The 72,089-nt window shown below is 43.7% G+C and overlaps 1 protein-coding gene across 3 annotated transcripts; it reads right to left on the bottom strand.

The window, feature by feature from the left end:
* Nucleotides 1–25,637: 25,637 nt before the first annotated feature.
* Nucleotides 25,638–66,333, bottom strand: LONRF3 (LON peptidase N-terminal domain and ring finger 3). Of its 3 annotated transcripts, XM_079764479.1 has the most exons (12): nt 65,387–66,333; nt 62,367–62,485; nt 61,703–61,825; nt 57,264–57,419; nt 54,408–54,669; nt 53,523–53,613; nt 40,637–40,751; nt 38,079–38,200; nt 35,788–35,946; nt 34,957–35,119; nt 33,775–33,924; nt 25,638–31,078 (listed from the first exon to the last, which is right to left on the bottom strand). In XM_079764479.1, the coding sequence occupies exons 1-12, from the start codon at nt 66,192–66,194 to the stop codon at nt 30,923–30,925; spliced, it is 2,424 nt and encodes an 807-aa protein (XP_079620605.1). In that variant the 5' UTR covers nt 66,195–66,333; the 3' UTR covers nt 25,638–30,922. The 3 variants fall into 3 exon arrangements, with proteins under 3 accessions (XP_079620605.1, XP_079620603.1, XP_079620604.1); XM_079764477.1 differs by lacking the exon at nt 57,264–57,419; XM_079764478.1 differs by lacking the exon at nt 57,264–57,419 and having other exon boundaries at nt 54,408–54,636.
* Between the last annotated feature and the right edge of the window lie 5,756 nt (nt 66,334–72,089).

Genomic DNA, 72,089 nt, shown 5'->3' with positions numbered 1-72,089 from the left:
TGTATCACTATACACATAGGTTGCATGTAGTGTTAGGCCCTAAGATATGATAGACAGTCTGTGTGTGTGTGTGTGTGTGTGTGTGTGTGTGTGTGTTTTCTTTTTTTTCTTTTTTAAATTTCTTTATTAAGGTATTACATATGTGTCCTCATCCCTCCATTAACCCCCCAAACTCCCCTCTCCACTCATGCCCTCACCCCCCAGTTGTCTGTGTCCATTGGTTAGGCTAATATGCATGCATACAAGTCCTTTGGTTGATCTCTCTTCCTTTACCCCACCCTCCCCTATCTTCCCTCTGAGGTTTGGCAGTCTGATCAATGCTTCTCTGTCTCTGGATCTGTCCCTGTTCATCAGTTTATGTTGTTCATTATATTCCACAAATGAGTGAGATCATGTGGTATTTATCTTTCTCTGACTGGCTTATTTCACTTAGCATAAAGCTCTCCAGGTCCATCCATGCTGTTTCAAATGGTAAGAATTCCTTCTTTTTTATAGCAGCATAGTATTCCATTGTGTAGATGTACCACAGTTTTTTAATCCACTCATCTGCTGATGGGCACTTAGGCTGTTTCCAAATCTTAGCTATGGTGAATTGTGCTGCTATGAACATAGGGGTGCATATATCCTTTCTGACTGGTGTTTCTAGTTTCTTGGGATATATTCCTAGAAGTGGGATCACTGGGTCAAACGGGAGTTCCATTTTTAGTTTTTTGAGGAAACTCCATACTGTTCCCCACAGTGGCTGCACCAGTCTGCACTCCCACCAGCAGTGCAAAAGTTCCTTTTTCTCCGCATCCTCGCCAACACTTGTCGTTTGTTGATTTGTTGATGATAGCCATTCTGACAGGTGTGAGATGATACCACATTGTTGTTTTGATTTGCATCTCTCGGATAATTAGTGACTTTGAGCATGTTTTCATATATCTCTTGGCCTTCCTTCTGTCCTCCTTCGAAAAGTATCTATTTAGGTCCTTTGCCCATTTTTTGATTGGATTGTTTATCTTCCTTTTGTTAAGTTGTATGAGTTCCCTGTAAATGTTGGAGATTAAACCCTTATTGGTGATGACATTGGCCAATACGTTCTCCCATGCAGTGGGCTTTCTTGTTGTTTTGTTGATGGTTTCTTTTGCTGTGCAAAAGCTTTTTATTTTGATGTAGTCCCATTTGTTTATTTTCTCTTTAGTTTCCATTGCCCTACGAGCAGTATCAGTGAAGAAATTCCTTCGGCATATATCTGAGATTTCACTGCCTGTGGATTCCTCTAGTATTTTTATGGTTTCCCGTCTTACGTTTAAGTCCTTTATCCATTTTGAGTTTTATTTTTGTGTATGGTGTAAGTTGGTGATCTAGTTTCATTTTTTTGCATGTATCTGTCCAATTTTCCCAACACCATTTATTTAAGAGACTGTCTTGACTCCATTTTATGTTCATGCCTCCTTTGTCAAATATTAATTGGGAATAGTGGTTTGGGTCGATTTCTGAGTTCTCTATTGTATTCCATTGGTCTATATGTCTGTTCTTGTGCCAGTACCAAACTGTTTTAAGAACAGTGGCTTTGTAATACAGCTTGATATCTGGTATTGAGATCCCACCTAGTTTTTTCTTCTTTCTCAGGATTGCTGCAGCTATTCGGGGTCTTTTTTTATTCCAGATGAATTTTTGGAAAGTTCATTGTAGGTCTGCGAAATATGCCATTGGTATTTTAATGGGGATTGCATTGAATCTGTAGATTGCTTTGGGTAGTAATCAACATTTTGATGATGTTGATTCTACCAATCCATGAATATGGTATGTTCTTCCATCTGTTTATGTCTCCCTCTATCTCTTTTTTCAGTGTCCTGTAGTTTTTTGCATATAGGTCTTTTACTTCCTTGGTTAAGTTTATTCCTAGGTATCTTAATTTTTTTGATGCGATGGTAAATGTGATTGCTTCTTTGGATTCTCTTTCTGTAAGTTCACTATTGGTGTAAAGAAATGCCATAGATTTCTTGGCATTAATTTTGTATCCTGCTACATTGCTAAATTCATTTATTAAGTCTAATAATTTTTTGATGGAGTCTTTAGGGTTTTCTATGTACAATATCATGTCATTTGTGAATAAGGACAGTTTTACTTCTTCTTTTCCAATTTGGATGCCTTTTATTTCTTCTTCATGTCTGATTGCAATGGCTAGTACTTCCAGTACTATGTTGAACAGGAGTGGTGAGAGTGGATATCCATGTCTTGTTCCTGTTCTTAGGGGAAATGGTTTTAGTTTTTGTCCATTGAGTATGATGTTGGCTGTGGGTTTTTCATATATGGCTTTTATTATGTTGAGGTATGATCCTTCTATTCCTACCTTGCTGAGAGTTTTTTATCAAGAAGGGGTGTTGTATTTTGTCAAATGCTTTTTCTGCATCAATTGAAATGATTATGTGATTTTTATCTCTCAATTTGTTTATGTGATGAATCATGTTTATTGATTTGCGGATATTGTACCATCCTTGCATCCCCGGGATAAATCCTACTTGGTCATGGTGTATGATCTTTTGATGTATTGCTGGATCTGATTTGCTAGAATTTTGTTGAGGATTTTGGCATCTATGTTCATGAGGGATATTGGCCTGTAATTCTCTTTCATTGTGTTGTCTTTATCTGGTTTTGGTATTAGGGTGATGCTGGCTTCATAGAAGGAGCTTGGAAGTGTTCCTTCCTCTTGAATTTTTTGGAATAGTCTGAGGAGGATAGGTTTTAGTTCTTCCTTAAATGTTTTGTATAACTCCCCTGTGAAGCCATCTGGCCCCAGGCTTTTGTTTGCTGGGAGCTTTTTGATCACTACTTCAATTTCTTCCATAGTTATCGGCCTATTGAGATTTTTAGAATCTTCCTGATTGAGTTTTGGAAGGTTGTATTTTTTTAGAAATAAGTCCATTTCCTCCCGGTTGTGTAGTTTGTTGGAGTAGAGTTGTTCATAGTATTTTTTAACAATCCTTTGTATTTCTGTGAGGTCTGTTGTTATTTCGCCTCTCTCATTTCTGATTTTGTTTATCTGAGTCCTCTCTCTTTGCTTCTTGGTGAGCCTGGCTAGAGGTTCATCAATCTTGTTTATCCTTTCTAAGAACCAGCTCTTGGTTTCCTTGATCTTTTGTATTGTTTTTTGTTTGTTTGTTTGGTCTCTATGTCATTTATTTCTGCTCTGATCTTTTTATCTCCTTCCTTCAGCTCACTCTGGGCTTTTCTTGTTGCTCTCTTTCTAATTCTTTGAGTTGTAGAGTTAGATGATTTACCACCATTTTTTCTTGCTTTTTGAGGTAGACCTATAGAGCTATGAACTTCCCTCTAAGGACTGCTTTCATTGTGTCCTATAGATTTTGGATTGTTGTGTTTTTGTTGTCATTAGTTTCCAGAATGCTTTTAATTTCTTCTTTGATCTCATTGGTAACCCAGTCATTATTTAATAGCATGCTATTCAGCTTCCAAGTGTTTGAGATTTTTGGATTGTTTTTATTGTAGTTTATTTCTAATTTTATGGCATTGTGGTCTGAGAAGATGATTGGTATGATTTCAATCTTCTTGAATTTGGGGAGACTTTGCTTGTGACCCAATATGTTGTCTATTTTTGAAAATGTCCCATGTGCACTTGAGAAGAACATATATTCCGTGGCTTTGGGATGCAATGTTCTGAAGATGTCAGTTAAGTCCATCTGATCCAGTGAATCATTTAGGATTGCTGTGTGTTTGCTGATTTTTTGTCTAGAGGATTTATCCAGTGATGTCAGTGGTATATTAAAGTCCCCTACTATGATTTTAATGTTGTCGATCTCTCCCTTGATATCTTCCAGGAGTTTTGTTAGATATTTGGGTGCTCCTGCTTTGGGTGAATATATGTTTATCAGGGTTGTATCCTGTTGTTGTATCGATCCCTTTAGTATTATGAAGTGGCCTTCCTTATCTCTTGTTATGGCCTTCACTTTGAGGTCTATTTTGTAAGATGTAAGTATTGCTACCCCAGCTTTGTTTTCATTTCCCTTTGCCTGAAAGATATTTTTCCATCCCTTCACTTTCAATCTGTGTGAGCCCCTTGTTCTGAGGTGGGTCTCTTGTAGACAGTATATATATGGGTCGTGTTTTTTATCCATTCAGCCACTCGATGTCTTTTGATTGGAACATTTAGTCTGTTTACATTTAAAGTTATTACTGAAAGGTACTTGTTTGTAGTCATATCTATTTTTGTGTCTGTGTTCCTTCTTACCTTTTTATTTCTTCTTTTTACAGTATTCCCTTTAGCAATTCTTGCATTGCTGGTTTGGTGGTGATAAACTCCCTGAGCCTTTTTTTGTCTGCAAAGCTCCTGATTTCGCCTTCAATTTTGATTGATAGTCTTGCTGGATAGAGTATTCTTGGATTCAGTCCTTTGCTTTGCAACACTTTGTATACCTCCTTCCATTCCCTTCTAGCTTGATGTGTTTCTGTTGAGAAATCATTTGATAATGTGATGGGGAATCCTTTGTAGGTAACCCTCTGTCTCTCTCTTGCTGCCTTTAAGATTCTCTCTTTGTCATTAATATTTGCCATTGAAATTATGACATATCTTGGTGTGGGTCTTTTGGGATTGATCCTGCTTGGGACTCTCTGTACTTGTGTAACATTTTTTCCCCATATCTGGGAAGTTTTTTGTCATTATTTCTTCAAATAGATTTTCTAATCCTTGCTGTTCTTCTTGTCCTCTGGAAGTCCTATTATACGTATGTTACTTCGTTACATGTTGTCCCAAAGCTCCCTTAGGCTTTCCTCCTGCTTTTTATTTTTTTTCTCCAGTTGCTGTTCAGATTGGGCTTGTTTCTGTATCTGATCTTCTAACTCACTAATTTGGTCCTCTGCTTCTTCTAGTCTACTGTTGAAACTTTCCATGGTGTTTTTGATTGTAGCTATATCACTTTTCATTTCTTCCTGATTCTTGCATAGGTTGTTCATTTTCTCATCCATCCGATGTATGAATTCCACGACCATTACTCTGAATTCTTTTTCTGTCATGTTGCATGCTTCAATTTCACTAATTTCCTTTCTTGGCAACTCATTTTCTTTCCTCTGGGGATTGTGTCGTTCCCCATTCTGACTATCACTAGAAGGTTCAAACTTCGAGTTGCATGGACCTGGGCCATGTGCCATGGGAGCTTTGCACCACCTGAGTTTCACTGAAGTGCTCCAACACTAAGACGTGTGGCTGCCGTGGGTTGGTGGGAACCAGGCTCGCCCAGGGTCAGTGTTACCATCATTCAGTGTGGTCTCGTGTGAGCACCTAGAATCATGGACCCCGCCTGCACTGAGCTGTTGGTGTGTGCTGAAAATGAGTCCCCTAGCGCTTGCCTGGAGTCAGAGTATCAGAGTCTCTGTTGTCTCGTGTGGCTTCTTGCTGAGAATCAGGGTCTCCATGTGCACATGCACCAAGAATTGGAGTCACTGGCTCTTAGTGTGAATGCACTGTGAGTCAGGCTCACATGGTAAGAAACAGAATCAAGTCAGTGGTGCTCAGTGCTGCCTCTTGCTGGGAGAATCTGGGTCCAGGTCACCATGGTGGACTGGGTTGCACAGTAGCACTGTGGTATGCCTGTGCTGCGGAAAACAGACTTCCGTGTGCACTGCGGAAAACAGATTTCCATGTGCGCTTGCCCAGAATTGAAATCAGGTAGCACTGCCACCCTGCGTGGGCTTTGGGTTTGGTCGCCCGATTGTGTTGCAGGGAGCAGATTCCAGTCTCTGTGCTTGCGCAGGCTCAAATTCCCGTAGCGGCGCTGCGGTCTGTGCATGCGCTCCCAAACTCAAATTCCTGTAGGGGTGCTGCAGCCCAAGCGAGGGGCGGGTCTATCAGTTACTATGGCGCTATCCGTGATCCTGTGGGGAGGGAAGTAGGCTCTTTGACTCACAGAAATCTGTGGCTGCGAAGTCTGGATTCTTGTCTGTTGGTCTGAAGCTGTGGTTGCAGTTCTCTGTCCCCAGTGGCTGCAGGGTCCTGGTTTGCATCTGAGATGCGACTGGGTGGTGCTGAGGCCAGGATCCTAGTCTCAAGCAGCTCTGTTTCTCAAAATGGCGTGGTCTCTGTCAAAAGACAGTCTTGATATAATTCGAAAGTGCCAAAAAAAGTAGAGCTAACAATAAAGGCACCAAGATCAGAACACTGAGAAAATCTTTTGAGGTAGAGTGGTCAGAGATGGTTTCATGAAAGATTTAGGACTTGGGGTAGGCCCCAGAAATATGCCAGGGGCTGGGTAGGTGGAGATACAGCAATGCAGTAGAAGCAAGAGAAATGCCTGCAATATGGAGTGGGAGGTCAAGCTTATTTGAAATGCACTTAAGGAAGCCCCTTGCAATACTCTTCTGGAAAAACACTAAATTAAGAGAATATCATCTCCTAACATCCAGAAGCTAGTCCGGTCCTAACAGCTAGGCCTTGGTGTTGCTAGGAGCAGACTTAACATTAGTAACAACACCAATATAAGGCTTGATGTTCTGTTGAACATAAGCAATTTCATAGGACATCAATATCAGACAAATCAACTCTGGGACTATGATGGATCAAGGCAAACACAAAACAACCCCACAGTGTTTGAACCCAGACAAAATAAAAACATTGTCCAAACCACAAAAATGACCCATTATCTCTCTCTTCCAGCTAATATGACAACCACTGCTTCTTTACCAATTATAGCTTCTGCCTCCCAACCCAGATAAAATTTATTGAAATACTCAATCACAGAATTGCTCTGCTTTCTGATGGCACCCAACCTAGAGTGAACCGCATCTTCCTTTGACCCTTCCTCAAGTCACCCAACCAAAGCTCGTTCCCTATAAGTCTTTTTAAACAACCTTTTATTTAGATGCTTACAGTTCTCCATGGTGTCTGTCTTCCTCACTGCAACAAGCAGTAAAACTGACCTGATCCACTGCATATGTGTTCCTGGTAGTCTTTGGCTAAAGGACATTGACATTATCATTACAATAATTGAGGGCTAAAGATACAGACCTGCCACTTAGCTTCATTTTAAGAATTCCCAGAAATGTCTGACACAGAAGCAGCCCACTTTATACAAATGAAATGATAGAGGCACTCACTGGATGCTGCAGGGACAGAAAATAGACTTCTTTCAGCAACAAATCATAATCCTACAATTCATTGTGCATAGTACTTTCCTTTTTTTCTGATCACACTTCAGTTACAGAGATAATCCGACTCCTATCTGCTGCTGTTTCTACAACCAACATCTGAAGTGTCTTTCCATTTCCCAGTAAGACATTCATCCAAGGCTGGTATTTTTCTGTAATCTCTAGCTTAGGGCCCAGGGAAGATGGGTCCAAATTTCAGGCTGGTTAAATATAATTTTCAGGAGAAAATTGCAACTGATGCTTATAAAGTACCCCTCTTGTAGCTATTTTTAAAATGCTTTATAGGGACACAGACTTTATGACATGTTCCAAGCCCATTCTCAATTGCTGTTTTTGAATAATCATTTTATGCCAAACTGCTAACCCACTGAGGGGGTAGAAGAGGTGGTATAACTAAAGTATCTGACACTAATCTTATTCTCAAGGAGCGTACAACCTGACCAGGAGACAGCAAATCATTACAAACAGAACAAGAACATGGACACAGAAGAATGTGCTAAATCCATGGTCAGCAAACTGCGGCTCGCGAGCCACATGCGGTTCTTTGGCCCCTTGAGTGTGGCTCTTCCACAAAATACCTCGGCCTGGGTGAGTCTATTTTGAAGAAGTGGCGTTAGAAGAAGTTTAAGTTTAAAAAATTTGGCTCTCAAAAGAAATTTCAATCGTTGTACTGTTGATATTTGGCTCTGTTGACTAATGAGTTTGCCGACCACTGTGCTAAATGACATAGTTCTTCTAATGTCACATTAACTTGTTCCATGAATGCAGAGAAATTTCACAGCAAGAGCTCACCGTGGGCCAGAGGAGCATAGGGAGGGTTTGTGGAGGAAGAAGGGAGGGTAAAATGAAATTTAGATCAAAATTTGGGGGGGGGGGGAATTTCATGGTTTAATTTATCTTTAGTATAAATTAAATTCGGATAATTAATTTTAAGCAGGTTGTGCAATGTTCCTTTAGGACCATTGGAGTCAACCCAAAATGTTCCCAAAACAGAGCTAGAAATGTTTGCTTTTTACTGCAATCCCAGCTCTCCTGGGAAGTGTTGCCAAGCAGCTGTCTACACAAATCAAATATAAATTTTCCCATATTTGGAAGAATCATAGGCATGTAAAGGTTGGCAACTTCTGGTTTGAAGGGCTACCAGGGAGAATTTCTGTATCACTGATATCTTCAAACCCCCACCTGTTACAAGTGACTGATATTCATCCTCACCAGCATTCTTTGTTGTCACTATATTTTATTTTAGCCACTCTGATGGGTGTATGGTTATATATTTATTTTTATATATAACACTTCATATACTTTGTTCCCAAGCATTTCTCTGTGGTTTCATTTTTTAACATATTATACATAAGATTCCATTCAGTGTGATTTTTAAAATTTAACTATAGTTGGTATACAGTATTATATTAGTTATATTACTTTCAATGTACAATATAGTGATTTGACATTTTTATGCATTACAATGTAATCTCCCCACTAATTCTAGTAATCACCTGTCACCATGCAAACCTATCACAATATTATTGACTATATTCCCCTTCAACTTTTTCACCCATCCCCTTATCTCCCTACCCTCTAGCAATCATTTCTGTGGTCTCTGTTTCTATGAGTCTATTTTTGTTTTGTTTTGTATGCCTCTTGTGGGTTGTTGTTTTTTCGACTCCACATGTAAGTGAAACCATATGGGATTTGTCTTTATTTCTTATCACTAAGCATAATGCCCCTAGATCCACCCATCCATGTTGTCTCAAATGGTAAAATTTCATTCTTTTTTATTGTTGTGTTATATATATGATTTTGTTATCAATTCACCTACCACTGAATACCTAGATTGTTTCCATATCTTGGCTATTACAAAGACATAGATGAGCAAGTGACATGAAAAAAAATGCTCAACATTACTAATCATCATAAAAATGCAAATCAAAACTATAATGAGATACCACCTTACACCTGTCAGAATGGCTCTCATCAATAAATCAACAAACAACAAGTGTTGGTGAGGATGTGGAGAAAAAGGAACCCTTGTGCATTGTAAATTGGTGTGTTTGTAAATTGGTGCAACCACCATGGAAAACAGTATGGATGTTCCTCAAAAAATTAAAAATAGATCTACAATATGACCCAGCAAGTCCACTTTTGGGTATTTATAATAGGAAAATGACAACAATAATTTGAAAAGATATAGAGACCCCTATGTTCATAAAGTATGTTTTTTTACATGTGGTTTTTATTTATTTTATTTTTATTATATTTTTAATTGGAGAGAGAGAGAGAGAGAGAGAGAGAGAGAGAGAGAGAGAGAGAGAGAGAAACAGCAACAATAAGAGAGAATTATTGATCGGCTGCCTCTTGCATGCCCTCCACTGAAGATCGAGCCCACAACCTGAGCATGTGCCCTGACTGGGAATCGAACCATGACTTTCTGGTTAATAGGATGACACTCAACCACTAAGCCACACCAGCTGGGCTTAACAATTTTTTAATGTATTTTTTTTTAATTTCTGAGAATAAGGGAGAGGGAGATAGAAATATCAATGATGAGAGAGAATCATTGATCAGCTGCCTCCTGCCTGCCCCCTACTGAGGATCAAGCCTGCAACCTGGGGATGTTCCCTGGACCAGAATTGAACTCAGGACCCTTCAGTCTGAAGGCCAACGCTCTATCCACTGAGCCAAACCAGCTAGGGCTGTGGTCGGCGAACTGCGGCTCGCGAGCCACATGCGGCTCTTTGGCCCCTTGAGTGTGGCTCTTCCACAAAATACCACGGCCTGGGCAAGTCTATTTTGAAGAAGTGGCGTTAGAAGAAATTTAAGTTTAAAAAATTTGGCTCTCAAAAGAAATTTCAATTGTTGTACTGTTGATATTTGGCTCTGTTGGCTAATGAGTTTGCTGACCACTGAGCTAGGGCATTAACAGATTTTTAAATGTACAATACATTATGGTTAACTGTAGGTGCAATGTTGTACAGCAGTTCTCTAGAGCTTATTCATCTTGTTTAACCAAAACCTTATGCCCACTGATTAGTAACTTCTCATTTTCCCCAGCCCCAGCCCCAGCCCCAGCCCCTGGAAACTGCCTTCCCTTTTTTAATTCCAACCTGTGCACATTTGCAAAGGTTCATCATATTACCATTCCTAAACATTGTGGTGAATGCCAGTGAGAGCATTCAGAAAAGGGAAGAACATCCCTGAAATAAATTTTTAATTATTTATGCAGAAAATTATCTTCTCAGGATAAAAATAAACAAATGTACATATAATCCTGACATTCTACCTTATGGATTATGGTCAATGTACAAATCCCCTGTAGTATGAGAATTCTTCTATTTGGATTGGATTGGTTAGCTTAGTAAATTAAATATATTTTTATTGATTTTAGAGAGGAAGGGAGAGAGAGAAACATCAATGAGAGAGAATCATCAATTGGCTGCCTCTTGCACACCCTCTATTGGGGATTGAGCCCACAACCCGGGCATGTGCTCTGACTAGGAATTGAACCAGCGAATTCTTGGTTCATGGGTCAACACTCAACCACTGAGCCACGCCGGTTGGCAGTAAATTAAATATTAAAGGAGTTCTATGGTGTCATGTGCAACCTTGGCTCAGTTACTTGACCTCTGTAAGCCTCTATCTCTTTGGCTATAAAGTTGGGAAAATATACTAGTAAGTCTCTACCTCTTACATTGTTTGGTGGATTAAATACAATAATATACTTAAATGCTTAGCACAATTCCTGGCATATAGGAAGTGGTCAATAAGTATTTGCTTTTATTATTTAAGATAAAACAAATGTCGTTACAATAGAAAGTAGCATACTGTCCTGGGAAAATCCTGGGATGTCAAGAGTCCTAGATTCTAGTTCTAATTCTGCCACAAAATACACATAATGGCCTTGGGTAAGTGAAAAATCTCTCTGGACCTTAGTTTATTCACTTTTTAAAAAATGAGGACATTGGACTAGATGGTTTTTCAGGGTCTGTTCAATTTTAAATATCATTCCACAACAATTTCATAACGCCCCTATTACAGAAAAGTCCACAATGTGCCTACTACTATCCCAAAGATATAGTGTAAATTACTGGACTAAAGGATGTGTAAGTAACTGGATTTAAAAAGTATCCATGTAGTTATCAGAGGAAAACTTATATAGGCCCCTCATCGGTACTGTAGCATTTTTCTGCCCATGGCTGTAGTCTGTTGTGAAGCGTAGATTACAGCAGAAGCCCTGCAAAAACGAGTTGGAGAAGACTGGCACAGCCCATGAGTGCATCATTAGTATGAAGAATGAGGCTGTTGAGCCTACGCCTTATCTTCAACATTTATGTGCTTCTACTTTTTGCATTTGGAACACATGGGGATGCTTCAGAAGCGCTCACACAATAGTTCTTTAATGACTACATCTGGAACAATTAAAACATTGGCACTTATCTTGCCTGCTTTGTGTGTATGAACCATTACCAAAGTTTTGTTCCTGGAAAAAAAAGAAAAGAAAATCTGCCTCTGGAGCCTTAAGCCTGTTTCTTTCCTTTTCTCTTCTTTTCTTTTTTAATATATTTTTTATTTATTTCTGAGAGAAGAAGTGAGAGGGAGAGATAGAAACATCAATGATGATAGAGAATCATTGATCATCTGCTCCTGCACGCCCCCCACTGGGGATCAAGCCCACAACCCGGGCATGTGCCTTGACCGGGAATCGAATGGTGACTTCTTGGTTCATAGGTTGACACAACCACTGAGCCACACCGGCTGGGCAGCCTGTCCATTTTTTTATGACTACATTCTGGGATTGAGAGGCTATGTGGCAAGGTGGTCCTTCTTGATTTTGGAGGGTATTAAAAGCACGTAGTCATGAAATTGACTCTCTGAACCTGTTGTGGAAAAGACTTAGCAGCACTTCATAAAAGCTCTCTTTCAGACTTGCCTTTCTCTAGCAGAACTAAAAAATAAAAATCCTATCTAATAATAGACAAATATGCAAATTGACCATACCTCTGACACACCCAAAAGCCACACCCACCATCCAATCAGAGCGAGCATGCAAATTAACCCAAACCAAGATGGCTACAGCCACAGAGAGCAAGGTTTCCTAGGTAACAGAGGAAGCCAAGCTTTCCACCTGCCCTTGCCAGGCCTAAGCCTCCACTCAAGCTACAAAGTTTCAATTATAGAAGGTAAACAAATTCAAACAAATGGCGGCAGAATGGAGCTTGAGAGAGCAGGCCAGGGTTGCCGCCAGCAACAGGGGAAGCAAAGCTTTCCACACACCCTGGCCGGGCCCACCCGCTTAAGGCAACAAAGTTTCAATTATAACCCCAACACAAATGGCTGGGGGCCTCGGAGGGAGCCCCAGGCTTGGTTCCGCTCCAGGCTACAAAGTTTCAATTGTAGAAGGAAAATAAATTCCAGATACCAGGGCCTCTGCTTGGGTTGCCAGGGGGTGTGGCCGGCCTGCAAACCACCACAGGCCCCTCGCTCAGGCCGCCCCACACCCCAAGGGAACCCCCACCTGATCCGGGACGCCCTTCAGGGCAAACCAGCTGGCCCCCACTTCTGTACCAGGCCTCTATCCTATCTAATAAAAGAGTAATATGCAGATTGATCATCACTGCAACACACAATATAGCTGCCCCCATGTGGTCAAAGATCCTGCCCCCATGTGGACACAAGATGGCCACCACAAGATGGCCAGCAGGAGAGGGCAGTTGGGAGGCACCCGGCCTGTAAGGGAGGGCAGTTGAGAAGGACCAGGCCTGCAAGGGAGGGCAGTTGGAGGTGATCAACCCTGCAGGAGAGGGCAGTTAGGGGTAACCAGGCTGGCAGAGGAGGGAAGTTGGGGGCAAACAGGCTGGCAGGGGAGTGGTTAGGGGGTGATCAGGCAGGCAGGCAGAAACGGTTAGGGGCAATCAGGAAGGCAGGCAGGCAAGCAGTTGGGAGCCAGCAGTCCTGGTTTGTGAGAGGGATGTCCGGTGGGATCGGGCCTAAACGGGCAGTCGGATATCCCTCGAGGGGTCCCAGATTGGAGAGGGTACAGGCTGGGCTGAGGGACAACCCCCCTCCGTGCATGAATTTCGTGCACCGGGCCTCTAGTAAGAAATAAATAACTTGGTAGGAAACATGTTGATTGATTAATATGTTGTCTCTAGAGAAAGAAAGTAGCAAAATAGCCTTTGATTTGAGAGCTGGTCAGTTCCATTGGTTGAGTATGATGTCAGGGTACCCATGCGGGACCTACAATGGATATGAAATGTGCAGGGAACCCAGGGGGCACACAGGTAGCCAAAGGACAGATTCTACCTACACTTAGGAACAGCATCATTTTTCTATATGGATTGGACAAACCATTCATTAGCATAAACATGGAGAAACCTGGGATACCTATGCCCCTAGCAGAAGTCTAACAAGCAAAAGGTAGTTAATACATAATTGACACTGTATGGTGTACAAAGGAGGCTCACAGAGAAGCCCATGTGCTTTTCCATGCATAGCTTTGTTTGCTGAAGAAATTAGATTGGATCATTGCTTACTCCTTGAGGGTGATGAGGTTCTAAAGAAATGATTCTCACTAACCAAGCTCATAATAGATGAATTTCCAAAAATATTTCCAAAATAATGTGGGGGAATGACTTAATAGTGATTCATACTCATTGAATATTTAGTATGTAACAAGGACAATGAAAAATTCTTTACAGCCCTAGCCGGTTTGGCTCAGTGGATAAAGCATTGGCCTGCGGACTGAAGGGTCCCAGGTTCAATTCAGGTCAGGGGCACATGCCCGGTTTGCAGGCTCCATCCCCAGTAGAGGGCGTGCAGGAGGCAGCCAATCAATGATTCTCTCTCATCATTGATGTTTCTATCTCTCTCTTCTCCCTTCCTCTCTGATATCAATAAAACTATTTTTTTAAAAAGTCAAAAAGAAACAGAAGTTTTAAAAAAATCTTTACATAATTTATCACATTTATATTTCATAATAGTCCTGAGATATCCTATGAGTTATTATTTTCTCCCCACATTGTAGATAAGGAAATTAAACCTCAGACAGAGGAAATAATCTACAGGAGGTAAATGACAGATTTATGTGACTCCAAATACATGACATTCATCATAATGATAATAGAAGTCACAGCCCCTTCTTCAAGTATCTAGGAAGAATATGGGGAGGGGGATAAGGAAGAAGGCCTATAAGCAGAAAACACAAGTCTCCCTCTTTCTGTCTATGACTCAGCTGCAGCTGTGACTCACAGAAGACTGAAGGTCACTCAGCAAGTTGGAAATGACCCTGGATTTGTATTAGAGCCAGCGTATGAGTGCTATAGCTCTGGTTGTTATCCTAAAATGACCTCTCTCACCACCACTCCCTCAAAGTTAAACATTCTTCAGTCTTCCACTCCTGCCTTCTTTCAGGTAAATGTGATCAAAGACAATAAACAGGTGCCTGAGCGTGTTATTGGGCGGATGGGGAAGGCAGAAATGGGTTCTGAGATATAAGAGAGATTGACAAAGAATCAATTTACAGGGTCAAGGAATTGGACAGCATGCCAGCATTTGTGTGGTTGGTGAGAATGAGGACTCTGGCCCCTCTGATGGGGCTGATGTTGACCAGGTGATAGGCTTTCCTCCCACAGGATGCTGAGAAAATAGAATGCATCTCTCTCTCTCTCTTTCCTTCATTGTATTACCCAGACTGGAAATAAATTTCTCTATGTCAAGCCCCATTCTCATCAGCAGATGCAAAATAAAATAGCTGCCTTATATAATGCTCTGCAATTTCCCCCATTAAATGGAAGTATGTTGATTAATCTACTTACATCTGATTTGCAGAGTTGGTGCTGAGATAAAGGAAACTAATGATGGGTGTTAATTTCCAGGAGTCTCTGTACTAATCATCAACTTTCTAACTGACACTTGGAGACATAGATAAAAATTTTTGGTTGTTGTTATAAGTTGTAGGATAAGGGAGAATGGGGACTTCAACCTATACACTGAGTGGCCAGATTATTATGATCTCTGAACGCATAATAATCTGGCCACTCAGTGTGTGTGTGTGTGTGTGTGTGTGTGTGTGTGTGTGTGTGTGTATGCACAGGAGGCCCGGTGCATGAATTCGTGCATTGGTGGGGTCCGGCTGGCCAGGGGGAGGGGGCATGGGCGGTTGGCCGGCCTGCCTGCTGGTCGAAATCCTGGTCAAGGGGACAATTTGCATATTAGCCTTTTATTATATAGGGTATATACTGAGTGGCCAGATTATTATGCGTTCAGAGATCATAATAATCTGGCCACTCAGTGTATATCTATGGGGTAGTTTAGCCCTTTATAACCTTGGTAAATCTTAAGGTTTTCAGGCATAGGGTTTTTGTTTATTGGGTCTTTTTTTGTACTTGCCAGCGTGCCCATCCTGGTCTCCCTGTTTTCTTGCCCACACATTGCTTTAGTCTCAAATATAGCTGAGTTGTACACATCTGCCCCATCCTCCCCCCCAAAAAAGAGGCCTGCCCACTCTTGGCTGGGTAGCAGACCAGCAGGGATCACCCAGTCTGAGTAGCACCAGGCTTTTCAGACTTGAGCCTTGGGTTTTCTTTCTTGGGTTTTGTCCTTCCATTCTTTAGAGCACCCCACCCCCTTATCCTGAAGACATATACACAACATATATACTCTCAAACCCCTCTTCCCACCACCAATTGAAGGCCCTCCTAACAAAGGGCAGTATGAGGCAGATTCAGACATTTGTAAATACCTACTTGTCTCCTCCAGATGAGTGGGCTGTAACCTTCACTTATTCCAGTTATATAACCATTGGTCAGCCAATTCCCATAAGGCTCTTCTCTGACCTAGTTACACATTGGATTTTAATGATTTCATAGGTTACAAGAGGTGTGGCTGCCAGGTTGCTATAGAAACCTATACTCTACTGACCTTTATTTACCCTAATAAAAAAGTTAAAACAAAGTTAAATAACCATTCAATGAGGGGTTGGGTATAATTTAAGTATAATGTGCTCTTTCATGCTGAGTAATACTTGAAAACCTTCTACCTCAGACAAATTCAATTTGTCTCCTGGGTTTTTTTGTTTGTTTGTTTTGTTTTGTATGGTATTTTGACATTTTCAATTAAATAATCCTATTGGGTTTCCAAAAAGAAGGGAATTACTCCTTAGTTGTGTATGCTGTTGTTAAAGGACTAGCTTCATCATCATGCCTAGACTCCACAGGCTGGAATGGAGTAGGGGAAACTGGAGAGTTGATAAGAAATGGCAAAGGAAGAGTTGGCAGTATCAGAAGTCTGGCAAGCCTGAGGTCACATTAAAAAATGATCAACTAAGCCCTAACTGGTTTGGCTCAGTGGATAGAGCGTCAGCCTGCAGACTTAAGGGTCCCAGGTTTGATTCCGGTCAAAGGCATGTACCTTGGTTGCAGGCACATACCCAGTGGGGAGTGTGCAGGAGGCAGCTGATGGATGTTTCTCTCTCATCGATGTTTCTAACTCTCTATCTCTCTCCCTTCCTCTCTGTAAAAAATCAATAAAATATATTTTTTTAAATGATCAACTAAAAGCTATGCTCTAGGCCCAAGGGGTAAAGCCACAAAAGCCCTGAATCCTGTGCTTGGGAGAACAATGAGCAGAGTTAAGTGTGTGGGCAACCAGAAGTCAGGCCCCAGGCAGGTGGCTGAGGAACAGCATAAGTCCCTAAGAACAAAAATTGAACTTGGATCTGAACGACTGACTGCCTTCTGATAAAAGATTGTGACCCTAGATGCCTCCTACCCAGGAGTGGTGGCACCAAGAAACAGTTTGGGGGAACTGCCTCTCAAAGTTACCCTCAAAAAAAAATAATAAAAGCCTTCTTTGATAAGGACAACCTATATTTTTAAATATTAAGTAAAAAAATGAAAAAAGGCATATTTAAAGATGTTTGCTATTTCTTTTTTTCTACCACATACCATCTAAATAGAAATAGTGTGCTTGCTATGTTAACTCAGCTTCAAGATAGCTCCCTGGCCACACACAGTGGCCCTTATTTTTGGCCCATATCCTCACCTCCCACTAGTAACTATTTGCTGCCCTTAATATATATATATATATATATATATATATATATATATATATATATATATATATATATTCTTCCTTATAGATATAGAGCTGCCACTGTGTCCCAGGATGAGCCTTTTCCAAGTAATAGAGAATCAAAGTTTACACATAAATAATATGGTATTGTCATTATAAGGCAGCTTTAATTCCTAAGAGAGCCCCAACTCTTAGAGAGTAGGGCTTACAGAGGTAACTTCTTCCCAAAGGCCCCACTTAGGGCTGAACAATGTCTGTGGAGCCCAGTGGCTTAGCCAAAGCATTGGCCAATGATGAGGGGAAAAATGGAAGACAAAAAAAAAGGAGGAGGAGAAGGAGGAGGAGAAAGAAAAATAAAAACCCACCTCAGATCAGGTGTTCCTCTTGCCAGCATCTCTGATGGCTAGAGCACTGCTCAAAATTGCCTGACTACTGAGAACCCTGAGGCCTTCACAATCTAATTTTGAATGCTTCTGACACCTAGTAACATTTGCATTTGAGTTACTCTCAAGATACCGATGTAGACCTGAATCATAGCAGTTGGTGGTCTTAATTATAAGACACAGAAACCTCCTCTAGCTAATTTAGGGAGAAAATGTATGTATGTAAAGGCTTTTGGTAGTTCACAGAGGCTCTAGAAGAGCTAGGGAGCCTAGCTCAGGTCTATGCAAGCCAGAACAATGACCATTACATTGCATTACTAGCTTACTCAGGATACTACTATAGTTGCCACCAGTGGACAGTAGACATGGCAACCTGCCCCCTAACACTCTCTATATTGAACTAGGAACTCTATCTTGATGCAGCCATTGCTGATGCTAGAGAGCCTCTGCCTCCCACCAACACTCATCAATGGGCACTTCCACAAATATTGGAAAGGCATTTAGAGTCTAGGACCCCAAAAATAACTGTATTCATTTGCTAGAGCTGCAATAACAAAATAACACAGATTGGTGGCTTAAACAGCAGAAATTTATTTTCTCACAGTTATGGAGGCTAGAAGTCAGAGATCAAGGTGTGGTAGATCTGGTTTCTCTTAATGCCTCTCTCCTTGCCTTGCAGAGGGTCACTTTCTCATTTCCTCATGTGGCTGTTTCTCTTCTTATAAGGACACCAGTCATATGGGATTGGGGTTCACTTTAATGACCTCATTTAAACTTATCACCTCCTTAAAGGCTGTATCTATAAGTATTTCTCTCTTTACTGTGACCAGCACGGCTAGAGAGCAGACACAAGTCCTGAGTAGGGGTGAAGGGGGATTGAGACAGACACAGAGACAGTAGGGAAAGCTGGGACCAGGTAAGACAGCTAGATCTCTGATGGAGAGACAATGACCCAGAGCCGGTGCAGCGTGTTTATTTTATACAGTACTAGAGGCCCAGTGCATGAAATTTGTGGAAGGAGGGGGTGTTCCTCAGCCTAGCCTGCACCCTCTCCAATCTGGGACCCCTCGAGGGATGTCCGACTGCCCATTTAGGCCCGATCCTAAATGGGCAGTCGGATATCCCTCTCACAATCCAGGACTGCTGACTCCCAACCACTTGCCTGCCTACCTTCCTGATTGCCCCTAACCGCTTCTGCCTGCCAGCCTGTTTGCCCCTAACTTCCCTCCTTTGCCAGCCTGGTCACCCTTAACTGCCCTCCCCTGCAGGCTTGATCACCCCCAACTGCCCTCCCTTGCAGGCCTGGTCCCTCCCAACTGCCCTCCCCTGCTGGCCTGATCACCCACAATTGCCCTCCCTTGCAGGTCTCGTCCCTCCAAACTGCCCTCCCCTGCTGGCCAACTTGTGGTGGCCATCTTGTGTCCACATGGGGGCAGGATCTTTTGACCACATGGGGACAGCCATCTTGTGTGTTGGAGTGATGGTTAATCTGCATATTACTCTTTTATTAGAGAGGATAGAGACCTGGTGCATGGGTAGGGGCCAGCTGGTTTGCCCTGAAGGGTGTCCTGGATCAGGGTTCCCTTGGGGTGTGGGGTGGCCTGGGCGAGGGGCCTATGGTGGTTTGCAGGCTGGCCACGCTCCCCGGCAACTGAAGCGGAGGCCCTGGTATCTGAAATTTATTTATCTTCTACAATTGAAACTTTGTAGCCTGGAGTGGAGCCAAACCTTCTGCTCACTCCGTGGCGGCAGCCATTTCTGTTGGAATTTATTTATCTTCTATAATTGAAACTTTGTAGCCTGGAGCGAAGGCCTGGGCTGGCCAGGGCCGCAGAAGCTTGGCTTCCTCCATTGCTGGGGGCAACCCTGGGCTCCTGCTCTCTCCAGCTCCATGGCCACAGCCATTTCTGTTGTGGTTTATGTAACTTCTATGATTGAAACTTTGTAGCCTTAAGCGGAGGCCTGGGCCGGCCAGGGTGTGCGGAAAGCTTGGCTTCCTCCATTGCCAGAGAAACCCAAGCCTCCCTCCTGCTCTCTCTGTGGCTGCAGCCATCTTGGTTGGGTTTATTTGCATATTCACGCCTGATTGGCTGGTGGGCGTGACCGGTGGGCGTGACCGGTGGGCGTGGCAGGGTGATGGTTAATTTGCATATTACTCTTTTATTAGATAGGATAATTCCAGGAAGTTTTACTAGAGTTTAAGACAAAGGAAATTATGTGAAATCATGGTTAAAGATCAAACTGTAATTCTTCATTCTTGTGGCTGTCACTCCTGGCTGAGCCCAGATAATTGCATCCATTCCTTGTGCCTGGATGAACTTAAATAATGAAACCCACCCCCTGGCACCTGAGCTAAGGGTCAAGCTGACAACATACCTACCTCTGGCACGGTGTGTTTCCAGGACATGGCTCTGCCAACATCACTGGACTCAGCTGACAATAATTAAAGAAATACTCATGTGCCTTCCCAGGCGCTCTCTATAGTATCTTCTAATACAGTCACATTTTGTTGTACTGGGTGGAAGTGGTTAGGGCTTCAACACATGAATTTTGCATGGGGCACAATTTAGCCCACAACAGGGACAAATGTTTATTTCCCCAAGTTTTCCACTCTGCCTTGGGTACTGCTGACTTGGGATGTTTTACTACTCTATTCCCTCTACCCTTCTAAGGTCAAACCAGGTTAATCCCCCCTCCCAAAAAAATGTTATCTAATACCACCTACTTCCTCTTCTCTACCAGTCCTCTATTGAAGCCCCAGCATGCTTTGTGGCTGCATTTACCCAAATTAAAACATCTGGAGTTCTTAAACCACCTGCTCTGATATTCTTGTAGATAAAATATTGGGCTTCAACTTGGCTCATCTAATGGTAGCTAGTTTCGGTACAAGTATCAAATCATGTTCCAAGGACCAGATGGGTGAAGATATCTAGAAACATTTGACAATCATATTCCTCATGCTAAGCTCTGGAGAAAATGATTTAGAATGCGATTCTACTGTTAATCTAAAAAGGTTAATACTAATGTCATGTTTTCACTATCAGAAATACCCTATTATCTTTTTGCCATGTAGTTTTAGGTCAATGAAAAGTGTTACTCCACTAGTTCATCTATCTAGCTGTCATTCTGAAAATTTTTCGTAATCCTGTTTTGAAAATTTATAGCCATTAACTTTTCCCTAATAAATGGCTGTTAGTAGAAGAGACCCAACTAAAATTCTGTTTGAGAAGAGTAAAATGAAGTTGTTTTGTTTATGGGTCCCCACATATACATCTCTGGGCTCAATGTGATGGCCTCTTTTCTTTAGCCAAAATAAACAGTATGTTCTATTCTTTAGCCCTACAGCTAAGGGGAGAGAGGGATTGGAAGAGATATAATTCTACTCCTCACAAAGCAGCAGTTTTGAATAGTGGAAACCAATGGAGAATAAAAGGATAGTCAGAACTACACTTTAAAAAATAATTCTTTATTGTTGAAAGTATTACACAGATTCCTCCTTTCTCCCCCTATTGACTCCCTCCAGTCCACCCTCACTCCCTGCCCCAGGATCTCACTGAGAACTCGACTTTTTAAAAAAATGTTTTTATTGATTTTTAGAGAGAGAGGAAGGGAGGAGAGAGTGATAGAAAAATTGATGAGAGAGAAACATCACCAATTGGCTGCTTCCTGTACGTAGTATTAGTAATAGTAGTAGCAGTAGTAGTATTTACCTTTGTGTAGTGGTGGTAAAAGGAGACCTCTCTATTTGGGAGCTCCTGAGCTGGGGACCTGTAAATCCATTTTGTCATGATTTTATTTATTTATTTTTAAAACATATTTTTATTGATTTCAGAGAGGAAGGGAGAGGGAAGAGAGATAAAAATATCAACGATGAGAGAGAATCATTTATCGGCTGCCTCTCGCAACCCCCACATGGGATCGAGCCCACAACCTGGGCATGTGCCCTGACCAGGAATCAAACCGTGACCTCCTGGTTCATAGGTCATTCAACCACTGAGCTACACTGGCCAGGCCATTTTGTCATGATTTTAGTGGAATGAATCATGAGGGTTCAATTGCTTAATTCCACTGAAATCCTAGACAAGGGGAATAGTTTCAGTCTTGTGGTTTGAAGAGTGTGTGTGTGGAATGATGACAAACAAAGCCAGAGAAGATAGTTGTCTATTATGTACATTTCAACAGCCTCTGCAAAGGCTGGACTAAAAAATCTTTTTTAAATCATATCATGATGTCTCCAGAAGATCTCTGTTGAAACAAAACTTATCTAAGTGCCAAAACCCCAAATCTGGACTGCTAGCACTTCACATGTACGTATGAATTCATTTTCAGGATTGCTTTTTCCTGGAAATGACTCTTGGCATTTGAGGTCAGTTTAAAGACTGAGAAAGAACAAAAACTCAGAGTCAATGCTGGTAAAAACATAGCAACCAGTTTTCTGGGAGGGATGCCCTGATTTCTAGTGTGGTGTGCACTTGGAAAGAGATGCTCAGTAGCATAGCATTATATAACATTTCCCATCACACAGATGCAGTAGACCTAAATAACTTTAAGAGTATAGGTAAGAGTAAAAAGTAGTACTATAATTAGGAAGTGGTAAGTTTTGAGTATTTATTACTTTATCTTTAATGTAATTTATTTAATTGTAAGTTTACATTATCTACACTAATAAAAGAGAAATATGTTAATTGACCAGACCTCCATGATGCCCACCAGCCAATCAGGAGGGAATATGCAAATTAGAAGGACAAAGATGGCGGCGGCCCTGCTCCCCAGCCGCTCCAGGCGCAGAGTGGCCGGGAGGGGCAGTACGCCTGTTTTGAGGGGGATGGCTGGGGGTGGAGGGGAGGGAGCTACAGGAGCAAAGCCTGCAGACTCCAGCTGGAGTCAGTGAAGCCTGAAAAGCCTATGGCCAGAGCGAAGGCAGAAGGTGGCAGCCAGAGCAAAGGCCTGGGTCTTGGGTGCCAGAGGAAAACCAGTGTGGGCAGCCAGGTGAAGGGAGGCCTATTGCAGGAATCTTTGTGCAACGGGCTTCTAGTTTTTAAATAATGGCTGTGTTTAAAATCCAGCTTGTACAATTTCTGAAATCTTAACAATTGGCTTTCATGAGCCAGTGTGAGCCAGCTCCCGGCACAACAGGGCCCTGGTTTATGTTTGGTTGATCAGGGTGAGAAGATTGATCTGGATCCATTGTCCCAAAGCCTTCAGATCTTATAAATCACAAGCCTCTACTCCAGTCCTGTCAGCAATTTTCTTTCTCCACTCCACCTCTGCCTTCCCCATTTCTTTTCTTAAGTAACTTTTTATTTTTTATTACAGTTGATATGAAATATTATATTAGTTTCAGGTATACAATCTAGTGGTTAAACATTTATATAACTTATGAAGTGATCACTGTGATAAATCTAGTACCCATCTGACACCATATATAGTTACTAGTATTACAATATTATTGAGTATACTAGATGCCCGGTGCATGAAATTCATGCATGGGTAGGGTCCCTAGGCCTGGCTGGCAATCAGGGCTGATCTGTGGGGTGACTGGTGGGGCAAGCTGACAGCTATCAGGGTGGAGATGAGGGGTGGGTGGGAAGTGGAGGGATTGAGCAAAAGAGAAAAAAGAGAAAAAAACTCATGGACAGGGACAATGGTGTGGTGATTCCCCGGGCAGGCAAGATGGGCTGGAGGGGAGATGGGGGAAGTGGGGGAGGTTATAGGGAGGATAAATGGTGATGGAAGGAGACTTGACTTGGGGTGGTGAACACAATATACAGAGATGTATTGTGGTATTGTGCACTTGAAACTTGTATAATTTTGTTAACCAGGGTCCAATAAATCCAATAAAAAGGAAAAAAAGAGTGCAGTCTCTGCAATCAGACTTCCTATGTTTTAATCCGCATGCTCATACAAATCACAACCACCCTGTGCTGCAATTTACTCACCTACAACATGGGAATTGGGATCTACTCATAGCAAAGAGCCTGGCACAGAGTGAATACTCAACAAATATTAGCTGGGCCTTTGGCTGCCTAGGAGTGTAAGAACATGACATATTTCCTGAAGACATGACTGCAGTTTTGGTGTGAGCATAAGTGACATTCCCAATTGGGATGGATCAAACCCAGTCAGTAGGGGAAGAGGATGCATGAAGTTCTGCCCAGAAGGTGAAAAGGGTACCACTTCGGTTATCATGATTATCCATTCCCACAATCATTCTCTGCCTCCTTCCCTCCCTCCAACTGGTACTCATTTCTGTACACTGTCTAAAATGGAAAGTCTTAACTTCATTTGTGGATATAATGTTCCCCCAACCTAACTACTGGTTCTCTGATGAAAGTGCTCATTTGGGCTTGTAGGAGGAGCACGTGGTCCTGGAAATGAAGTTACATGCTAGAAATAGCCATAGCATCCTGATGGACCAAAGGGGCAGCGATATCCCCTGTTCCCATGACTGTGTTGAATATTCCCATAATGCGCCTCTAAAATCCAAGAGAAGTAAGATTTTTAGAGCAAAACTGGATTTAGGGTAAGTGGATTATTTTGGGACTTAATTTTGTTACACTTGTAGCATCCAAAAATTGTTGCTATCGACGTACTGGAAGATAGGCAGTGTTCTGAAGGCAGGTTTGGAAGGGATCACTTGAGTAAGTGGAGGAAAGATGTTTTCAGGGCTTTCTAATGCAACATTTGCTAACCCATGTGTGTAAGAGGACAGTAAACTTGGATGGCCAGTCAGCACGAACATCGGTTGAAATGGGAAAACCAGTAACAGAAAACTGGAAAGAGAGGAGGAAGTGGGCTTAGAGATCTAGTCAGTGCTCCTGTACTTTCTGCCTTGACCAGGAAGAAGCCAATGTTGGGGAGTATTGCCACCAGCCCCTTTCCATCCTACCTGAGCCCCTCCTGAGAGTGAAGAAATCAAACGTAAGAGCAGAAGGGAAAGTTTAAATATCTGGAAGCCTGTGAGCCTAGGGCATTTTCCCTTCCCTTCTCTTGCTCCTATCTCATTTTGAGACTGGAAGTTCTTTCCAGAGAGGCATCTTTGGCTCTAGACAACTGAAATTTGCCAGAGTGGATCCAAAGGAGAGGAAACAAAGTGTCTTTGGCTTTGCTCAAGGCTTAGGGGACAACTGCAAACAAGACATTTTTAGATGATCCAACACAGTTCTCCAGAGAGAGTTATGCCAGCATTCTGGGCAGATGAACTGCTTTGGAGGGAAGATTGCTCCTTTGACCAGAGTGTATACTATCCCATGAGAGCCGGAATGTGGCAGACTGGGCACAGAAAGGCAACATCCAACAGAGCCAAGCATTCCCTCTGGGACCTAGTTGGGGAGGAGTTTGGATTTTTCTCAATTACCCAAAATATCCTTTTACAAAGAATAAGGTCCAGCCCAAGTGGAATTTTCTATCATTTCATTTTTTTTAATTGTCCCACTCCCATGTAATTTGTTTCTTCAGTGGTAAAATAGAACCTGTATAAAGCTGTCAGTGGCATAGGATAAAATGGGTCCTGGAAATAAGATGAGTTGTTGCTAAACTCTCTTACTAGAATCAGTTTGGTCAATATTGTTCACTGTCCCAGTCAATGTTACCAATTTTCCTGTCGAAAGATTCACACTTTGGGCCTTAGCTTTAGCCTATTGTTGAGAAACTGTTTAACTAAAATTAAAATGTGTAATTAGCTTTCATAAACATTTTTATAATGCTAAAGAAAACAGAGTAGGTAGTGTGCTCTGCTTTAAGCAAACCCAATATATGAATGGATTTACAAATAAACTGGGAGTAAATTATTGTCAAAATTCTTCAGCATAATTTTTTTTTTAACAAAAAGCCTTTCTGGTACATTTTTAAAACCAATTAATCTATAGCCAGGTTTTCAGAACACATTAATCAGCTCACATCTTCCTCACTGTCACAAAGAGCTTGCTATCTGAGTGCAGGCCTATTTCCTTGAAAGATCTTCTGGTCAAAAATATTACAACCAATAAGAACACGAACAAAATAGATGTTTTAACAGTTTTCCTTTGTATTCGGCTTCCAACAAAATTAAAGTATTTTGGGTAACATTTGCCCTAACATATAGGTGGAGCTAGGTTAGATACAAAGTGAGACAATAGAAAACATTTTTTAATGAATAAACAGCTTTTACAGAGACTGTCTATATTACATTGTTATTGCAACATAGATGAGCTGAAACTTTTCTTTGTACGGATTTGGAGGAAAGAAAATCTTAAAGAGAAATCAAGCATATAGAGGTAGTTGAATAGCAATATGGCAGGAAAAAAAAAGCATTATCTTAATTCTCCTTTCAGTTCATTATAGTATGAGAGTAAAATGGCTGCTCAACAAACAACTGGAATAACAGACATTTTTGCCGCTGTTTCAATGGGTTGCTTGATATTTTGCTCCTGGCATTACTGAGAATTGCATAAAATGATGGAACTAGTTTATCTAAGATAATCCTATGATTCCACGTTGACCTATTTGCTTTCCTTTTATTTTGTTTATTGTTGTTGCACTGACAATAGATGCCTGTTAAACAACTTTTAAAATGATGTGTAAGCTACAGTGTTGCTTTGTAAACTTGTTTATCACATTTGCTGTGACAAATTTTTAAAAGGCTACAAAATCATGAAGCAAATCTTCAAAATGACACCAGGAACAGAGATTACAGGCACTTCTCTCTCAAGGTAAACTTAGTGCATTTGCAAATACCCAGTTGTTAGTGAAAATGTCTTCATTTCACCTCTGGATGTGCATAACCCAGATTATAAAATAGTTGAATGGCGCAAGCTATCATTCTTGGAGGAATTGAACACATACATTTTACACAGCTCTTTTTCCTTCTTCCTCTCTGCATTCAGGGAGGGCCACAAATTGCAGCCCATGCAGCCAGTTGCTTTTCCGACCTGTCTTTGATCATAAATTAAAACCTCAATAAAAAAAATTCTGCCTGTAAAAAAATTGAATATTCTAACCATTACTATTATATGTATTTTTTAATTCAGGGGAAAAATCCACAAGCTGGAGAACTGGCTGAAAAATCTGTCCTTATCCATTATTTCAGCTGCTTTCTATTTGCATGTTTAGATGATCCATACCTCTGCTATGATTCTGCCTTGGTAAATGAGAATGGATGCAAAGTCAGCATGTTGGGAACTCAAGGAATAAGTCCCTGAATAAAACTCCATCTTGAAAATAGAGTTGGCTTAGGGAATCACAGTCCCCAGTGGATTCCAGCCCATCAACAGTGTGCAACCTGTTGACAGTTAAGAGACCTCTGGGTGCTGTGAGCCAGCCTCAGGAGCTCCATTGCTCCAATAGCCAGTCACACGGGATTATCTGAACCCATGCAAGCTCCACAGGCAGAGCTGGAAGTGCCCCATGTGCAGTGATTTGACTAGCCCCACAGATCTACAAGCAGTCAGCCTTCAGGAAAGGCAAATTTTTGAAATACTCAGTTCCCTGCCCCCAACCCCCAAGCCAGGGGAGATCACTCTTTTTTTTTTTTCTGAGTTGTCTACCGAAAATTAATTTTATCAGATTCAATTTTCTACATTTTGCTGTTTGTTAGCTAGCAGCAGTAATACAGTACAAAGCAGAAAGGCATGTTTGCCTGGTACCTAGTGTACACACACACACACACACACACACACACACACACACACACACACACTAATCTATTAGAAAAAGACTGGGTCCAATAGACAGGAAAACCTAACCAAATAAATGGCACTGTCTACCAAGGAGAAGTCTTTTCCTTCTGGTCTAAATTTAGCTTTATGTCTCTGTATAATCTTCATTCCTAAACTTTGCTGCAAAATCAACTCATAAGAGGTGAAAATGGTCACGTCTAACTAATTACCCTGCTCAAGTAGCTCCCAAAGAAAGCCAAGGCTGAGCCTTGCATCCTGCCTTCCACCACTACTAAAACAAAAGCTTGCTGTAAAACCACCCAAATGTGTATCTAAGCTACTGAGAGCAAAGTAAAATTTTTCCTTGTCAAGATCTACATTTGCTGGAGGTAAGTACTCACTTAACATGAAGCATTCTATGGTTTGGAATTTTATTTTAAAAATCCAAACTTCCCTTTCTACCTAGATTAAGTAAAAATATGTTGGGTAATTTAATTTTACTTAACCTGCAACTTCCCACTGTGAGTTTCTGGGGTGCTTTTGAGTTGATTGTCATGTCTATTTAATAAAATTATGCATAACACAAACTATTTAAAATGTTAAAAATCTGCAAAATAATGGGTTCAATAACAAGCTTGGCTACTTACTGGCTGACTACACTGAGTGGCCAGATTATTATGATCTCTGAATGCATAATAATTTGGCCACTCAGTATATATATATATTAGAGGCCCGGTGCATGAATTTGTGCATGGGTGGGGTCCGGCCAGCCTAGCCAGGGGGAGGGGACATGGGTGGTTGGCTGGCTTGCCTGCTGGTCGAACTCTTGGTCGAGGGGACAATTTGCATATTAGCCTTTATTATATAGGATATACACTGAGTGGCCAGATTACTATGCATTCAGAGATCATAATAATCTGGCCACTCAGTGTATGTTACTTAGGCAAAGTATTTAACATTGCAGAGCCTCAGCTTTCTCATCCAATATGGAGACGATGTGATCTCACAGGGCAGATGTGAGAAATAAAATAATTTAACAGGCTCATGTATGTGAAATCACCTGGCTCAGTACCTGGTACGTAGTAGGTTCTCAATACATTTTTGTTGGGGCAGCATAAAGAAATACAATGACCTAAGCACAAAAGTCATAGATTGTAAAATTCACTCACCCTGGCATAGCCAAGATTTTCAATACATTTTGGAGAGCAAGGAGTGATGAGTTGGTTATTCTAATGGAGCTAAAACTTAAGGCTTCCATTTAATTAGAAATTTTAGATCTCCAAACAATACTACATTTTAACTCTATTGAAATAAGAAAAATTTGCTGACTCAGAATTCTCCTTTATCCCTGAGCCTTATTTGTTTTCTAAGTCTTCTCACTTTCCAAAACAGACTTGACCCCAAAAGGAACTATCTGTAAAGCATCAGATTATGGTACAATACTTAGTGGTGCAACTGAGTTTAAAGGGGCTAGAAATGGGTATTGTGAATAAAGATAGCATTATATGCAAATATAGGGCCCTGAAGAAATTCCGTAACAATGAATAATCTAATCATATCTATTATTTGTTGAGTGTCTCCTATATGCTAGGCAACCTGCTAATTGGTTTACATATATTACCTAATTTGATGTTCATAACAACTCTATATGTGGTATTTATCATTACTATTTGCCAGATGAGAAAACGGGGGCTCACAAAAAAAAAAGTTAAATCACAAAAGTAACACATCTATCAAGTGGAGATGCTTATGACCCTTTTTTTTGGGGGGGGGGGTTACATTTATACTAGATAATAGGAAACTGTTATGACCACATGGTGTGCACCAAGTTGGAGGGGTAGTCTGTAATATAATGCTCCTGGAGTCTTGCAGCTTTTGCTTGGGCAGTATCCATGCCTGTCCTTCCATTCTTCATCAGCCCAGTCTGGCTCCAAACATTAAACCTGGTAACATGATGCTCTGACAACATAGCATCCATTAAGAAAGTGCAGATTATCTCATTCTGCCTTTTCTGTTTCTGGCCACAGGTGGTGATACAAGAAGTCAGTGATTTCTTGAGGCATTAACCTCTCACCTTAACAGAATGGACAGGCTTCAAGTAAACAATGCACTGCTGCAGTTCTGAATCATAGGGTAGAGGAGGATGGTCATTTTCTTAAATGTACAAATGGCATGATTCACTTCTTCCCTGCCCTAATCTTTTCACTCGTCATTATAACACTCCCATACATACGCCATTTTTCAGGTTTTCCTGGCACTAAAGGAACCACACTAACTCTAAAGCAAGCTAAACCAGGGCTCACTCTTACCTCCTTACCCACCATTCTTCCCTATATTGAAATCTTTGGCCCAATGCAACTAGGAGGAAAGGCAATTGCTAGATAAAATCATGAATTAGCTTTTTGGTTCCTTTGAAAATATTAAAAAACCAAAATGATAGTTTGGGTTTTTTTTTAAGCATTTTACCTTTTCTACCAGCTTCTTTGCACTTTTCATAATGGACAGTCCTTCATCTAGTATTTCCACGCATGCTGGCCAGGCTGTGGCCCTCAGAACCCTGAAAAGAGGCAGAGTATGGAGGCTAGTTGGGACTCACTGTGACATGCCAAACTGAAAACCATTTCCTTAGAAGGGTTAATTATTATCTTGCCTAAAAAGCCCATTCCTAACTGAACTGGGGAGAGATTAGAAACACAGAATTAGATCTCCCAGATAAATGTATGCAATAAAGGACACTCTTCTGACTCATTGCTTCATTCTAGAAAAATAATTCCTTCAGCCTTGCTCTGTATAACACATAGAAAATGGATGGTTTTACTTTATCCTGGCTTATTCTACAATCTATGGCAAATCCCTTAAGTATTTTATACTGTTATTTTAAGCATCCAATTGGATAGATACAAAAATGGTTTAAGAACTGGGATCAAACCTAGTAAAAAATGGTTAAAGCAAAAATGGCACATTTCTAGTATTGTTACTTCAAATCCCTTAAGTATTTTATACTGTTATTTTAAGCATCCAATTGGATAGATACAAAAATGGTTTAAGAACTGGGATCAAACCTAGTAAAAAATGGTTAAAGCAAAAATGGCACATTTCTAGTATTGTTACTTCCTTCTAGTTACATGGTTAACTATATCAATAAATAAAGCAAGTGAATTCAGTAATGTACACTTAAATAGTTACAAACATACATGTAGAAAAAAGGATACAGTAGTGCAAAAAATAAATTATTAAAACAGAAAGGAGTATAAATATTATTTTATACAATGCTTTATAAAACCTGAACTATTTGGAATAGGACCTCAAGTCAGTGAAATAATGCAGCAACATTATTAGTATCTTTGCTTCACATTTCAATCACACAGTCATTCACTGATGAAAGAGAATTAAAGCAAAACCACTTTAAATCTTTCAGAAAATTTTATGTCAAAAGCAATTTTTTTCTGGGCTCTTGAACACCTCTGCTGTGGGTATAGTTGTGCAGCGTGTCAAGAAATATCTTAACACAGAAAGTTTCTAACAAGTCATATTCTTTGGTCTTTCAACTGAATTTCTCTCTGTAATCAACAGCAGGGTAATGCCTCTATTTGATACTTCCTTCAGTTAAGATGTTATTGCAATTAGATATATTTACAAGATGACTCCCCTAGGCAGTAGAGAGGGTGAAAATTCCTCTTCATCAATCCACTCTCACTAGTTTTGGTTTCGTGCTATAAAGGCGAGGATGCGCCGAATGCCATTCAGTCTATCCTTCAAGGACCTCATTGCTAGGAACGGAAGCTGAGCACGGCTTTCCAGTGGCAGAACTGCTAATATCCACCAGCACCAGGCTGGACCATTTGGGTTAATCTGCAACAGAGAAACAAAATGATTTCATCTTATTCCTGTGGAATTGACATCAGTGTGCAGGTTTTCAAAGTAGCAAGGTAAATATCCCAGGTGAAACTGCTTCTGTGTGTAGCAGAGACTGATAATTGCCCCTGTATCTATTTCCCCTTATCTTAGCTGGATACATAGCCACCCAGAAAAAGACAACATTTTTCAGCCTCCCTTGCAGCTAGGTGAGGCCATCAGACAAAGTTCTGGCAAATTAGATGTAAAGGGAAGTGATATGTGTGACTTCTGGGTCATGCATGCCCTAGGAAGGGGGCACATGGCCTCCACCTTCCTCTTCTCTCCTTTTCCCCTAGCTAGAACATGGACATGGTGATCAGGAGGACAAGGGCAACAGTCAAAGGATGGTAGAGCTTTGTGAGGATGAAACCTGTAAGGATGGAGTGATCTCATAGAACAGAGCTGCCCTAGGCCTCCAGGACATATATGCCTGCTATCTTGTTTAAGCTAGATATTTTTGGTAGTTGTTAAAGGAAGCAAATCAGTATCCTAACAGATTCACTATACTTTCTAGCCAGTGTGATTTGACAAGCTGGAATATCCACTACTCAGTCTCTTCCTCTTCTAAGATTCTATTTAAGATCCTTCATACTGATGCATGCAGCTTGTGGGCCTTCAATTTCCATGACCCCTTAGGCTTTGCATGTCTCTTAACTCACTTCATTTCCCTGCTTCTGGCTGAAGGCACTATAGTCCATATATGCTATGTCACTATATAGGGCCACAGTTACAATTAGCTTCTCTCCTGAAACTAAGCCTATGATGCATAGCCCCAAAACCCAACAATCCCACTTCACAAAAATTCCAAAAAGGAGACATCTGTAATACTTTCAACAACAAAGATAATACAAATAATAATAAAAATAAAACGCATTCCCATAAGAAATGTATCCTGTGCCCAGGATACATTTAGTGAAATGTATCCTTTCACTAAAGACCTTTCCCATCCCACACAAACCCTTCACCAAAATTTTGTTTGTCAGCAGCTGCCCAGGCATGCATTTTAGACATTGGTGACTTCTCTCCGACTAAGCCCGAAAGGAGCTTTCTGCCCCCAATTTTCTGAAGGCTGGTTTTAGGACTGTAGTGAACCACATTCTGGTCAAATTACCTACATGTGGGATTATCTGCCTCCAAATTGGTTCACTTAATTATGCCCCAAACCTCACTGCCCTCTTGGCTTCTCTGTGTCTCCAGCTTCATTTGGATTCATTTTTGTCCCTCACTGCAGTCTGTAATATACTCTCCCTCCTATTATCAGTTTTGAAGATTAGATGGACATATTCTGAACTTTCTTTCCCAGGATAATTAACCTGATGTTAATATCTGTGTCTGTTTCTAAGAAGCCTTCCCCCGAAACTTAGAACATTTTTATTAATGGTACCACTGGAGCTGCCGCACTGACTGGATCAAACTGGATGTAATTTTGGCTTTTTGTTTGTTTGTTTGCTAGTGCTGCTGCTGGCAAAGCAACACAATAACAGTCCCAATAAAAAAGGAAATGAAACCCCAAGTTTCAGCTTTCTGTTACTGAGCCTTTATGAATCACTCTGTAGCATGTGTTGTTTTTTTTTCTTTCTGGTAGAAGATGCTGTTATCATTGCTGATCGCTATCTTCTGCCTGACCCGGGGAGAATGCTTTCCAGAAGGTGAAAGGGAACATTAAGTTCTATCATGAGCTTGCTCAGAGCTCTGCTGTAGTCCTGAGTCACAGTATCCCAGAGCGAGGAACTGGGTTATTTATTGGGAAGCACTAATTGGCCTTTCTCCCTTCAACATTCATGATGCTTTTTCATGGGGAAAGGGAGCCACCTTTGTGGTCTGGAGAGAGCAAGACATTTCAGCCCAGTAGGAACAGGCTGGTTTTTTAAAGCCTCAGGATGCAAGAGAAAGAAAGAATTTAGAGATCTCTTCATCTATCCGCTTCAGTTCAAAGATGGGAGAAAAGTGGAGAAAGGGGAAGGGACTTACCCAAGCTCACACAGCTAGAGAGGTAAGTAGGACTAGTCTTTTGGCAGGGACATCAGAATACACATATTCTATTTTATTATTGTGAGAGAGTCAGGAATGTGTGTAAGCAAAGAATCCAGAAAGTTCTGGGGGGAGGTGATGATATAGGAGAGCCAGCTCAGAATGTGGGAAAGGTGATTGTGGGGAAATATTTGGCTAGGATAGCTGGCCCTATTTCCTAGCTCCTGAAACAATGTGGGTGTTGGTGGTGGCGGGGAGGGAGACAGTTATGAAGCTCCCTGGAAGTGGCAGCCTTTGATCTCAGCTTCCAGGATACCCTTCTCTTAAGCCTGGCCTTTATGTGAATCTTGTCACCTGAACACATTACCATGGTGTGAATCTGGACTCCCTCTCGAGGTTCTCCTGTTGATGGTGTCTGTGCTCCCATCTCTCACCTGACTTATCTGTCAAAACCTGTCTTGGATCCACGTTCTTACTGCTGTACTTTAGTTCCTGGAATTCTGACCTGGGGTCCTTTTGGTCTTACCCCTGATGCCTAATGCCCAGCCACACAATACCAGATTAGATCCATCTTGCTCCATGCATTTGATTTGCTAGATGACCACACATCCATCTAATCACAAACCTTAGGCTCTCTCATCTGCTGGGGGCAACTGATTACAAAGAGACACTTTATATACCTGAGGATCCGCATCTTTGTCTGGCATTGGACCAAAGTGATTGATTATCCGATTCCTAAGAGAATTTTTGAGCGAATGAAACCATGATGATGCTTGTTCATAGACACAGTTATGTAATCCCATGAGTTCAGCACAATCCTCTCCTAGAACCTGAAAGTATCAAAGTGGAAGTGAAACATTCTGTACCTTCTCCATCACTCCTAGAGCCACTATTGGTACCTGAGTCTTTTTGAGCATCCATCCTGTCCCCCTATGGGAAGGCTCACCCACCCAGCTTTCTCTTGTGTGGAATGTGAAAGGCTCCTCAGCCAGATGATGGACTGTGTAAATACTGCTGAGGGTGGAGGAAGGAGAAAGATTTGGCTGGGCAGACTGGCTGAAACAGCAACACATATAGAAAACCAGAAATGCAAACTGGCCTGAGTGGAGGCTTGATCTTAAACTAGGTTATGCTGGCTTATGCCTCTATCCTTTTCATTTTTGACATCTGCTTTCTCATTTCTTACTGGTAAGAGAGACACGAATGTGCCTGTGTCTCACTTTATAACTTTATCTTCCAAGTTGAATATATTTTTTTTCATTGATCAAATACTTATTAATAGTGTCCTACGTACTGACTGTAAGTATAAATGAACACAGGTTCATCTCCTCTTCTGCCCATTAGTCCAGAAAACAAAGGATTAACTGGACATGTCATCTTCCTGCCTTAGAGATGATGTATTATTGGGAAGAGCTCTTAGCCAGGTTGCCCATTTTGAAATACAAATGCATGTGTGAATATCTATAATTATCTCAAAAGAAAACATTTTAAAATATAAATAAATCGATAAAGCAATACACATGTGTAGACCCTGCTCCAGATCTATCCTTTGGTACCCCTGGCAGAGACCTAACTCTTAGCTGAATGGGCCCAAGGGTTGGTCTGGCTTGACATTTCTTATCCACGAATGTAACTCAGCAACTAAGCAGGGAGAGCCAGGACGGGGGGGGGGGGGGGGGGGAAGTGCTCTCACTGCCACTCTACAACCCAATGACAATCGGCAGCATTCAATGTTGTGGCACCAATTTGATGAGAAATCCCAAGCCCCCCAAAGATGCTAAGGGATCTTTTTGCAACCATCTCCATCTGCCAAGCCACAGGAATAACCTGGCTTTGGGATTCTTGGCACTAGCCACCCTTACCTTTTGGTCTTCAATATATTCAATATCGGCTGTGTTGTAGCCATCCCGCTGGTCCTGACGAAGGACCCTGAAGCGCCTCTTGCCTACACTGTCAATCACTGAGCGGCCATCAGCAAAGAACTGAACATTTCTGATCTCTAGGATGCAGCCATATTCTGCAAACCTGTTTATTGGAAATAAAGTCAAGAAATGGAAATCTCCATGAGTTGTTTCCCTGGCCTCACCAAGCCATTTCTACACTATGCTGTGCCTCAAGGGACTTCTGCCTATTCACCTGTCCCAGGATCTATAGCCACAGCTATACAACAGGCTGTGCCTGTGTGAAAAAAAATCTTAATGTATTAATATAACTGCTGGTATTTATTGAGTACATTCTATGTGCTATGATACTATGCTCGGTGCTTTGTGTGCATTATTAACTCACAAATCATTCCAACAAACCCAATGATGTAGGCATTCTAATTATACCCATTTTTTAGATAAGGAAACTGAGTCACAAAAAAGGTTAAGTAACTTGCCCAAAGTCAAACTTGTTCCAAGGCTGAAGCCAAAACATGAACGCAGGCAATTTGACTCCAGAGCCCACCCTCAAAATAAGTTTTATAGTATATGCCACCCACTTAACAAAAGAGTTATCCTGAGGTTCCTTTAAATAGGCAGCCTCTCACATACTGAACTAGGAGCTAGAGGAACCCTGATCCTTACAAATGCCTATGGTCATGACCTGGCTAAGTCTCCTGAGCTGTACCTCCCAACCTCCTGGAAAAGCCCTAAGGAAAACCAAAAACTTCCTCCACCCACCTTCCTTGACTCACATAGCTCCTCACTTACCCCTTGACAGGATCTCCAAGGCACATGCCGAACTGTCTTGTGCCTGTCTCAATGCATCTACGAATCATCAGACGGTAGCAAGGCTCAAATATGTGTAGGGGACAAGGAACGGTGGGATAGGCCATAGTACACACGAAAATAGGCACATTCTTATTTAAGCTGTAAGGAAGAGTAAATGACACGATTCTCAATGCAATGGAGCACAACACAGAAAGGCTGGTCACATGTCACCATGTGGTTCCCCCACAGGAAAGTAAGGAAACATCAAGTGTTTGTTGTTGTTGTTGTTGTTTTAAAATATATATTTTTATTGATTTCAGAGAGGAAAAAAGAGGGAGAGAAAGATAGAAACATCAATGATGAGAGAGAACCAATGATCAGCTGCCTCCTACACAACCCACACTGAGGATCGAGCCCACAACCCAGACATGTGCTCTGACCGAGAATTGAACTGTGACCTCCTGGTTCATAGGTCAGCGCTCAACCACTGAGCCATGCTGGTTGGACGGAAACATCAAGTTTTTATGGCTGATAAAAAGTACTGAAATGCACCTGATGCTGTGGACTGAGTCCCATGATGGGGTTAGCCTAAGGGCTGAGGTAAAAATGGACATTCTGCACAATCTAATTTGGCTAAAGTTCTCTATCTAGTATATTAACATGGTAGGTGACAGTTATACTTCATATTTTTTTCTTCTTTCATGCTGTCCACTCAACAATCTCTCCAGGTGTCTTGCTGGCAGTATGGGGAAGGGTACTGGTGGTATAAGTGGGCCCAGATCTCCAGAGCAATGGTGGGACATTCTCTACAGAGTCACCATGAGCACCTCAAATTTGCAAATCCCCTAGAAGTCTGCATGGCAGGCCCAGCTGGGAGGAGGAGGGAGCAATGGGAGGTGGGAGTAATTTAGCCTAGTGATGCTCAAATACACCTGTGCAGCAGGATCACTGAGGGCCCTTATATCCAGACTAGCAGGCTGCAACGCCCCCAGAGACCCTTGTGCACCAGCTATGGAATCAGGACCCAGGAGTTTGCCCTTAACAAGTGCCATGAAGGTTCAGACACAAAGCCTGAGGGGGTATCACCAACTGGGCCGGCTCCTCCTAGACCCTGTTCTCTTATTTGTCTAATAAATCCAATATAAGAACAGCTGAACCTATCAATAGGTATAAGACCATTTGCCCAAATCTCAAAAGGATTAAGTTTAGGATGCCTTTAAATAGAAATGTAATATATTTCTCTATAGTATATTCCAGTTTTTGTTAATAATCTCACTGCTTTCTCAAGACATTAAATAATATTCGAGAGGAGGGCTCAGAGAGATTCAAGACAAACTTAGGAATCAGAAATAAAGATAAAGATGCCCTGAGTAGATGTAATATAAATCAATGAGGGGGAAAAAAGGATTTAATTTCTAGCTTCCCAGGAAAACATCTTGTTCAAAGTGAGAAGGACATTCAGACAAGTTGGTGGCAGTATAGAAATGGTTCTCTACAGGGCAGGCATAAAACCAGAACAGTTTTTGCCACCTGGAACCTCACCCCCAGAATACTGTGAGGATTCCATTGGGGTTGAGACAGGAGGACAGCAGTATGAGAGGCAGAAATTAGTGATTGCCTCCTGCTTTGTCCGCTAAGTGAGCTGTTCTTCCAGCCAGGCAGAGAACCTGGAGCCCTACTTGCATTCCCATCCCTACCTTTCACCTCTCATCACCTGTACATGGCAGAGGACACAACACTCTTACTATTACCATTTATTAAGTATTTACTAGCCACTAATTCATTTGATCCTCATAACAAGTCCATGAAGTAAGAACTACTATCATCCCCAAACTACAGATGAGGAAACTAAGGCCCAGAGAGGTGAAGTGACTTGCCTAGTACATTCACTTTGTGGCAAAACTGGGTCATAAGCCCAGGTCTGGCTGACACCAAAGTTGTTAACCTCATAACACCTCCTTATGTATTTGAAAACAGTCTTCTAGACACAAGCTACTTCAACTGACTCCTGCCAGTGGCACCCAGTTACTAGTGCCAAGATCTGACCTGGCAGTGGTTTGGCTTATGCTTCTTCACCAGTGTACTGGTAAATGTTGAACAACTGACTTTCTGGGGGTGGGGGAATCCCTGGTTTATAGAATTTGCCAATTTACATGGTGCAAATACTCTCACCATGGCCAACTTCAAGCTACTGACATGGTATCACTGAATGAGGAGTTAGGATGAAATGTGCATTCAGCTCTATGAGCTGATATGAGTAAAACTGAAAATAGAAACATGCATATACATACTTAGAAAGTTCTTCCATTTCCTCTTCATAAAGCCTCTTTCGTTCACTGAGTTCTTCTGGAAGGAATTTGGCTATTAGCTCTTCCATTATGACGTTTTTGCTGTACTTTCTTGATGCCAAGCACTATATGAGGAAGGAGGCAATTAGATATTATGCAGTCATCAGAAAAACACAAAGCACTTCTTATGCAATCAGTAGAACAGTCAAATTACCCACATATTGGAGTAATTTGGGCCCACACATTAGCAGCTCATACTATCATAATGTATGTATTCTCTGGGTGTTAGAACAGTCAACAGTATGGTGATTACCAGAGGGGAAGCAAGGGTGGGGGAAGTAGAAAAGGGTAAAGGGGGGATAAATGGTGATGGAAGGAGACTTGACTTTGGGTGGTGAACCCACAATACAATATACAGATGATATAGAATTGTACACCTGAAACCTATATAATTTTATTAACCAATATCATCCTAATAAATTCAGTGAAATTGATTATTCTTATAATTAGAAAAAATATTCTAACAAGGGAAAAAGACCTGCATTTATGTTTTAAAAATCTCACTGCTTTCTCAAAACACTGAAATCGAGATCATGTTCTTGTCAAAAGAGGGGAGAAATCTTTCCCTTTCCATTTTCTGATTATTGTGTTTGAAAGCTCACAGAAACAGTCTCCATCTGAGACATGCTGAATGTCTATGGTTAAAAGGTTCAGAGAACTAAAAAGTAATTTTTAATCATTGATCCTTTCCTGCCCTGCCTCACCCCCACCCCATCCCAATGCTTGGCTTCTGGATATTTCAAGCCTAAATATTTTTTTGTTCTCTATCTTAAAAAAACACACAACTAAATACTGGTGATTTTTAAAAAAATATACCATCTAGTTATCACTGAAGTTATGTTATAAACCATGATTTCAGAACTGAACTCAGGCTCAATTGTCACTATTACTCTCCTCCCAAACATCCCTATCACATGCAAATCCAGGCATCTGTAAGTACAGGGCATTAAACTGTTTGGACCTGGCAATAAAACATCTGCCGAGAATTGCTCACTATGGAAGCTACCCACACATGCCCAGCAGTGGGAGTTCCTGAGTATAAAATTGCTACCTTCAGACAATTTCTCCTTTCCCAGTATGGGCTATGTTTGTCTATTCTGCACTGAATATGATTGGAATAAGATATTTATCTCTCTGGGAATGGTGTAAGTGTGACCCTTGTGAAAACAAAGTGATAGATGATAATATCTTCTAGCCCCTAAGTCTGGGACCCCACAGCATCTGCCTCCAGGATGCCTTATCAGCCACTGCCACTGTGTGACTGCAGGAGAACCACCTGATTTGCCCAGTCCTGATCTTGGGGTAAAGCAATGACTCAGGAAGTAGCCAAACCAAGAAGGAGGTGACTGCTGATGCTCAAACAAAAACCAGGAAAGGCATATACTAAACCGTTAACAATAGTTTTCTCCAGGTGAAGAGCATAATGGTAGACTTTTCTTTTTTCTGTTTATCTGAGTGTTGCAGTGTTACCGTAACACAAACATATTATTTAAGTATAAGGACCATGGGCTTCTCACATACAATCAGGCCAGCAAATCTCACCCCTTTACCTAGGCAAGGATGATGCTGACCCTTCCCCCAACCCAATCATGCCCTCAACGTTGTCCCGTGTGATTATTTCACTCTATTCCCTTCATTTAAAAGTTGGGGTGTTGGGAAAGCTCAACATGTGACTTCTCTGGACCTGCGTTCACCTAGAGGTAGTCTTGTGTCTCCACCCTCTCCTCAGGGATGACAGGGGTCAAGCAACATTAATGCTGATTGTAAAATGTGGCATACAAGTCCCTGAGGGAGGGAAAACAAGATGGACTCCTGGATGTTCTTTTTGCTAAAGAAAATCCCATCAGGCTGACTTGAAAAATAAGGTGGCAATTTGTGTGATTCATTTTAGAGGACCTAGAAGCTTCAGAGTTTTTCAAGTAGCCAAGGATCTGCTAATAAATAGAGCAGCTTCTGAGGGGCAGAACAAGGACCATATTGAAGGTCCATGAGGTTTCTGCAGCCTTAGGAGTGATCTCTTCAAACCACAGTATATGAGGGGCAAGAGCAGGCGGGGAGAGGTCAATGGGGGGAAAAAGGAGACATATGTAAAAGTTTCAACAATAAAGAATTTTAAAAGCACACACAGTATAAATGTTGACAATAAAGGGACATCAGGGCTCGTCTAAGTCCAAGCCCCGAGAGAACATAAAATTCACACAACATTACAGTGAATTGGGTGCCATGATGGGATTAGAACCAGGATCCATGTTTATCATCAATTTAATACTTTTGTTTCCAACATGAACTTATTTCATTACCAACAGTTCATAAAAAGCTAGACGTTGCCTCATTTTTCTGAAGGACAAAGTGGAGAGGGGAGGAGTAACTATAAGACAGGAGAAAGAGATAGATGGTCTAAGGGAGTATTTTGCCCCAGCACAGTACAGTGGCTTGGGATCCAATAGGACACTCTCTTAAATACCCAATGCCAATCCGACCAAAAAGAAATAATATTTTACCTGTGAAAGACCATCTTTGCACAGTGGACATTTCGCATTGTGGTCTAGGCATCTCTCAAGACATTTCAAACAAAATGTGTGTCCACACGGTGTTGTGACTGGCTCATAGAATAATCTGAAATTTAGAAATCAAAATGGAAGAAAACTGCAATCAGACAAAAAAAAAAAAAAAAGACAGGGCTACTTGAATGTTAAGCTTTTATAGTATTGTTTGGAAAATTCTGTATGTTGCGGTGAGGTGTGTGTGTGTGTGTGTGTGTGTGTGTGTGTGTGTGTGTTTTTAATCCATGCTGTTTTTGAACTTCAAAAAGGCATTTGGTTTTTATTTCTGAGCTGAATTGTAAAATAATGCATTTACTAAAGTTTAGGACATAGATCATTTTGTAACATTAGTTCTAGCTAATCTCTTCTGGGGCATTCATATTTTTTTCACTGTCTAGAGATAAATACCCAGAGTGTCTGCATAGATTCTATTCTAAAACATTTAGCCAACCTATTCATCTGAGTGTATGTAAACACACAGAGAGATAAACACACATTAATACGTTAACCCATTTAAGTACTTCATGTCACATTACAATGGAAAACGACTTGGCTTCTTTGCTAACCTTGATTCTATTTTTCACCTAAGCAATGTCTATTCCCTGAAGAATTTTGAAATTGCACCTGTAACGAACATATAACTGCCTTTTTATATGGATGAATCATTTTCCTAGGGGTGGTAGAGTATTATTGTTAACTAGAGGCCCAGTGCATGATTGAATCATGCACCTGTAGGGTCCCCTACACGCTTTCGCTTTGGATCGTGGGGGAGCTGGGTGCCTGTCCGCTGGTGCACCAGGCCTTTCAGAAGCCTCCGGCGCTGCGGAGGCTTCTGAAAGGCCTGGTGCTGGAGCAGACAGGCACCCAGCTCCCCCGCTTTTGATGGTCCGTGGCGGGACATGAGCTCACAGCCCCAGAGGCCCCTTCTGTTCTGCAGCACAGCCATGGCGCAGATGCTGAGCTCGCGCTGCTACTGGCACACGAGCTCAGCGTCCTGCCGGCCCAATCGGCTACTCCGGCCACCCCGAGTCCCGCCCCCTGCGCCTCCCTCTGGCCCAATCGTGGGCGTAGCGGAGTGATGGTAATTTACATATTACCATTTTATTAGGTAGGATGTGCTTACTGATAGATACAAGCATATATACATATATGCATATGCATGCACATACACTTCAATTAAGTCCTATTTTAATTGTTTTGGGGGGCTCTTTTTTAAAAGAAAATTTCAAATATGTGTTTTTTTTATTTTTTATTTTAGAGAGAGGAAGGGAGAGGGAGAGAGGAACATTGATGATGGAGAACCACTGATCGGTTGCCTTCTGCACAGCCCCTACTGGGGGTCAGTCAAGCCCGAAACCTGGGCATGTGCCCTGACCAGAATCAAACGCAGCGACCTCTGGGTGCATGGGATGATGCTCAACCAACTAAGCTCACCGGCCAGGGCTGGTGGTCTTTTTAAAAGCTATTTTGTACATTGAGAGATTCATGAATTTACTTTGCTTAAAGAAAGGCTCACCTCAGCAGAACCACTGGGCTGGGGCAGCTGAAAATGATGGTTCAGAAGTGGGGCTCCCACTCACCAAGAGGACAAAAAGAACAGAAAGATCCTGACCAGACTATTTTGACCTTACAAGTATGTCAGTAGAGAGAAAGAGGCGGCCAGCTGCACAGCCTCCTCGTGTGGGCATGGCTGGGAAGTGCATCAGCTACCTGGTCAGAAAATAATATCAACAACCTACCAACTCTAAAACAATTACTGATTATTCAAGTAGAACAGAACATGTTTCTCTTAAGTTAGATACCAATTACTGCAATTTAAAAAATCTATCACTAGCATAAGCAAATTCAGCACTAAAAAAGATCAAACGCACTAAAAAGTTAAACCCTATGTAAAGAAAAAATAAATTAAGGCAAATTTTATCTATATAATATCTTCTTTTCTAACAATTATGCAGAAGTGCTCAAGTAACATTTCATTGTGCATTTAATAATGACACGTCTTTTTAATGAACAAAATCTCTAACCCTGGGTTTCAATATAGTATAACCACTATTTTTCAAGTACTTGAGAAAAAAAATTAAACCAGAATGAAACAGATCTAGGAGGGATTCAGTCGCTTATCTACATGTACAGAGCCAACTGTTTGGCAGATGAAAGGCTCTCCAACTTCTACTTCCAGTTGTGTGCTCTTTCTATTAGAACAGTGATTCTCAATCGTTTCTGTACATGAGAATCACCTGGGGAGCTTTTTCTTTAAACAGCTTTACTGAGGTATAATTGACATGCAATGAATTGCACACACTTAAAGTGTACAGTCTGATAAGTTGTAACATCTGTACATGCATATGAAAACATTTCCACAATAAAATTGTGAATATACCCATTACTCTCAAACATCTCCTCATGCCCCTTTCTAAACTCTCCCTCCTGCTCCTCCCCACACCGCCCATTACCTGGGGGACTTTAAAAAACTACAGATGCCTGCACTACACCTGCAGAGATTCAGATCAGTTGGTTCAGGGTAAGGGCCAAGCATCAACCAGGCGTCCTCAAACTACGGCCCGCGGGCCACATGCGGGTGTTTTTGCTGTTTTGTTTTTTTACTTCAAAATAAGATATGTGCAGTGTGCATAGGAATTTGTTCATAGTTTTTTTTTTAAACTATAGTCTGGCCCTCCAACGGTCTGAGGGACAGTGAACTGGCCCCCTGTTTAAAAAGTTTGAGGACCCCTGATCAAGACTTTTTAAAGATCTTCAGGTGGTTTTAATGTGCAACTAGAGTTGAGAATCACTGTATTACACACTCCTACTAATCTCTGCTGAGTTGTATCTTCTGTATTAGTCCCAAGACCTCATTGTCAATGTCACCTGTGGAGCTTTAAAAATATAGACATGCCGAAGCCTCACAGGGTAAAGTTTGTCATTCAGCAGGTCAAGGGGAGTGGCAGAGATTTGATTTTTTAAAAAATACTCACCTGAGGATATTTTCCCATTGATTTTTAGAGCAAGTGGAAGAAAGAGGGAAAGACAGAGAGAAACATCAATGTGAGAGAAACACATCAATTGGATGCCTCCTGCACGTGCCCCAAGCAGGGCCCAGGCAGGGGCGGAGCAGGTACGTGCCCTTAACCAGAATCAAACCCAGGACCCTTCAGTCTGCAGGCCAACACTCTTTCCACTGAGCCAAACTGGCTAGGGATTTTTTTTCTTTTCTTTTTTTCCTTTAAACTTTTTTTAAAGAAATTGTGAGAGATTCATACAATGGGACACTATATGTACACTAATGAAAATGAACAAGCTCTACCTACCTGCAGTAACATGGATAATTCTTAATACTGAGGTAAAGAAGCCAGAACAAAAGAATATATTTTGAATAATTCCATTTATATAAAGGTTTTTTGAAAAACAGGCAAAACTAAATTATACTGTTTAGAGATGCATACATAGTAGTAAAATTATTTTCTTTTTTAAAAGAAGAGATGAGTTAAGATAGTGGTTTCAGGAGGAGGAAGTTGTGATTTGGAAGTGGCATCTGTGGTTCTGACACTGTTTTATTTCCTGAACTGAGAGGGGTTGCATGAGTATCATCTTTACAATATTTTATTAAGAGAATACATTTAACCTATAGAGCATTATGTTAAGTGAACTAAGCCAGGCAATGAAAGAAAAATACCACATGATCTCACTCATTTATGGAAAATAAAGAACATTATAACCTGATGAATAAAAAGATAGATACAGAGGCAGTAAAGCACCAAACAGACTGTCAAATTACAGCAGGGAGGCTGAGGAGAGTTGGGGAGGGGGGGAAAGACATCAACTGAAGGACTTGTATGCACGCATATAAGCACAACCAATGGACACAAGACATTGGGGGGGGGGGTGGGATGAGGGCATGCGACAGGGTAGGGGAGGCTGGGGGAAGGTCAATGGGGGGAAAAAGGAGATATATGTACTACTATGTGTAATACTTTAAACAATAATAAAAAGAGAATGCATTTATATTTTTATGTACTTTTCCACTGTGTACATTTCACAATTAAAATGTTTTTCGAAAGTGTGATTTGCAGGCTGATTGGGGAACCATGCTGAATTCTAACTACTAGAAGAGCTAAACCAGATTTCTCATTTCCTCAGTAATGTGAGTCTCATGAAGCCAAATGCTTTTTGTACATCCTATCTAATAAAGAGGGAATATGCTAATTGACCTCAACACCCTCACAAAGATGGCAGTGCCCACAGCCAATAAGGAGGGAATATGCTCATTGACTACCACGCCCTCAAAGATGGTGGTGCCCACAGCCACAAGATGGTGGCACCCAGTCCCCTCAGCCCCGCTGGGGTGACAGGCGCATGGCTGCGCCTGCCCCTAGGTGGGTCCGGCCACTCTGTGTGCCTGCCTCCAGGGTCCCCCAATCCTTTCAGCCCTCCAGGGCCAGCCCAAAGCACAGGCAAGCCTCGGATGGCAGCTGCCCAGCCGCCCAGGGCCATCCGAGGAGCAGGTAACCAGGGCCGGCCCAGGCTTGTGCTGCCAGCAGTGGCAGCAGCAGAGGTGTGATGGGGTCATCGCCTTCCCCTGATCGCCAGGTCACCTCCCACCCCTGAGGGCTCCCGGACTGTGAGAGGGGGAAGGCCAGGCTGAGGGACCCCCCTCCAGTGCATGAATTTTCATACACCAGGCCTCTACTTATTCAATAACGCTAATGATGAAGATGATTTATGAATCTGCTTCTGCAGAACTATTTTTACAGATAACTTCAAAAGTGGGCCTTTAGTTCATTTAACAACGTAATCCACATGAAATAACAATGATATAGCTGGTCAATTAATTGCAATAAGGGGGGCAATGGGAGATACCTATAATCCTATCAACAATAAAAAATATATTTTAAAAAATTGCAATTAATACTGACATCTAATGAGCAGATGAGTAAAACAGACACAAAAGAATACAGCAACTCTTTGTAAGAGATATGTTTAAAACACCTCTAATCTAAGTGGTCACAAACAAAAATGCTGCCACAGATGATGCATAATTATTGATTTGAAATAATTCAAGGTTCAAATGATTAGAATATATCACCTTTCAAAACTCAATTCACTTCAATATTCAGGGTGACTCTTCTACAAAAGCTAACTGAGTAATGTGATTAGGAACAGATGGAATATATTTCTCTTGCTATTCTAGTGTGTGTAATACTGTTTTCCACATAAATTAAGTTTATATATTAATAGGTGGTAAATATGATTAGCTTCATTTTACTAGTGAAGAAATTAAGAACCAGACAGGTTAAACAGCTTATCTATGGTCAAACAGCTAACTGGGGCTTGGATGTGAAGTCACATCTGATTTCCAAGCCCGTGTTTTTTTTCCACTATATGACATGGCCACAACTGTGTGTACCTCTATACCTAGAACAGAAATCATCTGTGTACTTGTAGAAGCACACATTCACACACACACTTCTCTCTCCCTCTCTGTCTCTCTTCCTCTCTTCTCCCCTCATGGGAGGGGTGGGAGAGAGAAAGAGAAAAATAGAGAACTGTAGATGCTAGCTAGCTAGCTAGCTAGGTAGATAGAGCTAGATATAGAGATATACTTGGATTCCTTTCCCTTTTATTTATCACTTTTTAAAAAGTCCTCACCCCAGGACATACTCTTACTGATTTTAGAGAGAGAGAATGGAGGGAGAGAGAGAGAGAGAGAGAGAGAGAGAGAGAGAGAGAGAGAGAGAGAGAGAAACATTAGTGTGAGTGTGAAACATTGATCAGTTGCCTCCTGAACAATCCCGGACCAGGGATTGAACCTGCAATCTGGGTATGTGCCCTGACCAGGAATCTAACCCGAGACCTTTCAGTGTATGGGATGATGAGCCAATTATCTGAGCCACACCAGCCAGGGCTATTTACCACTTTTGGTAATGATTTCAGAAAACACTTCAGGGAGACATTTATAAATCAGAGTAGGGCCAGATTTTTTCACAAAAAAGCATTTTACATTGTCATATGAGGGATTAAGCAATAGTAATAATAAATGTTTTCAGTTAGATTTCAGCCTGGATAAAATGTTTGGCTTATCTGAAAATATATATCTTTTCCAACCAGTTACATCCTTGTATTGTGTTCTTTTGTTGCTATCAACTTGAGAGCAAAGAAGAACCCGAGAAGGAGGAGCGAGATAGAGAAAGGGAGAGAAAAACTAAAACAGAATAGAATAGAATAGAATAGAATAGAATAGAATAGAATAGAATAGAATAGAATAGAATAAACTGGCTCCCTAACACCCAGGTAGTTGAGCAGTTAAATCTAGGTTAAATATAAAGCTTTATGTTTCAATTGATAAAGAGGTCACTAGGCCATTAGGTAACTGGTTCAAACATCAAACATTCTTGCTCCACATCTCAAAATATCTTGTCACCCCAAAGGTGCTTCTGCACAGCAGCCCCAGAGGTGGCCCCAAAGGCTAGAATATCCATATCAGGCAAATCTCAAGGAAGGATTTTCAGTTACTAAAAATTGAGGGGCAGAGTTCTGTCTGAAATGTTGGAATTAGGAAGAAACCTCCATCAGCAGAGCTCCCCCAATCCAGCAAGGGAGACTTGGAGCCTGAAAAGTTCCTCATGAATGCAGCTGCCAATTATTGTTCCATTCACTCTTTCCACCCCTTCCCATGAAATTTACAAACTGCTCCTCATTTTCTCCCTAGAATCGGAATAGATAAATTTGCACTCGAATTTGTCTTCTGTCAATGTAGCACCACAGGACTGGAGTTCATTCTAGAAACTCATATAAGAGATACAAATGTCTAGTTTATGCCTGTCAGACTTTTTAAAAATAACTGTACCCCAAAGACACATGAGGGTCATAATAGAACCTAATAATAATCCTAACAATAAAAAGAAGAAAAACACTAAAGAGAAGTGAAAACAGGAACTTTCTTAAGACTACAATAACTTACCCGGTCGGTGTGGCTCAGTGGTTGAGCGTTGACCTATGAACCAGGAGGTCACGGTTTGATTCCCATCATGGCATATGCCTGGGTTGCACGCTAAATCCCCAGTGAGATTTCCCAGTGCAAGAGGCAGCTGATCCATGATTCTCTCTCATCATTGATGTTTCTATCTCTCTCTCTTTCTCCCTTCCTCCCTGAAATCAATAAAAATATATATATTTTAAAAACCTACAATAACTCAAGCTAAAGCTTGTATATTAAATAGCCCTTATCAACATCTGATTTCTGACTTTGAGACAAACCTTGTTGGAAGAGGAACTACATGCTTCTGACCAAGGGCTACAGTTTTACGAGCCTTGAAATCAGAAGTGCCCTCTGGACTTGGCAGCTTTTCTTTTGCCATAAAGCAGCGAGCGTCTCCCTATAACTTCCCGGCCTATACAATAGCTACTCCAGGCAAAGATGGCTTTTTGTTTTGAAGTCTTACTTAGAACAGAGGGGCAGGATAAGAAAAATAAAGGCTTTTAAAGTCAGAGCAAGCAAACTAAAAGGGGTCTTATCCTCTTGGTGTTTGTTTATTTCTTGGACCAGATTTCTAACCCTTCTCTGAAGCCCCCTGTCGAGATCAGGGACAAACAAGATGAAAGGGAGAAAGCAGAGGAAAGGGAACAAAAGAACTTCAACCTCAGGGAAAACACAAACAGGGTGAGTCTGTGTGTTTGATTTTGCATCCCCTGGATGTTGGGAGGAGTGATAAGTACACTGAGGAGCTGGGCTTTCTGAGCAAACTGAATCAAATCTCTCAACGTTAGACAAGTGAAAGTCCACAGCTCACATCACAGGCTTAGAGCCGCCGTGGTATTACCTGTAGAGGCCCATTTCTCTTCAGGAAAGCAGAGTTTCTCTATCTCTTTGGCTCTGGCATGGCCCACCTGCCACCTTGTTGAGGAGGAGAGAAGGTGGTAAAAGCAAACAAACTCTTGACAGTGTATGGAAGGCTTTCCTCAAGTGTTTCATGTTCCATCTGTTGAACTGTTCGTTATCAGGTCTGCATGAGCTTATGAGCAAATCTGCCAACTCTATTTTTTTTCCAGAGAAAGAAAGGTACATGTTTTAAGAGAAAGAAAGGTAATGGCTGCCTTAGTAATTTTATTCAGATGACAAGAAAAGTCATTCCGAATACAAATGCATGGGATTGACATGGAAAGCGTATGTGCTTGTAAAGGGCAAGACAACCTTTGAAAATCCTCTGCTGGCTGGATCCCACCATGTGACGTACCAAAAGATTTTTCTTGACATATCTTTTCTTGGCTCAGCCATCTAAACAACTTTTGTGCAAATATCTTAGCCTCCTTTTAATGATCTTTTGAAAGAAAGACACATTTGAGAATCTACTGAGAGCTGTGGAACTTGTCCTGGAAACACACAAACACACACACACACACACACACACACACACACACACACACTTCTACATACAATGCTAGGGAATTCATAGATCTACTAGAATGTATACATAGATAAGCCAGGCCCTGGGGCTCCGCATGGTGCAGCTGACTCCAGACACCTTCCCCCAACCCAAGCCAAGGGCCCTCAGCAACCCAGCAGGCAACCCAGAGGTGGTGGTGGGGCCGGGGGCGGGGGGAAGCTTGACATGCACAGTGGCCAAGGCAGCCACCAGGGCAAACAGTGGTTGCCCCAGCTCCCGGTCTGGGAGGTGGTGGCCCAGGGTCTTCGCATCTACTTTCAGAGCACCCCTGGTACTGCAGGTGAGGGCCCGTGGCAGCCAGAGGATGATGGCCCAGTGAGGCGCCAAGGGAAGGTCACAATCAAGTACAACCGCAAGGAGTTATGGAAGCGCCCCAACCAGGAGGACTGGATCCTGGAACAGCTCACTCGCCTCTAGGACTTCCAGGAAGATATCCTGGGGCTAGAGATTTATGTGGATGAAGGACATGAAGAGTGATGACACCCAGGCTGCCAGGGTCAAGGAGCTGCTGGTTGACTGTTACAAACCCACTGAGGCCTTCATCTCTGGCCTGCTGGACAAGACCAGAGGCATGCAGAAGCTGAGCACATCCCAGAAGAAGTAAGGGTCCTCAACCCAGGTGAATGGTGGCTCGCTTAGGGTCCTCTTCCCTACCCCCTGTTTTCCATTTTTGGGGTTTTTATTGTTATTAAACTGATAGGACTAAAAAAAAAAAAAACCTCCTCATGGTCTAGGAGAAAAAATAATTAACATTTATTAGGTACTTATACGTCAGTCACTATTCTAAGTGTTTAAGTAGATTTTCTCAATCATAACTATCCCATAGGGTAAAGACTACTGTTCTTTATTTTACTGATGAGAAAACAATGTCAAAGAAAGTCACTTGCTCCAGGTCAAACAGGCAGCAAGTGGCAGAGCAAGGGTTCAAATCCAGACCATCTGACTTTGGAGTTTCTCCTCTTAGCTACAAAGTCACAGCTGTGAAATGAAACAAATAAAAGTAATTTTTCCCCCTAGCCGGTTTTGCTCAGTGGATAGAGCATCAACCTGCGGACTGAAGGGTCCCAGGTTCAATTCTGATCAAGGACACATACCTCAGTTGCAGGCTCCTCCCCAGCCCAGGCCATGGTCAGGGGTCATGCAGGAGGCAACCAATCAATATGTCTCTCTCACAACAATATTTCTGTGTGTCTTTCCCTCTCTCTTCCACTCTCTCTAAAAATCAATGGAGAGGGAAACCAAGATGGCAGCATAGGTAAACACCTAAATTGCTGCCTCAGCACAACAATTTCAAAACTACAACTAAAAGACAAAACGTCTATCACCCAGAACCATGGGAAAGCTGGCTGAGTGGAAGTTCTACAACTAGAAGGAAAGAGAAAAGAGCACTGAGACGTGCACAAGCGCTGAAAAGCTGAGGTACGGAGGCATGCAAATCGGGCTGGCAACGGGCGAATGGGTGCGCTGCTTTTTTCAACCCAAAGGGAGACTAGCTCCAGATTACTCTGAACTCCAGTTTCTGGGGAGACGCTGGGGACTCAAACTCCTACGGGGAGAAGCTGGACTGTCTGCCATCAGGTCAGAAAGTGAGGGTGGCTCTCTTGCAGAGGTATTCACAGCAATCATTGTTTACTACGCTGGGGCATGAGATGCGGGGATGGGGAAACTCGGAGATACAGAGACGGCTGACTGGCAGCAATCGCTGTTTGCCACGCCCTAGCCTAGTGACTCCCTGAGACCCCGCCCCACACAATCTACAAACCCACCCAAGCTCCACGCAGCAGCTTTTGCATATAAATGGCCTGCCCTATCACAGCTTAACCTAACAAACTGCAGCTCTGGTCAGACAGCTCCAAAACCTCCAAACCCCAAGCAAAGAGGAGAAAACTGTAGTTCTCACTATAGCTCCTGCTGGGTGGCCTCAGACAGTAGCTGACCTGCACTCCATTGGAAATCCAAAAGCTAGCGTATCTAGTGGTCAGTGTGAGACGACACCAGATTTCAACTACTCACATCCATAAGTGACACATTCAAGAGGCAGACTCAGTGAGCACCAAAGCCCCACTGAAACAAGTCCAGCCCCATAAGCGTGTCTCCAGCACAGCAGTTCTTCCATTATAGACACAGCGGGTCCTCACAGCCAATTGGCCTGGAGGTCAATTCCTCCCAGTGATACCAACAGCAATCAAGGCTTAACTACACAAAGACTTTGCTCAGCCCACAAAGGGGTGCACCAAGAGTGTCCACCTCAGGTGATAGGGGAGGCTGAACCACTGGGCCCTATAGGTCACCTACCACAGAAAACCACTCCATAAACACGGAAGCAGCAAAATGCGGAGACAAAGAAACATGTCACAAATGAAAGAAATGGAGGAAAGCAAACTACTGGACATAGAGTTCAAAACCACATTTATAAGGTTACTCAAGAATCTTCTAAAAACAGCTGAGAAACTTGATGAGATCTCTGAGGAGCTTAGTGAGAACTTCAAGGACCTTAATGAGAATGCCAAAAAAAAAATGGAAAAGGACCAGTCAGAAATTAAGCATACACTGTCTGAAATAAAGAATATACAGAAATTCAACTGTAGATCAAAGGACGCCAAGAATCAAACCAAAGATCTGAAATATGAGGAAACAAAAAGCACCCAACCAGAAAAACAAAAAGAAAAAAGAATCCAAAAATATGAAGATAGTGTAAGGAGCCTCTGGGACAACTTTAAGCGTACCAACATCCGAATTATTGGGGTGCCAGAAGAAGAGAGAGAGCAAGATACTGAACACCTATTAGAAGAAATAATGACAGAAAACTTTCCCTACCTGGTGAAAGAAATAGACTTACAAGTCCAGGAAGTGCATAGAACCCCAAACAAGAGGAATCCAAAGAGGACCACACCAAGACACATCATAATTAAAATGCCAAGGGCAAAAGACAAAGAGAGAATCTTGAAAGCAGCAAGAGAAAAACAGTTAGTTACCTACAAGGGAGTACCCATACGACTGTCAGCTGATTTCTCAATAGAAACTATGCAGGCCAGATGGGAGTGGCAAGAAATATACAAAGTGATGAATAGTAAGAACCTACAACCAAGATTACTCTACCCAGCAAAGCTATCATTCAGAATTGAAGGTCAGATAAAGAGCTTCACAGACAAGAAAAAGCTAAAAGTGTTCATCACCACCAAACCAGGATTATATGAAATGTTGAAGGGTATTCTTTAAGAAGAGGAAGAAGAAGAAAAAGGTAAAGATAAAAATTATGAACAACAAAATGACAACAAATACATACCTACCAACAAGTGAATCTAAAAATCAAGTGAATAAAAAATCTGATGAACAGAATGGACTGATGAATATAATAGAATCAGGACCATAGAAAGGGAGTGGACTGACAATTCTCAGGGGGAAGGAGGTGTGAGGGGTACGGGAAGAGATTAGACAAAAATCTTACACCTATGGATGAGGACAGTAGGGAGGGTAAGGGCATGGGGTGGGGTGGTGAATCAGGTGGAGGGGAGCTATGGGGGAAAAAAACAGAGGAACACCTGTAATAATCTGAACAATAAAGATTTATTTTAAAAAAAGTGAATTCAAAAAAAATCAATGGATAAATATCCTGGAGTGAGGATAAATAAATAAATAAATAAATAAATAAATAAAATAAAGTAAAGTCTTTTTTTCCACACAGACTATGATTGTAGCAGCTTCCTTTTTTGTGTGGGGTTTGGGAGGAAGCATGTGGATGATTTGCCTCTCCAGAGATCTGAGAAAGTAGGGATAATAAGCACTGGGTGAAGGAAAGATGCTTGGCCAAGTAGTATAGACCCACTACTAATCCTATTCATGGCACAAAACAAATACTAGGCAGGTCCTCTACTTTGCTTCCATAGACTAGACCTATGGCACTGACATTAGCCCTTGAGTTTTGAGATCTTGATCCAGTAGTTGACATTAGTCCCAGAGTCTCAAACCTAGATACCTACAAAGGCCAGGAAAGTGATGCAAATGTGAAATGCAGGCTAATGTAAGACAGTGAGCAGCGGAGGGACCATGACCAACTGGAAAGTGTGTGTCCTGTCTCAAGACATTCAAATTTAAATAACAAAAATCCCGTGAGGACCAAACACAAGACATTCAGCCTGTGGGCCATAGTTTGTGACCTCTGAATAGATAGTTTCCTTCCCACTATCCAAGTATTTCCAAGTCAGGAATGTAAGGAATGCAATCTGTAAACCCGAGACACCAGCTAGCCTGTGTGACAGGCTGTGTTAAGGTAATTTCCATTTCGCTAGAACCATGTTTTTATGTGCTGGTCAATGAAGCAGTAGGTCACTAGAAGAAAGATCCACACACCAGAGAGGAAAAGGAGACCCCTCAGGCAGTAAGTGACAACACACATCACATACCTCATACATAGGGCACATTCAAGGTCGGTTGCGTCAAAAGAAGGGAGTGGAATACTGACAGCAGGCAGGTCCCCCAAATCAGCAGGAGGTTCTGTGATTTAGAAAACAGTAAGTCAGAGCTGGACCAACCTTGGTTTCACAGACAGAACTTGTGAGGCAAAAAACACACAAAAAAACCCCACACAATTTTTTTTTCAGTCTGCCACTCTCACCTCTTCTGGGGGGTTGATTTATTGGCCACCTGACCCACTGAGAATGGGATACCCTGAAGTAGACTCTCGAGATGTCCAGAAGCCCCACAGAAAGAGAAGTGCAAGTCAGGGAATATCCAGAAGCCCGGTGGACTTCATTCAAATGCAAAAGGCACCTCATGCAGCAGGAGCAGCAGCGGCAACTCCATGGACTGAGCCAGGCCTTCAAAGCTGATAGTGACTCTTGGCACTGCCCACCTCTCTGGAAAAGCTATTGGGCTGCAGCTGCTGCTTCTCAGATGCCTGCCTACAGAAACACATCTGGGAATGAGCAGAGTGTGGCCTGATTGCACAGCTCTGGTCTTCTGTTCCTGGAATAGGGATGGGGGTAGGGAGCGGTTGGCCTGGCAGGAAGTGACACCATCAAGGGCATTGGATATCATTACTTGAGACTGTGCTTGACCTTATGCCTTGGCTTTCCATTACAATTATTCTTGAGCACTGGCAGTACGCTAGGAACTATGCATGCTCTTACAGAAACTTCACAGCAATCCTGAGGTGCCACAGCCAAGTTCCAGAGCTGGGCCACACACCCAGAGCCTAAAGACCCCTCATATGGACAGCAAGTAACCTTCTTATACTGGGGAGCCCAGCATCTCCTCCAAGGCCCTTTAGCCCTGGGTAGAGTCAGTACCTGGCTTACAGACTTTAGTAGGAACATCTGGGTCTTTGGGTTCAACTTGAAAATGTTTCCTTTTCTTTTCCTGGCTTTTACCAGTCTGGCTGGACGCAGCTTCTGGAGAGGCAGGGTACCCCTTCTCCTCCTCTTCTTCCTGGTCTTTCGTGGTGCCTTGCTGCCCATGCCCCTTTACTTCCGCAGGATTCATCTGGATGTTGCAGTCCCCACTGGCTGCTCCTTCCTCCTGTTTAGAACAATGGGGGAGTTCCTCATTTTCCTGGCGGAATAAAGAGCCAAAAGTCAGAATCTACTAGGGATCAATACTGCCCTCTGATATTCCCACCACAGGAGACAGAGAGAGAACTTCACAGTCCTGAGTGGACACATGGATTAATGGGGAAGGGGCAGTCACAAGGCATATTTCCCACTTCTGTCCACACAGCATCAGTGACAAAGGCATTCCCAGCTTGGGCAGAGTTGGGGGACTTCCCTAGGCAAGGACAGAAAGGCATGTAGGGGAGAGATTCCTTGGGCAGTGGTGAAGGGGAGAAATGTAAAATGTAGCACCAGTCCCCTCTCCTATCCAGATCATTCCCCAGTTACTACATTAGGGAAACCAAGGCATGCAGAGAGGGTAGATCCTGTCACTCAGTGCTTCCTCTCACTCTACAGCCCAGCTCCACAAGGACTTTTGGGAAGGCTCTCGCACAGGTGTGTCACAGACTTGCAGTTACCTCATGCTCCAGCTATAGGTTATGCTGCTCAAATGAACTAGGGTCCAACTATTCCCTTCACTAGTCTTTGGGGGGAATATTGAAAAAGAGGAAAAATCATTGGCAAAATTATCAATAATGTCTCTAGTCTTTTAAAGAATGTTTGTCCAGGGTTACCCATTTTGGGAACCCTCCCCAGGCGGGAGTTTGTATACACTTGCAATAAGTTCCCATGCCTTTGCTTAAAAAAAAAAGAAAAGAAAAGAATGTTTGTCCAGGAGAGGAATACTCAAAAATGGACCTAGAAATATGTCCAACAATACCTTGAGAATCCCTCTCTATTGTAAACACATAGTCTACAGGTCAAAATGCCATGTTCTTGTTTCCCCTCCAATCCCTACCAAAAACATTGGTAGATAGATGAAAAATGAGAGCCATAGAGCTGGGAGAAAACAATGAGGGGAAGAGAAAAAGGATGTGGGCTTTCTCAGTATCCAACCTGGGGAGTTCAGAGTTATTTGATTCTGTGTCCTTAACTTTCCATGAGCCCCAGGCATTGGCTACACAGGAGTGCACTGATTTGCAAGCAAAGTCTGGGTGGAAACCCCATCCCTGTTCCACAGCTGGCTCTCACTGGAAAGCCAGGGGTGCTCTTTTTTCTTCCTTTTGGAATGAGGAGCAATTAGAAGCCACTCCAGGCACTTAAGTTCAATGTTAGTGTTCTCAATCATGTAATCATGACCTCAAACAATTATTGAAATGCACTAGGGCAGTGGTCGGCAAACCGCGGCTTGCAAGCCACATGCGGCTCTTTGGCCCCTTGAGTGTGGCTCTTCCACAAAATACCACGTGCGGGCGCGCACTTACAGTGCGATTGAAACTTCGTGGCCCATGCGCAGAAGTCGGTTTTTGGCCTGGGTGAGTCTATTTTGAAGAAGTGGTTCTAACGCCGAGCCACACTCAAGGGGCCAAAGAGCCGCATGTGGCTCGCGAGCCGCGGTTTGCCGACCACTGCATTAGGGGTTCTCTGATTTCAGGAGATGCTCTTTCAGTTCTGCCTCCACGTCCCCCTCTTTGTTTACTTGGACACACCTGCATTTTATTCCTTCTCCTGAGCAGGGAGAGAAGCAGGGAAATGTAGGATTTCCACCTGCCAGAGAATCTAAGAAGCCACGGAGATCCCAGGGCTTACATACAGGGAAGAACACAGGGCACAAATGCAGTGGGGACTGCAGCCCCAAGGGGCTGAGGCAGTCAGCACTAAACTCTGCCTTCAGGGCTGGATTTCTGAACCCCAGCTGCTGCCCACTTGCCCTCGAATGTGAAAGCCAGGATCTGGAACCCATCTCTCCGTGGTTCTGTTCCCTTGTTTTCAAAGAAAGGCACATATACCTTCCTCCAAGGACCTTAACCCTTCCCAAATCACTTCCCTCTTTCTTCTCAGCCTCCAATATGTACCGGAAGTCTACTTATGTGTAAGACTTGGTGCAGGAAATTACCTCCACTTGGGGATCAAATGGAGTTGTCTTTACACAAGGAACTCAGCTGGTGCTCAAAGGCCAGCAGCTTGAACAAACAAAAAGCAGGAAAGGAGGATCTTTATCAACCCAGGCTCCACCCCTAGGCTGATAAAGCCACCTCATTGAATGGCTCCAGTGGAAGTTGACCAATTCCTTTCTAGTTCTATCAAATCTCTCTCATCTGGATTTAACCAAGAACCGAAAAATGAATGTAACAAATCATAAACCCTGGGACCATGCCTGAAATCCAGTTTTTATCATTAAGAAATAACCTTCTGCCCAACCAGCGTGGCTCAGTGGTTGAGCATCAACCTGTGAACCAGGAGGTCACAGTTCCATTCTGGGTCAGGGCACATGCCCGGGTTTCAGGCTCAATCCCCAGTGTGGGGCGTGCAGGAGGCAGCTGATAAGTAATTCTCTCTCATCATTGATATTTCTGTCTCTCTCCCTCTCCCTTCCTCTCTGAAATCAATAAAAATATTTTTTTAAAAAGAAGAAATAACCTTCCAGCAAAGAACATAACCAGTCCATTTCTTATTTCTCAGGAACCGAAGTAAGAGAGGTAGGGCTCACTCCCCAGGTTTGCCCACAAAACAGCCAAATGAAGCGTCACAAACGAGCTGGGTGAATTGTTTTACCTGTGACAACTTTGGTAGATTATGGCTGTCGCCTTCAGTAGCCATTGACTCTACTTGTTCCTTTAATCTAAGCTGAGGTGCCAACAGCTTCAGGATATCGGGAGAATGTTCCTGAGACTCCCCCGGGACTGATGGTGAAAAGAAACTAAGGAGAAGCTGTGACATAAAACAGAAGACTTCACTACTTAAGTTTCTACAGGTACTCAGGTGAAGGGAGAGGGGGAGAAAAGGGTAGAGGGCAAAGGTTGCAGGGCAAAACTCTAGGGATGAAGCCTTGGACCAGACAGACCAGGGCAGACCAGGGAAGGGGGCCTTGCTTCACCAAATCACCCAGGAGCTTATTAAAAGTCCAGGTTCCAAGTTCCCCTGCCTGGCTCCCCAGATCTGAAGTATGGTCCAGGAATCTGCATTCTGAAAAGGCATTCCAGATGCCTCTGTCACCCTAGTCAAACTTAAAGGGCTATCACTGCAGTGCTATCTTTCCATAGAAATATCTGCAGTAGGATTAAAAAGCCTGTGTAGGAGGAAAGAGTCAAAGAGGTGAAGGCAGGAGACAAAAACATCAGCTGGGGGACCTAGAGCCATGTCCATAACACCCCAGTGGGTAGAAGTCTACAATTGTCTTTTAGGTTCTGATATTTCTTTCCTCTGCCTGCTCATTTTGCTCCCTCTTTCCCCACCCATCATCCCTGGGCCTTTATCCCTTCTGCACTGAAGTGTTAGAAAAAGCAGACGCCAACCTTCCTTCCTCTTTCCCAGCCTCTCCTCCCCCATTCTGACCTTCACTTTCGAGAGAAAGTCAAGGAACTTCAAGTACTCGTACTGGGGCAGACTGGTTCCAGTGTATGGCTGGTTCCTTTGCAACTGCATAAGCCCATTGAGTGAGAAGATCCAGAAGGGATTGGACTCAACAATGGGTGTTCTAGTGCAGGCTGCATCATTGGCTGCCCACATTCTTGCCTCAATGTGCCAGCAGGGATTGTGAATACACATGTGTATATATTGTATATAACATGTAACACAGGACAGGTCACCTGGCTTCCAAAACACACTCAAGTGTTTCCATCCAGAGCCCCCTACAATGTTTGGACACCCACTAAAGGATGCTCCACCCCCTTGCTCAGTCAGGGTATTAATTAATCAAGAAAGCCTAACAGGAACTCTGACCAAACTCTCCAGTTTGATTTGCTCCCTCGCTGTTTCCCCCCGCCCTGTCCCGCCCCCCAGTTCCTTCATGATGTTTCTTCATATAACCAACTCTGCTTGGCCTTCAAGGCTCAGCTGCAGGGCTGCGTTCCCCTACTACTCCAGTCTCCCTGATGTCACTTATCCTTTCATGTTCTCCACTGTACCATAATATAGCACCTTACATGACACAGTCTTGTGTTAGCCTTAAATTGTACCATAGACGTAAGTCTTTCTCTCTAACCAGACGAACAGCTTCTGGAGAGCACAGGACAGATGCCCAACAGATACTCGTCACACTAGAAGGAATTGAATTAGCACACTTATCCATCCCAGGGCCTAGGGAGAGGCCTTGGGTTCAGGCCCAAAGTCCTCAGACATCCCTGTTTTCCTTCTATTTCTGGGGACCCCACTTCCCAGATCTAAGTTGGGAAAAGAATGAGGTGGAAAGGCATTCACAGTGCCTAGGGTCATAAATGCCAGTTTTCAGAGCCCTCTCCTCCACAGAAGCCAAAGCTGGCTCTCAGAAGCCCTCCTGAGTGACCCATCAGGACCAACCCATTTCTGAAGCAATCTCCCTCACATTCTCCCCCAAACAGCGTGATGTTCTTCAATAGCCGCCAAACAGCACTAAAATGTGAGGGTAAAAGTGCAGAGTATGGTGCAATGGAGCGGAGGCAGAAAGGAGAAATGGAAGGAAACAAGGCAGAAACAACAGCAGCTCTTCACTTCTTCCCTTTACTACCTAAGATCTTGTTCTAGGCCTTCCCAATGACTTTAGAAAACAAATGGTGGGGCCAACTTTCAGTGGGAATAATCATTCCACATAAATGAAAGTCAAACCCAATTCACTGTCAGCCTTCAAAAGGCTCAAATGGGTCAAGAAGTGTGTGTGTGTGTGGGGAGAATCTGAGGTCTGTGAGTGTATAAGGTAACTAATGCCCAGTGAACCTGGACCATCTTTGTCACATCTGAAAATGGAACAATCTGGTAAGTAAGCACTGCTGCAGGCCCTCAGTGTTCTTAAGTGGCTGCCATGTCCTTGTCACAATCAGTGGAAATTTGCCCCTACATTCTTGCCCCAGCTTCAGAACTCCAGAACACTCATTACGGGCATAGGCTCCTATTGTCTGGCATTTATATTACATTGGGTAACACATGCAGGGTTGTAAGGGCCTTGAGACCAACACTGTGTCTTATGCCTCTTTGAGTCTCCAGATCTTAACACAACTTCTTGCCCTATTAAGTTAGGTAGCCCCTCTAAAAGCAGCTGGAAAAAGAGGTCAACATAACTGATGATACAATCAGGCCACCTGTGAAATGTACAAATGGGAGTAGAGAAATCACTCATGGCCCTGGTCTGGTAGATCAGTTGGTTAGAACATTGTCCCGATATGCCAAAGTTGCAGGTTTCATCACTGGTCAGGGCACATACAAGATTTAACCAACAAATGCATAAAGAAATAGAAAAACAAATCAATGTCTCTCTCTCAAATCAATCAATACTTTTTAAAAAACTCTTTAAGAAACCACTCATCCTAGGACCTGACACCTGCCTCTGTTGACCTTTGCACAATCTGTCCCCATAGTCAAGGTTCTTCTAACCAGCTTTGTCCATCCACTGCAGAAATGATTGGTCCCATTGCTACTCCACCCAGCCCCAGCAATGAGTGCTGAGACTCTGAGCATGTCCCCTTAGGACAGCAGGAAGTGGCTAGAAGGCAGACTCTGGAAACAGGTAGAGTTGGCTTCAAATGATCTTCCACAAATCACTAACTGTGCAACCTCACGAAAGTCACCAAGCCTGCCCTAGCTGGTTTGGCTCAGTGGATAGAGTGTCGGCCTGTGGACTGAAGGGTCCTGAGTTCAATTCCAGTCAAGGCCACATGCCTGGGTTGCGGGCTCAATCCCCAGTAGGGGCCGTGCAGGAGGCAGCTGATCAATGATTCTCTCTTATCATTGATGTTTCTATCTCTCTCTCCCTCTCCTTTCCTCTCTGAAATATAAAGTCACCAAGCCTCAGCATCCTCATCCATCTCATCTGTAACATGGGGATAAATAACAGCACCTACCCCCATAGAGATGTTGTGGGGATTAAATCACATCTTCCACAGAGAGCCCTAGTTCAGTGCCTGGTGTGCATAGGATGTGCTCAATAAATGTTAGCTGCTATTATTGTTGTTGTTATTATTATCCATACCATGGACTACACTTAAGATTTGGAGGATCCACCAGTGCTTCTCTCAAGAATACCTTGTCCACTTCCCAAACCATGGAAAAGCAACTCCCCAGAAAAGAAATCTGTCAGAGGCAGAACCTCTAGAGCTCCACTTCCCCTAGTTCATTGATTTTTCTAACCATTCGTTTCTGGAGCCTTCAGCAACCAGTCCTGTCTCTTGCTCTCTTTCTTCATCACTGCTCCGCCAAACCACAATGCAACAGAAGTACTTGGGTTGTGGTGGTGAATTGGGGGCTGGGCACAAGGTGAGAGCAGAGGCCACCACTGAATGTCCAACTTCAGGCCAATTAGCCAGACACGCTGAGAGCACATTGCAGAAGAGTAAGCAACAAAGTCCATGGAATGAGGATGCTTAAGCCTTTGCTAATACTCTCAGTACTTCATGCAGCTTTTAAAAATAACCACATTCTCCTGGGACTCAAGAGTTGGAATGCTTGTTTGGATTATATTATAATGGTCTCTGACTTACATTTGTGAGACAGTGTATGTGTTTTATTTCTAGCAAAGGAAGTGAAAGTTGGAGTTGTACATATGGCAAGTGAGACGGGGGCCAGCATCCTTTATGAGGAGCTGGCTTCCCCGTGTGGCTGGTGAAGCTGTGACTCGGTCAAAGTGAAGTTCTACAGCTGCAGGCAGCCCCACACCCCTGGCCTCTTGTCAACAGCCAGAATCTCCTCAGTGAGCCTCCATCCCCATGTTAACTTGTTTGCATTTATTTTTGTCTTGTGTTTTTTCCCCATTGACAACCCAGACCCTGAGTGAAAGAAGCAAGAACATTCCTCATAGGCTCCTACAGAAATGTAGCAACTGCTCAATCTGATTGTACACCCCAAGAGGACGGTGACTTGGGGGCAATCAATTAGAACTTGTGTCTCCCTCTTGTCCCCTTAACCAAGGGAGCCATGCACTCAAGACCCCAAATGCCCTGGAAGACAGTTCCCTCACTTGCCTCCCTGGAGAAGACAGTGAGGTGGGAACCCATTGGGCATCTAGACCTGATGTCATCTCAACTCACCCTTTGGGATTCAGATCTTGCTCTCCTGTTCTTTCCATCCAGTGAAACACAGTATAGAAACTCTCTTAGTGCTTCCTCCACCTTGCCTAGGGTGGCCAAGGCTTGCGCCTTTCTGAAGTGTGCCTGGAAGAAAACTTTAGCATTCAATCCCACTCTTATTCATCCTCCTGACACTATTCTTCTTAACACTCACTAACTTCATAGGTATTCACTACTGCCTGAAGCATTTCCAAGGATTACCTTACGCACAGCCCTATCGTGCAGGCAACTATGACAAACCCTGTTAAGTAGGAACTTTGAATATCTCCATTTTATAGATGAGAATATAAGGCACAGGGAGGCTAAGTAATTAGTCCAAGGTCACACAGATGATAAAAGTAGAAGAGCTGGGACATAAACTCAGGCAGTCAGGCTCTCAAGTCTATGTTCTGGAGTCACAGAGCCCAGGCTGCTATGCAGGTCATCAATGGAGAATCAAATTGGGGAAGAATCCAGTTCCCTTAAAGACCCCTAAGTAACCCTTTGTCAAGGGACCCGCAATTTTGCAAAGCCTTCTCCCAGGTCTGCTTGAACTCTAATGCCCCATACCCCCAAGGGCAGCAGCCCTTCTGGCCATTTCCTTTTATAGCATAACCCCTTCCCATGCTTCCCATCCCACACTCACCTTAAATCCCATTGGGCGGAGCTTACATGCTATTTCTGCATCATGCAGTGCATCCTCATGCGACTCCAAGGTGAAATAAATTTGTGACCGGTTGCTATAAAGTAAGTGGTCATTTGGTGCTGCCAAAATGAGAAAAAAACAAACCCTCATTAATGGCCCCCAGCAGAAACATGTAAATCCTGTATGAGGATGGATCTTGCGCAGATGGCAAGTTTTCTAGGACTTTCCCCCTGGGGACCCAAAGGGTCATGCTCAATTTCTGGCCCTAATGTTATCCTGCCAACCACATTCCCCTTCAGCCACTATGGGTCTGAGATGCCCCAGCTGTAAAGAAGGGATTTTTGCCCCTCTATGAAGCAGATCCTTAGAGGGCCTGTGGTGTCAGGGGTGCTTCAGTGACTTTGACATGGAGAAAACTCTGGCATGGGGCTATATGGGGCTAGCAACTGACAGCCTGGCTTCTGAGTGATGTATCACCGACAAGGAAACAGGCCAGGAAGTGGGGAGTGGGAGCTGGCTAGATGTGGCCCCCATCATGGCTACCAGGAAGACAAGCTCAAGTTAGTCTTCTGGTAGCAACAGCAACATCTGTGTAGAAACCCAGCACATATGAAGTTTCTCTAAGAAAATGGAAATGTATTTGCAAGGCTCCTTCCTCTCATTATACACTGAGTGGCCAGATTATTATGATCTCTGAACACATAATAATCTGGCCACTATATATTAGAGGCCTGGTGCATGAATTTGTGCATTGGTGGGGTCCAGCCAGCCTGGCCAGAGGGAGAGGACATGGGCAGTTGGCCGGCCTACCTGCTAGTCGAACTCCTGGTCGAGGGGACAATTTGCATATTAGCCTTTTATTATATAGGATATACACTGAGTGGCCAGATTATGCATTCAGAGATCATAATAATCTGGCCACTCAGTGTAGATGGCCAAATGTGAATGAACCTGGACAAGGCTTCTGAGAATAAATTGAGATTGGCTCTCACCAACACTCTGAATCACTAGATGTCAGGGCTGGGCAGGCCTTTAGAAATCATCTGGTTCAACCAACCCATTCTTCAGATGAGGAAAATCAAGCCCAAAGAGGGAAAGGCATCTTCTGAAAATCACACAGATAGCTAGTCAGACTTGTTAACTGTCCAAACTTTGCATCTGGAGTTTCTTTTTTTTTTTCTGAAGGGCGGTACAGTATTTAGAACAATGAGGAAGAGAGCGTGGCCATTTTTCAGTACAAAGATACTCTTTGTTGGAGAGGCCCCTTTCCTCCTAGAAGGTTGAAGTGGTCTTGACATTTTCACCCTGACTGCTCTGACCGTGCAAGGAAAAACCCCAGAAAAAACTGACCCTCCTGGGATGGCTGGAAGGAATGGAACCTCCCTTGGAGAGCTGGGCTTAAGTGGCCTCCACCTGTCTCCTTCATATTGCCCTGCTCTTCCCCAGGGACCAGACTCCAACTTCTGTTGCGGGAACAGGTTTTGTTGGTTTTTCCCTCAGGGGTGTGCTGAGGGTTTGTGCGGGTGCCCATTACTTGCTCTTAAAACATTAGGAAACAGTTTAAAGTCTTCTCTGTCTCTTCTTTTCTGCAGCACATGCCAGCCCAGTGGCAGCTCAGTGTGTTTGTGTGAGCACAGGGTGTGTGTGTGTGTGTGTGTGTGTGTGTGTGTGTGTGTGTGTGTAGGGAGTCCCCATCTCCCTCAGGTGCCAGTCTTGCCCAGTCCACCCTAGTTCCTCCCCTACTCCCAATACCTGTTGCCAGTTATGGTTTAGGCTCCACACATGGAGACTCCAGCCCAGCCCCTCCTCCATCCCAGCCCTGCTGCCTCCTTCCTCCCCGCATGCTTCACCAGACACCATGTCCCACCAGCAGAGCTCCTGGCAGCCTGCCCGAACTGGGCAACAGCAGCCAGTGGCTCAGAGGCCACTTCCTGGGTTCAGCTGTGGGGAGGAGAGGGTTGGGGAAGCATCTCCCTGCCGGAACTCTGGAGCCCTAGTAGGGCCACGGGCATGGGGCTGCCCACCTTGTCCTTGAACCTACAAAGCCCACCCATCCATCTCCAGGCAGCACGAGAAAGCGGGACAGAGGCATGTCCCCTTCTCAGCTAGCCCACAGCCCTGGGATCCCTGAGCAGTTTCCAGGCCAGGACGCAGGCAGCAGACTGGAAGGGGAGGGGGGCATCTATTTCAGACAGGGATCCTGTGATAGGAAGCGGTGACAATGAGTCACAGGGCAGCGGGGCACGAGCGCTCTTCCCTCCCCCCACCCCACCCCCCCACCCCCCATGCTCGCGGGATGGTTTCCGAGGCGAGCGTGGCCCACTTTGGTTACCTCAGCCGTTACACAATCCCGCCCGCCCGTCCGCCCGCGCGAAGGAGGGGCCGCCCAGCCAAGGCTGCTCGCGGCCCTTATGCAACCAGTGCTCTCCTGACCTAATTCCACGCCGGACCCAGTCCACCCGGAGCCGCGGCCCCGGAAGGGACACCTCCAGGCCGCAAGGGCGGCCCGGGCTGGTGGGACAGCAAACGCAGGTGCCTAGAAAACACCTGGGGTTGGCGGAAACCCAGCGGAGCCTGTGCGAGGGTGGGAAGGGTGCAAAGTTTCCCTCCCGACAGGGAAGGTGCAGGCAGGTGTAAGCGGGAGCCCAGGCGTGCAGAGACATAGGGAGAAGGAGAGAAAGAGAAACAGAGTCGTTGACACTGAGCAACAAACGGAGTGACAAAGGTGCGAAAGACAAACAAAAGGAGAGATAGAGCCAGTGTGCCACCAACAGAAACGGAGATGCAGAAACTCGAGCTAACAGGACACACAGAAAAAGACGAAGAGCAACAGAGCCAGAGAGGCAGAGACACAAAGAAAGAGAAATTGGTAGGGGCAGAGGAAAAGTCCAGGAGTGAACTCCAGAAACCCCTCCCCCACTCCGGTCCCGGTCCATCCCGTGGTCCCCTGAGCACTCCTGGCCCTGGACCATCCCCCACCTCCCTGTGCCTTCATTGCCAGGAGATCGCGGTGGGCTCACCTAGTTTGACCGCTTCGTTGTACTTGAGTAGTGCCGCCTCCACCTGGCGCTCGCGGTACAGCCGGTTGCCCTCGTGCCGGAGTTGCGATGCCCGAGCTCGAGCAGGGAACAACTTGCCAAGGAGACCGCTGAGCACCACATTGACCCGCAGCGGCGGCGGCGCCTGCTGCCCAGCCCGCCGGGCTCCGCGCGCCCGCCCAGTGGCCACCATCAACGCGGAGAGCTTGACCCCGCACAAAGCACAGCGCCTGTCGGCTGCCCGCCCGCGTTCCAGGCACACTTTACAAAAGGTGTGGCCGCACGACAAGGACACGGGGTCCCACAGAAACCCATGACACTTCCGGCACTTGAAGCCATCCCACAACTCGGTGGCCTCGGTGGCGGTTGCCACCCCTGCCTCTTCCGCCCCCACCACACAGCTCGCAGCGCTGCCCCCGACCGCGGGCACTGGCGCCAGCTCCTCTCCTGTCCGGATGTTCTCAGCCAGGCAGCGCACCAGCTGCTGCAGTTGCTCAGCCACCAGCTGCTGCCGCTCCGACAGCTGTCGGTATACCTCGAGGGCTTCCCGGAGGCGCCCCCCGGACGCCAGGGCGTCTGCCTGTGTGAGCAGGACTTTGCACTCGGTCGTCGAGGCCGGAGGAGGCTGCTCTGGCTCCCGCGTCGGTAGAGGTGAGAGACCTTCTGTAGCCGCCTCCGGATGGCCCGAATCAACACGGGTCACTGATGCCGCCGGCTCCGCCAGCTCTAAGTTGTTGCCCGCGAGCTCAGCGGGCAAGCTCGGCATCTGTTCAGCCTGAAATAAATCCATTAAAGGAAGGACAAACTCAGGAAGAGGCGTCTAGGGGCCGGGGACCCAGAACAGGGAGCGGTGGCTGGAGGGAATTGGGGCTGCCACTGCTGTCGCGCTGCCGCACACAGGTCCCTGCCGCGCCTCCAAGAGCTCCATGCCGGCCGCCTCGCGCCGCCTAATAACTGTCTTGTCTCAGCAAAGCGTTATATAAAACGTCACCACGTGACGCGCCGCCACGCTGCTCATTGGCCAGCGGCAGGGAAATTGTTACAAAACCAGACAGTTTTGTAAGAGTGTTGCGCTTGGGTTTTTTTGGCTTAGTTTTTCTTGGCTTCTTTTTGAGGTTGTTTGTGTTTACACTAAGTCTTATTTCCCCCTGGCAATGTGGTTCCTTTTTGGACGAGGGGGGAGAGGGAAAAAAACAAACAGTGTTTGCTCTAGGGCTCTTCACTCCAAACTACCCTATCCCACCTCCAAACCTGGCAGCAAACAGATCCATTCGCTAGCGGTCCTCTCAACACCCTCCTCAACCCCTCCCCTTCCCCCCGCGTCCCTCTCCCCACCTTCCCTAAGCCCCAGGGAAGGCCGGTACCTCGAGGAGCACAATCCGCTAGGTCTTTTGGGACGCCCAAGTCTCGTCCTTCTGGGGTTGACCACTGCTGTCTGCAAAGAGAAACGGGTTAGGAAGGTCTCCGGGAAGACCCTCACCCCTGTTCCGGCCCCCTGCCGGCCTTCTCCCGAGAGTCCTACAAAAGTAGTGAATACAGATATCCGAGGGCGTTTGGTATCCAGTTCTAGAAGCGTCACGGAACGCGGGTGATGTAAAAGTTCTGTGGCTCGAGCTCAGCTGTGGGGGACGCGTGAAGATGTGCTCATCAGCTCGCGCTGGGAGGTTGGAGACCCGCGTGCCCAGGCTCTTCACCTCTTCCTCCCCCAACGCTGGAATCTGGAGAAGGACTTGGCCGGCCGCGGGGGGGGGGGGGGGGGGGCGGGGAAGGGCACCCGCTGGATGGGTGCGGCCACGAGGACTCTGCCTGCGGGGGTCTGTGGGTACTCTGAGGGGCGTGGGAGCACGGCGGGCGGAGAAGGACCAGAGAGCACCACTCCGGAGAAAGTCTTCTAATCCTGGCTTACTCCAGCGGCCGGCCAAGCTGTCTCCAGTTTCACCACTCCAGAGCCCTGAGTTCAGACATCCTCGTGTCACAGTGGGGGCTTGTGCGCGAGGCGGTAGGGTTGCACACAAGCTGCGGGGATTTGGCTTACGGTGGCGAGGAACCCTCAAGCGTGCCCGGATTACGTACAGAAGGCCAGTGTGAACCGCCCACACTATCTCCTTCCAACCCTCACACTTCAGATGGGAGCCACAGGCACAAATATGCTAGCAATGCTTAGAGACCTAAAGGAATAACGCGCTTCCACCAACGTCACGCTGAGCAGAGGAGGGGGGCGGGATCTGGGCTTGTCTCTGGCTCAGTCGGCCTCCAGATCTGCGGGCTCTGGACAGTGCCTGGAGCAGTGCCCAGGGCGTAGCGCTGCCCCTGGGGCCTGAGGACCTACAGTTGGCTCCTGCTGTGGCCACTTCTTAGCCAAGTGACCTTGAGCAAGTGACCTAATTTCTGGGAGCCATCATTTGAGCTTCCGAACCAATATCAGGGAAGGTCTTAGATGGGATCAAGTCATGGTAAAGAGCTGGGGACCACAGCCTCTATCTGGGCTCTTTGTTGTTTAGGTCGTTAATCCCTCCTTGAGTCAACACCATAGTCACAGAGAGCAGGTACTGTGCAGCAAAGGGAAAGAGACCAAGAAAATAAATTGAAGAACTCAAGATGTAACCAGGAAGGCATAGGCACACATAGGAAAACTTGGGTCGCAGCCATATTTTCATAACCTTGGAACCCAAGGAAAGCCTCAGTTTCTCCTAATTTCCAAGGTTCCCTTCAGCCCTAACCTTGAGTGGTTTCTATCTTAAGACCAGATTTAATGATTCAAGCTCAACTACTTAAGTGCAAAAGACTAGGCTAAATGTTGTGGGTCAGGGCTTGGACAGGGGGTGAAGTCTGCAGTCGTGTTGGAAGGGCAGGGGTGGATAGATAGATGGTTGTCAGGCCTGAGCTAGATTTTGAAGGTAATGAAGTCTTAGGACTGGCCAAGAGGTGAAAGAGATGGGTATACCAGGCAGTAGGGGAGAAGCTAGGGCTCCTGGTGACTTGCTGTCTAAAGTGAGCTCCTTTTCCCCTTCAGTTTCCCCTGCTGTTGATGAGGTGTGTTAGTCCTTTCAAGCTGCTATAACAAAATACCATAGACTGGATGGATTGTAAAAAACAGAAATTTATTTCTGGAGGCTGGGGAGTCCAAGATTATGGCTCTTGCAGATTCGGTGTCTGGTCTGAACCTGTTTCCTGGTTCATAGGTGGCTCTTTTTTTATATGACCTCACATGACAGAAAGGGGCAAGTGATCTCTCTGGGGTCTCTTTTATAAGGACACAAATGTCATTTGTGAGGGAGCCCTCATAACCTAATCACCTCCCAAAAGTCCCATCTCCAAATATTACCACACTGGGGGTTAGCTTTAAAAGTATGAATTTGGGAGGGACACATTCGGTCTAATGCCTGCCCCTTCTGGCACCTGTATGGAGGGACAGTCTGTGGTACAGGTAAAGAGACTTTTATGAAAGGGCCATGAGATGGATAATGAGGAAACCCTCTTAATTCAAGAGCTTTATCCATTTAACAGATTTTTAAAAAAAGAGATGTTGGTTACCCAAAATTGTTTTCCAGATGCATATCTGGGATGTACCTTCCTCCCTGGATCCCCTTGACAAGTATGCATCCCTGGGTTGTTTTCCCTCCCTTGCTGGTGAGGGGTGGAAAGGCAAGGAGGCCAAGTTGGGAAGTGGGTCTCACTCCTGTAAGCATGCACAGAGATTCTCTCATCAGGTAGCCCCCTCTAGCAGCTGAATGTGCCTAAGGCTGACCATGAACTTAGTCAGGAATGTTAGTAGATACCAGTGTGATGCAGGGTGAGCTGTGCAAAAGGCAGCACCATCTACTAACTAAACAGATTTCATGAGAGTTTTACATTGTATTTTCAAATCAGGACTGCTTGGAAGACAACATGAAATGACTTTCTATGGAATACTGGAAAACATGGTTTTCTTTCCTTCTTTATTTAAAGTAAACATTACATTGATATACATTTGTAGACTAACTTAGAAGTTTCCTAGTCAAAACTTTCTCCCCTCTGCCCTTATGAATTGGAACTCCCTAGAAGGAGGGGAGAGGAGAGATTGACAACTCTTTGTCAGATGGCAAATATTCCTTTTGGAAGGCCTGGTTCTTCAAACCTCCATTTATTTTCCTAAGGTTAACCAGGAAAAACAGCAAGTTGATCTTCAACTCCTTTCTAATTGACTGCAGTAAGTGACTGGACTCTGAGGAACATCTCTGGTGCCCAGAGGAGACCTGAGCAAGCAGCGTTCGAACCTAGCTCCTCTTACCAGGGCAACCTTATATCCACCTGTTTCATTGAAGAAAGGCTTTCCCTTCTTTAAACTAAAAGGTTTGAAAACCATGGCAATTAGTACCTATTTTATGTATGTAGAGCATTTTCTATGTGTCAGGTACTGTTCTAGGTACTGGAGATGTATCAAAGCAGCACTTGACTCCCAGGTTCTCCCTTACATATGGTAGCACATTCTTTCCCCACACATTTACGTCCCCACTTACCAGGTAGACTAGAAGTTCCATGAGGGCAAGGACTAGTGTCTTGTGTATTTCATCTCCTTCTCAGAAGACAGTACTTGAACTGACTGTAATGAACATGGCAGTGGAAGGGAGTGTGCAGAGGGACAAGAGTAAACCAGCTGGAATGTCATACCTTTGCCCTGTGTCATTCACGGAGGAGACAGTGGGCATGCATATAATTAAGGGTTGACAGTCCTATGCTTGGGAATTGCTGCTAAACAGTGCTGGGATGGAAAAATCTAGTCAAATCCAGGGGCCACTACACATGCACACATGCTAGGCATGGAAGCTTGGCCAAAGCACTTATTTTCTCTTGTGTTTCTCATTTTATATACTGGGGGTGAGCCATCAATTAGGCAGTCCTTACAGGGGGGAAATTCACTGTGGACATTAATAGCAATGACATAAAAAAGGCTGCTCCTTGCTATCTAGAGTAGCCCAAACCCAGAGCTAAAAGAAACTTTACAGATCAACCCTGGTTTCACAAATGAGGGAACGGACAGCAAGAGAAGGCAAGTGGCCCTAGCCAGTTTGACTCAGTGGATAGAGCAGCGGCCTTCGGACCAAAGGGTTCCGGATTTGATTCCAGTCAAGGGCATATATTTCAGTTGCAGGCTCCTCCCTGGCCCAAGCCCTGGTCAGGGCATGTGCAGGAGGTAACCAATCGATGTGTTTCTCTCACGTTGATGATGTTTCTCTCGGTCTTTCCCTCTCTCTTCCACTCTCCCTAAAAATCAATGGAAAAATATCCTCAGGTGAGGAGTAACAAAAACAAACAAACAATAAATAAACAAATAAAGGTGATTAAATGTTAAAAAGAGAGAGAGAGAGAAAGCAAGTGATTTGCTGCAGGTCACAAGGGGATTTTGTGACACAGCCAGGATTGAAAGCTAAGGCTCCTCTTTCTTTAAAGTTCTTTCCATGTGATAAGAAAGCTTCCAAAGGACACAGAACACATCCCATAATGAATAAGAAATTATTCCAGATTTCTTAATCACAAAATTGGCAAGTCAACAAATATTCATTAAACATATATTATGGGATGATAGAGCTGGCATTTGTGGGGCTAATAAGAGAAGGGTATGTCATCGTTCTGTGAGAATAAACAAGTAATCTTTTCTGTCAAAGAACAGTTTAGACAGCCTCCATTTTGGACTGCGTAATGTGGCAGCCAACATTTTGGCCTGTATGACTTGCAGCTGCCCTGGGGGCCGCCATCTTGAAATGGCAAAGGTCAACCCCTTACTTTGATTTAGCCAATCATGAAAGACTATAAGCCTGAGCTCCAATCAAGAGTAAGGGACAGCCCTGGCCGGTTTGGCTCAGTGGATGGAGCGTCGGCCTGGGGACTGAAGGGTCCCAGTTTGATTCTCGGTCAGGGCACATGCCCAGGTTGTGCACTGGATCCCCACCCAGTTTCTTTCTCTTCCTCTCTGAAATCAATAAAAATATTTTTAAAAATATATATTTTAAAAAAAGAGTAAGGGACAGGTCACATGCATCAGGATTAAAAAGCCGAGCAGACTGCCAGCTCAGTGCAGACCACGAAGCTGTGCACCCTCCTGCAAGAGTAAAGATATTTGCCTTGCTGCCTGGCTTCCAAGTATGTTTTGGGTTCTACCAAGACCCCTGATTTGGGGGGCTCACCTTATTACTTTTTATTTTCTTTTTTCTCTCTCTTTATTGATTAAGGTATTACATATGTGTCTTTATCGCCCCATTACCCCCCCCCCCCGCATCCCTCCACTCATGCCCTCACCCCCCTGGTGTCTGTGCCCATTGGTTAGGCTTATATGCATGCATACAAGTCCTTTGGTTGATCTGTCCCCCTTACACTCACCCTCCCCTACCTTCCCTCTGAGGTTTGACGGTCTGATCGATGCATCTCTGTCTCTGGATCTGTTTTTGTTCATCAGTTTATCTTGTTCATTATATTCCATAAATGAGTGAGATCATGTGATATTTATCTTTCTCTGACTGGCTTATTTCACTTAGCACAATGTTCTCCAGTTCTATCCATGGTGTTGCAAATGGCAAGAACTCCTTCTTTTTTACAGCGTAAAAAGAGGGAAAGACAGAGAGAAACATCATCAATGTGAGAGAAACACATTGGAGCTCAGGCTTATAGTCTTTCACGATTGGCTAAATCAGCGTAGTATTTCATTGTG

Source organism: Cnephaeus nilssonii (genome assembly GCF_951640355.1).
Source record: "Cnephaeus nilssonii genome assembly, chromosome: X".
Classification (NCBI taxonomy): domain Eukaryota; kingdom Metazoa; phylum Chordata; class Mammalia; order Chiroptera; family Vespertilionidae; genus Cnephaeus; species Cnephaeus nilssonii.
This window is presented reverse-complemented; position numbering and strand designations above follow the sequence as displayed.

Bases quoted from the DNA above. Each gene is read 5' to 3' on its own strand.
- LONRF3 (XM_079764479.1), bottom strand. From the start codon at position 66,194: ATGGATTTATTTCAGGCTGAACAGATGCCGAGCTTGCCCGCTGAGCTC. The intron at 62,486-65,386 runs GTGAGCCCACCG...TCATTTTGGCAG, and splicing joins CAACGAAGCGGTCAAACTAG to CACCAAATGACCACTTACTT. The intron at 33,925-34,956 runs GTAAGGGTGGCT...TGATACTTTCAG, and splicing joins AATATATTGAAGACCAAAAG to GTTCTAGGAGAGGATTGTGC.